At 42.3% G+C, this 72089-nt stretch overlaps 2 protein-coding genes across 8 annotated transcripts in view; both read right to left on the minus strand.

Annotated features, from left to right (window-relative positions):
- Positions 1-17899: 17899 nt before the first annotated feature.
- Positions 17900-50367, minus strand: LOC129638701 (melanoma-associated antigen B10-like). Of its 7 annotated transcripts, XM_055563302.1 has the most exons (4): positions 45502-45638; positions 38807-39009; positions 29426-29685; positions 17900-20508 (listed from the first exon to the last, which is right to left on the minus strand). In XM_055563302.1, the coding sequence occupies exons 3-4, from the start codon at positions 29446-29448 to the stop codon at positions 18435-18437; spliced, it is 2097 nt and encodes a 698-aa protein (XP_055419277.1). In that variant the 5' UTR covers positions 29449-29685; positions 38807-39009; positions 45502-45638; the 3' UTR covers positions 17900-18434. The 7 variants fall into 7 exon arrangements, 6 of the variants coding, with proteins under 6 accessions (XP_055419277.1, XP_055419278.1, XP_055419276.1 ...); XM_055563303.1 differs by lacking the exons at positions 38807-39009; positions 45502-45638 and adding an exon at positions 50161-50367; XM_055563301.1 differs by lacking the exon at positions 38807-39009 and having other exon boundaries at positions 29426-29682; positions 45502-45632.
- A 20689-nt stretch (positions 50368-71056) lies between these two features.
- LOC129638780 (melanoma-associated antigen B4-like) overlaps positions 71057-72089 on the minus strand; it is a 1812-nt gene continuing 779 nt past the window's right edge. Inside the window, exon 1 of the mRNA XM_055563440.1 lies at positions 71057-72089. This exon is cut by the window's right edge and continues 779 nt beyond it. Coding sequence (XP_055419415.1) covers positions 71518-72089 — 572 coding nt within the window. The 3' untranslated portion in view covers positions 71057-71517.

Consider the following 72089-nt stretch of genomic DNA (forward strand, 5'->3'; position numbering starts at 1 on the left):
TTTATTACTATTGGGTCATCTGTCTTGGCTCTTCCTGGCCACTCCTCAGCCCAAACTGAGCTCTGCAGTTGACTGACCAATTTCTTCCACTGTAGTGCTGAAAATAGTTTACCTTTTGGCCAGCAAACAGAGCCTGGACCAACTGTCTTTAACCAATGCTTGCTGCCTCTTCCCAGCCTTCATGGATAGAAGTTGACGTCAACCAGCACTCTTATCAGGAGCTTGAGGTCTCCCTGGAAAGCCATTGCATTCGTGGGAGCTGTAGGAAAGCCTTCAGGGCTTCTCTATCTGTGGCTCAGAGCACTTTGTTCCTCTCTAGGAAGAAAATGGGCAAACTTGAGGCATTGCCCCTTAATTTAGGACCCATTCCATCTCCTAGTTTGGTTTCTGGAAAGCGCTGGCTGTATGAGTTCCCTGGAGAAACCACTGAGAAGAATGGACAGTCTCAAGGTGACCAGCTTGGATCTGAGGGTTCACTTAAAGAACACTGAAAAGTTTTCCATTATTATATGTGGTTGTCAAACTGTAGCTTGAAAGGCACACATGCTACCCAGCTTCCAAGGAATCTGTCCCACCAGTTCCAAGACCACAGCCCATTTGGTCACAGGCTCCTAATATTTCTGCCCCGCCAAGTGCTGAGGGCATGCTTGTCTACTGAGCAGAGTCCTATAGAAGTTCAGTCTCTGTCTCAGTCTCCACGTAGAAGAACTTACCTAGTGAGTAGGAGGCTGAGAGAGCGATTGCATCGCATTGAAGAAAGTGAAAGAGGAAGCTGTCTTAGACTCAGGTAGCAATTCAGGAGCACACACATTCAAACACCGATATCCTCACTTCCTTTCTGAGCATGCTGGGGTTTAATCTGTCTGGTAGATGACCAAAATACATTACCCCTCCAGCAGAGATCACCGACAAGCAAATCTAGATGTCTGGGCAATTTCCAGGGGAAATACATTCACTCCAAGGCCTCTATGTAGCCCATGGCCTTTAAGACCATAACCAATGGCTATTTTTCCTGGTAAAATTTCATTTTTAACATCACACATGCACAAATATATAAAAGTAGTTCAGTACTAACTCCCGCTATTCCGGCTGATATACAATAGGACTGGACTTTTTAGTGAGGAAACACCAGAATGTGCCCTATTGTATGAAATTCCTTAGCCGGCAGGTTCTTTACCATCTGAACCAATGGGGGAAGCCCAAAGACATTGCATCCCTAGTACTGATTTATCTTATAACTGGAAGTGTGACGTTTTTACTTCCTTCATCTGATTTTTTCTCTTTATTTTTATTTTATTTTATTTTTTAACTTTACAATATTGTATTGGTTTTGCCGTATATCAACATGAATCTGCCACAGGTATACACGTGTTTCCCTTCCTGAACCCTCCTCCCTCCCTCCCCGTACCATCCCTCTGGGTCATCCCAGTGCACCAGCCCCAAGCATCCTATATGGTGCATCGAAACAAGGAAAAATTTTTTTCTTTTCTTTTATATCTATATAAGATGACGGATGTTCCCTAAACTTACTGTGGCAATCATTTCATTGTGTGTGTAAGTCAAATCATTGTGCTGTACACCTTAGGCTTACCCAGTGCTGTAAGTCAATTATATTGCAATAAAACTGGAAGGAGAAAAAAAAAAAAAAGAAATTCCTTAGCCAGATTAGGGTGCATTCTTCTGTGTGTGGAGGGGAGACTTTTCCTGCTTTATATTCCCTCATCTTACATTTATGCTCACACCACAAGAAGGTAATCAGGGCTGGTTTCATCAAGAATACACTCGTGTCGAGCTCCAAGTATCATAAGAGACTACTATAAACAACTATATGCAAATAAAATGGACAATCTAGAAGAAATGCACAGATTCTTAGAGAGGTACAGCCTTTCAAGACTAAACAAGAAAGAACTAGAGAACGTGAGTAGACAGATCACAAGTACTGAAACAGTGATTTAAAATTTTCCAATAAAATGTCCAGGATCAGGTGGCTTCTCGGATAATTCTATCCAACACTTAGAGATTCTATCAACCTCTTCCAAAAAGAATTACAGAGGGAGGAACACTCAAGCTCATTCTATGAGGCCACCATCACCCTGAGAGCAAAACCAGACAGAGAAGCACACACGAAAACAAACAAACAAAAAAAAAATGACAGGCCAATGTCACTGAAAAACACAGATGGAAAAATCCTCAACAAAATACTAGCGAACCAAAAAAGACAGTCTCTTCAATAAGTGGTGCCTTGAAAACTGGACAGTTACATGTAAAATAATGAATGTAGAACATTCTCTAACACCATACACAAAAATAAACTCAAAATGGATCAAAGACTGAAATGTAAACCCAGATTATATAAAACCCTCAGAGGAAAACCTAGGCAGAACACTGTTTGACATAAGTTGCAGCAGTATTTTTTTGTTTTAGTAAAATGGTTTTTGATCCACCTCCTGGAGTAATTAAAATAAAAACAAAAACAAACAGGTGACCTTTAATGAAAGTCAAAAGCTTCCACAGGCAAAAGACACCAAAAACAAAAAGACGACTCACAGAATGAGAGGAAATATTTGCAAACAAAGCAAACAACAGCGCAATAATCTCCAAAATATATAAATAGCTCATGCACCTCTGTGTCAAATAAACAATCCCATAAAAAAGAAGGCAGAGTGTATAAACAAACATTCCTTCAAAGAAGACATACAGATGACCAAAAAGCATATGCAAAGATGCTCAACATCACTAATTATCAGAAACATGAAAATGAAAAGTACAATGAGGTATCACCTCACACCAGCCAGAATGGTCATCATCCCCAGATCTGCAAACAACAATGATGGAGTGTGGAAAAAAGGGAACACTGTTGCACTCTCATTGGGAATGCAAATTGACACAGTTACTATGGGGAATATTATGGAAGTTCCTTGAAAAATGAAAAATAGAGTTAGCATATGATTTTCCAATCCCACTCCTGGTACATATCCAGAGAAAACCATGATTCATAAATATACATGCACTCCAATCTTCATTGCAGAGCTATATATATTAGCGAAGATATGGAAGTAACCTAAATGTCTATCAACAGAGGAATGAATAAAGCAAATGTTGTAAATATATACAATGGAATATTATTCAGCCATAAAAAGAATTAATCAATGACATGTGCAGCAACATGGATGGACATAGGGAACGTCATACTAAGTAAAGTAAGACAGAGAAAGACAAATATCATATGTTATCACTCGTAAGTGGAATCTAATTTTTAAAAAATGACACAAATGAACTTGCTTCCCTGGTGGCTCAGCTAGTAAAGAATCTACCTGCAATGTGGGAGACCTGGCTTTGATCCCGGTGTTGGGAAGACCCCCTGGAGAAGGGAACGGCTACCCACTCCAGTATCCTGGCCTGGAGAATTCTATATAGGCCATGGGGTTGTAAAGAGTCAGATAAGACAGCGACTTTCATTTCACTTCACAAATAATCTCATTTACAAAATAGAAACCAACTTATGGATATCGAAAACAAGCTTATGATTACCACTGGAGACATGCTGGGGGAGGGACACTTTAGGCGCCTGAGATAAACATACATGACTGCTGTGTCTGACTCTTCATGACTCCATGGACTGTAGTCCACCAGGACCCTCCATCCATGGAATTTTCCAGGTCAGAATACTGGAGTGAGTTGTGATTTCCTGCTCTAGGGGATCTTCCTGACCCAGGGACCCAGGGACTGAACCCACTTCTCTTGTGTCTCCTGCATTGGCAGGTGATTTTTTACCACTGTGCCACTTGGAAAGCCCACATCTACAACTAATATATATATATATAATAGCAATAACCCCAAAGCACCTACTGTATAACACAGGGAACTCTACTCAATAATCTGTAGTAATCTGTATGACAAAAGACTCTGAAAATGAGTGAATATGTGAATGTATAACTGAATCACCTGAAACTAACACAACATTTTAAATTAATTATACTCAGTAAAATGCAATAGAAAAATCATACTACCATAATATCCAGCAATCTGACTCCTGAGCATATATCCTGAGAAAATCATAATTCGAAAATGGAACAATCACCCCAATGTAAATTGCAGCAATATTTACAATACCCAAGACAAGGGAGCAACCTAAATGTCCATCAACAGAGGAGTAGATAAACATGTGTTCCAGAAATACAAAGGAATATTACTCAGCCATAGGAAAGAATGCCATTTGCAGCAACATGGATGGACCTAGGGATTGTCATACTAAGTGAAGTAAGTCAAAGACAAATATATCCTTCATATGTGGAGTCTAATTTAAAAAAGTGATAAAATGAACTTAATACAAAACAGAAAACTTACCGATCCTGAAAACGAACTTATGGGTACTAAAGGGGAAATGTAGTGAGGAAGGGAAAAATCAGGAGCTTGGGATCAATGTACACACACCCCTATATATAAAATATATAACCAATAAGGACCTCCTGCATAGCACAGGGAACTCTAATCAATATTCTGGGATAACCTATATGAGAAAAGAAACTGAAAATGAATTTATTTATATATATATATATATATATATGTGTGTGTGTGTATGTGTGTGTGTGTAACAGCATTACTTTACTATATGTCTAAAACTAACACAACATTGTAAAACAACTATACTCCAATAAATTTTAAAAAATAGACTACCTGAGAATATATCTGAAGAAAACCATAATTTGAATAGGAACAAGCACCCCCATGTTCCTTGCAGCACTGTTTACAAGAGCCAAGACATGGAAACAACCTAAAGGTCCATCAACAGATGAAAAAGATGTGATATATAAATACAATGGAAGAATACTCAGCCATAAAAAAGAATGAAAGAATGCCATTTTCAGCAACACGGATGGACGTAGAGATTGTCTGAGTAAGTCAAAGACAAATACCATAGTGTGTTGCTCATGGGTACAATCTAATTTTTTAAAATGACACAAATGGACTTATTTACAAAACAGAAAAAGACTCGCACAATTTGAAACAGATTTATGGTTACCAAAGGAGAACTTTGTGGGCAGGGATACATTAGAAGCTTGAGATGAACATACCCATACAACCAATATAGAAAATAGATAACTGAATAGGACCTCCTATACTCAATATTCTGTAATAGCCTATATGGGAAAAGAATCTGGAAAAGATTGAATATATGTGTAACTGAATCACTTTGCTGTACACCTGAAAATAACACAAGATTGTAAATCAAGAAACCTCCAATAAAATTTTTTTAAAAGAATATTCATCTGTAACAATACCTCTGTGCTGTCACCTTAGGCAAAGGGGAAAACCCCCATCACCTCCATACAGCAAGGTTTCCAGTCCAGGAGCAAGGTGTTTTATCTCCCGATTCAGAGGACCCTCATTAATTACAGGTTGAATAAAGTCTCACCACATTCATCCCATAGCCAACTCCTACTAGCCAATCCCAACACATAAAACAGTCAGACACAGACAAACATAGGCAATTAAATCCAAAGGCCTGGAACCTTAAGCCAGTGTTCAGAGCTCTAACCCAATCATTTGAGCACCTCAGTAGCTCTAACCTCTGACATTGTCCTCTTAGGGTGGGTCTTTAACCCAAGACTGTAGCCTTAGGATTCGAATCAGACAGAAGAAACTCTCCTAGGTGGGACTCTAACCCAGGGTGGTGTTGTCGTTCTTCAATCAATTCGTCACGTCTGACTCTGTGCAACCCAATGCACTGCAGCATACCAGGCTTTCCTGTCCTTCACTTTCTCCTCGGGTTTGCTCAAACTCATGCTCATTGAGTCAGTGATGCCATCCCAACCCTCTCATCCTCTCTAACAAGCAGTCCTGATGAGATTATTAGACTACAGGCACATTCTACCTTCATATAGCACATTTAATTACAGGCATATATTAAGGAGTTTACTCACCCCAAAGATGTCTGATCCAGGAGCTGTTTTCTTCCTTAAAAGTGAAAGGAGCCCCAGAAGCCAGAGGAGCCCAGAGTGCCATGGCTAGCAAACAGGAACCCAAGAGCCAACTCTCTAGACAAACTCAGTATAGGTGGCCACTCAGGGTTGGTGTTGAGGGCCCACCAGGGGCTACAGTGCATCAAGCGGATGATCACAAGTCCTAAATCTCAACAAGGCTGCCCAAACTCACGGAACATGGGCTCACTGCCGGATGCTAAGAGAAGTCAACACTTACGGCAAGAGCTTTAGAGAAAAGAGCTTCACTGCAAGGCCAACCAATGCAGGAGGAAAGGTATCAAATCTCTCTTCAATCCAGGAGCCTGGGTGCAATCTAAGGGGTCAGGGGTATTTCTAAATTGGAAGCTAATTGGCTAGTCTTCAATTAGTCCATTTCAGCTACTCAGGTTACAGGAAGCCAGGTTTTCCTCACTGAAGGAGGTCTCACTTTGTAAACAGCCTGGGACAATATTTCTCTTCTCTGAGTTGTGCAGACTGAAGAGCTTGGCTCCGGGGTCATCCTGAGGTCATGTGTTCCTTCTTGGACACATGCAGTTCTTTCTTTGTAAAATGACTCAAGGTATGACTAATCAACAATCTATTTGAGAAGGTCAAACCAATTTAAACTGGTCAATTGTTTCACACGCTGTTTCACTAGCCCCCTGAACTCTAGCACATTACCCAAACTCCAAGACAAAGAAAATCACAGTGAACTAAATGTTGCCTAGCAAAGACAATCATGTAACATTCCCACCACAGGATGTAACATAGAATGTGCTTGAGGTAGAATCTTTCCCAGTTGGAAACAACTCAGAGTTCTTAGAATTTTTGTCATTGACCAGTATCTTCCCTCTCAGATATCCTTTCTTCTAATTAACGAATATTTCCACGCATTTAAGTACCAACAAAAAATCTAGAAGTTGCCTAGAATTTGCCCAATTACACACAAGATAAAATAATCGAGTAGGTCCTTAAGGAGAGGTCTCTGGCTCCCTCAACCCAGGGTAAATAAAGGTCACCAGTCCAGGAGACTGTGGATTCTCTCAGGCCCTCCATCTGAGGATCTGGCCGTGCTCACCGCTCCCACTGTCTAGGAGTAGCCCACCAGGCAACGTCCCTTGAAATGTCCTCTTGCTGAAGGCTCTGCATTTTCCTAAGGCTCCAAAGCGAGACAGTGTGTTAAAAATGGGGACATCAGTTTGCCGACAAAGGTCCCTGTAGTCAAAGCTATGGTTTTCCCAGTAGTCATGTATGGATGTGAGAGTTGGGCCATAAAGAAGACTGAGTGCTGAAGAACTGATGCTTTCAAACTGTGGTCTTAGAGAAGACTCTTGAGAGTCTCTTGGACAGCAAGGAGATCAAGCCAGTCCATCCTAAAGGAAATCAACCCTGAATATTTATTGGAAGGACTGATGCTGAATCTGACTCCAGTGCCCTGGCCACCTGATGCGAGGAGCTGGCTCATTGGAAAAGACCCTGACGCTAGGAATGAAAGATTGAGGGCAGAAGGAGAAGGGGGCAACAGAGGGTGAGATGGTAGGATGGCATCACTGATTCAGTGGACATGAGTTTGAGAAAACTCGTGGAGACAGTGAAGGGCAGGGAGGCCTGGTAAGCTGCAGTCCATGGGGTCTCAAAGCATCAGACACAACTGAGTGACTGAGGATGCACACACACACACACACACACACACACACACACACACACACAAAACACTCCATGATATGTATATATCATATATCTATCCATTGATACATCAATGGACATTTAGGCTGCTTCCCTGTATCGGTTATTGTGAATAATGCTACAACAAATACAGGAATGAAAATATCTCTTGGAGAGTCTAATTTTAGTTTTTTTGGATTAAAACCCAGAAGTGGGCTTGCTGAATCATATGGTAATTTAATTTTTAATTTTTTGAGGAACCTCAATACTGTTTTCCACAATGGTTGCACCCATTGACATTCTCATTAACATTATAAAAGAGTTCTCTAAATGCTTGCACTTGATCATCTTACTCTGTCCTGGAGAGGGAGCAAGACAATCAACTTTTCAAATGATTGTTGTGGTAAAACCACTTAACATCAGATCTACTCACTTAAATATTTAGGCACACAATACAGTAATGTTAAATATAGGCACAATGTTACCCAGCAGATCTCTGGAATTGCTTCATCTTGCATAACTGAAACGTTATACCAAGTGAAAAGCAACTGCTCATGCACATGCACATGCAGTCACCATGTGCAGTGATCTTGGAGCCCCCCAAAATGAAGTCTCTCACCGTTTCCATTGTTTTTCCATCTATTTGCCATGAAGTGATGGGACCGGATGCCATGATCTTTGGTTTTTGAATGTTGAGTTTTAAGCCAGCTTTTTCTCTTCTCTTTCACTTTCATCGAGGCTCTTTAGTTCTTCTTTGCTTTCTGCCATAAGGATGGTATCATCTGCAAATCTGAGGTTATTGATATTTCTCCCTGCAATCTTGATTCCAGCTTGTGCTTCATCCAGCCAAGCATTTTGCAAGACGTACTCTGCATATAAATTAAATAAGCAGGGTGACAATATGCAACCTTGATGTATTCCTTTCTTTCTAGTTGACGTAGCTATAAGTATTAGCTATTGTATTCTTACAATAATGTAAGCTAGAGAAAACAAAATGTTATTAAGAAAATCTTAAGAGAAAATATATTCACAGGACTGTATTTATCAATATTGTAATTTTACAGCATGCATTTGCAAGAATTGTCTGTCAGTACATACATCTATATTGCCTTATATGACAAAAAGACTATAGATGCAAAACACTAAATATCAACAATGAAAAAATAATGTGAAAAGCAATTCGTAGTTAGTTACAGGTATAATGATTCAAGCATCGATAATGAAGAAGCAGCAATATGATTGCTTTATAGTAGACTAGTGTAGCTGATAGGATTGCTTCATGGTAGCCAAGCATCTATAGTAATGAATGGATCACTAAAATTTTTATATCCTATGCTATTTCAGTCATATTTATAATAAAGTACTGAAAACATTGTTACTTTAAGAGAAAAGACTTACCTGTGATGACAGGCTGATGTGCCATTTATCCATTCACAAGACAGAGATGGGACAGTGTATAGTAATAGAATTCTTTGAAAGCAAAATTATAAAACAGAGAATATAAACATTATTAATTTTATATTAAATGTAACTCACCTTCTGCCTATGCAATGGTAGGCTATCCACTTCAATACACGTCTTGCACGCTATGTTCTACATGATGTATACTTACTTAGCTGGTGGTGATGATGAAGATGATGACACAGAAACATCTCATACAGTCCTTGCCTACAGTTATGAGCTCTTAGCACAAAGACACTCACATACATACTCAACAGATAAGATTATTACCGGCATGGCACAAAGATTATTTAATGCTCATTGAGGGGAAGTGGATCATCATGTAGGTCTTCTTCCCGACACCTTCTTGCTGAGTAGGCTGAAGAGGAGGAGGAAGAGGAGGGGTTGACCTTGATGAGTGGCAGAGGTGGAAGAGCAGAGGAGGTGGAAGGGGAGGCAGGGGGAAGCAGGCACACTCAGTGTATGGAAATGCATTGTAATTTCTGTCTGAAGATTTTGCTTTTTCATTTCTCTAAAAATGTTTCTGTGTGTTATCAGTCCTCCTTCCACCATTTGCTTTCTTTTCAGTGCCCATATCATAGAAGGATCAATGCCATACAAGAGTCAAAAGCAGTCTTGAGTCCTCAGAATGCTTCTGCCAGATTGTCTAATCTCAATTTGTTTTCTGGCACTACTTCTTCTATGTCTTCTTCCTCATCATCCAGCTCTGGTTCAGCACCACTCATCTCCATCAAGTCATATTCTGTTAATTCCTCTGCTGTAGGGTATGCTAGCTCTTGGATATTTCCAAGATCCATATTTTGGGACTCTTCACCCCCTCCCACCTTTTCATGCTATATCCACAGTCTCTGTCATGATTTTCTTAACTGACACTGTCACAAATCTTGTGAAGGCATGCACAACACCTGAACAGTTGTTTTTTGTTTTTTGTTATTTGTTTTTTTTTTTTTTAGCAGGAATTTATTGTTTGGGACTTTCATGGGTTTTGTTTTGTTTTTTTTTTTTTTGTAACAATAATCAGATCCTCAGTCGTGTAATCCTTCCAAACTTCATGATGTTCTATCAGAGTTCTCTTCCATAGCATTGACAATCATTTCCATAGAGTACACTGTGTAATGAGTTTTAAAGGTCCCTTTGACCCTCTGATCTATAGGCTGACTTAAAGATGTTGTGTTCAGGGGAAAGGAGACACTTTGACGCCTTCAGTGTTGAACTCATAGGGTTCTGGGTGGCCAAAGCATTGTCCAGTGTCAAAAGAATTTTAAAAGGCAGTCCCTTACTGGCAAGGTACTTTCTGCATCCAGGGACGAAGCACTGATGAAACCAATCCCCCAAAGGGTTCCTGCTGTCCAGCCTTCTTGCTGTACAACTGAAACACTGGCAGAGCAGCTCTATAGGTTAGGGGAGTCCTGATCATTTGCACAAAAACCTGACGGCATTTACACAAAATCATAGAATTAGCCTATCTCATTCGGTCTCAAATCCTGGAGCTCATTTCCCTTCCTTACCAATGAATGTACTTTGTGGTATTTCGTCCAGAATAGGGCACTTTCGTTTACCTTAAAACCTGTCCAGACAGATCTCCTTTCTCCTCAGGGATTTTCTTTTTTAAATTTTATTGGAGTATATTTGATTTACAATGTTGTGTTAGTTTCAGGTGTACTGCAAAGTGATTCAGTTATTCATATACATATATGCATCCTTTTAGAGAATCTTCCCTCATATAAGTTATCACAGACCATTGACTTTCCTGTTCTATACAATAGATCCTTGTTGGCTGTCTATCTTAAATACAGTACTGTTTATATGTTCATCCCAAGCTTCTGATTTAACCCTCCCTGCCACGTTTCCTCCTTGGTAACCATAGGTTCATTTTTGACTTCTGTTCACTCTTTTTCTATTTTGTAAATAAGTTTATTTCTATCATTTTTTCAAATTATATTTCCACATTTGAGTGATGTGATATTTGTCTTTGTCTGACTTCACTTAAGGAGAAGGCGATGGCACCCCACTCCAGTACTCTTGCCTGGAAAATCCCATGGGTGGAGGAGCCTGGTAGGCTGCAGTCCATGGGGTCGGGAAGAGTCGGACAGGACTAAGCGACTTCCCTTTCAGTTTTCACTTTCATGCATTGGAGAAGGAAATGGCAACCCACTCCAGTGTTCTTGCCTGGAGAATCCCAGGGACCGGGGAGCCTGGTGGGCTGCCGTCTATGGGGTCACAGAGAGTCGGACATGACTGAAGTGACTTAGCAGCAGCAGCAGACTTCACTTAATATGAAAATTTCAAAGATGTCCAGTTTCTCCACTTTTACTCAACATGATTTCAGAGTCCTAGCCGTGGCAATCAGAGAACAGAAGAAATAAAAGGAATCCAAGTTGGAAAAGAAGTGAAACTGGCACTGTTTGCAGATAACATGATACTAGACATAGAAAAGCCTCAAGTTGCTGTGAGAAAACTACTAGAGCCCATCAATGAATTGGTAAAGTTGCAGGATACAAAATTAATACCCAGTGAGTTTCTTGATGACATATGGGAAAGCACCTGTTGCCTCTTGTTTGCAAAAGCTGCTTCCCCTATTATTTAGATATTTTGAAGTCAAACCTCTTTCTGAAATTATCAGATCATCCTTTGCTGGCATTAAATTTTCCAGCTTTAGATCCTTCACCCACTTTTGCTTTAGGATGTCATAACGACTTTGCTTTTTCTTCAGTCATGTTTGAGTCTATAGATATGCCTTGCTTATAGCAATCCTGCACCCACATACAAGCTATGGTACGGGGAGGGAGGAGGGAGGAAGGTTCAGGATGGGGAACACGTGAATACCTGTGGTGGATTCATGTTGATATATGGCAAAACCAATAGAATATTGTAAAGTTAAAAAATAAAAAATAAAGTTAAAAAACAAAAACAAACAAAAAGAATATTTAAATAAGCTCAAAAAAAAAAGATAAAAACATACTTCACAAAAAGCACAAGTTTTTCACACCTGCTGGTGTAGCTGCAGTGATGGCTTCATAAAGTCCCTTTTCTTTTTCTTACAGTAGTCCTTATGCTGGATTCATTCATCTTGAAATGTTGGCAACCATGACTGTAGAATCAAACCAGTATACAAGGAGCAACTCAACTTTTTTGTATAATGTCATGACTTCTCTCTCCTTCATGAGAGCACTTCCAGCATCATTAGGGGCACTTAACATGAGTCCTATTGTGTTTCTCCAAGTTGAGAGTATCGTACTAAACCGAGTAAGAAATAGCTGTGAACCATCGGTGATCACATTTTTGGAGATAACAGTTTAGTCCACAAACTGTTCATCATAGATGAATAGTGCTATTCATGATCCATAAGAGTGTGTGTGTGTGTGTGTGTGTGTGTGTGTGTTGTTCTTACCCATTTCAAGTGCAGCTGATCTAAGTTGTATGCTTACCTGTGGTACTGCAATTTCTGAATTGGACTCTGGACCTTCTAGAAAGGTTATTTTGCTACTTATATACTTTTAAGATCTGGGTTGCTGAGGGGAAACAGGGGCTGAGAATTCCTGTTCCACTGTATTGCAGATGCCACACGGACAAGACCATTTTTTTTATTTCCTGATATGAACAATTTCACTCACTGTCCATTATCATTGGCAAGAAATTCCCAATTCTCTTGTCCTGTCATCTTGTTCTGAACCACAAAAGGAGATTCAAGGATTTCTGACTCATTATACAAAATATAAAAACCTTTGAACTTATACTGAAATACAGCAATAAATGGGATATACTTTGTTCATAAACACAAATACGGAAGTCAAATTAACTTTCAATTACAAGAAGGGTATTTCAATAGTGCCACAAAGAAAGTCCTAAACAGAAAAAGTTACATCGTCCAGTTACTGAGGTCAAGCAAGAACAAAACAAGACATAAAATGTGTTCCCTTCAGATCCACCTTGGCACTCAATTACTTGGAATACTTACTTCTCTTTTCAACCACAAGATGAAGGATCTTCCCTGGATGTCACTATGTGGGAGGAGCTGGCAGACTTGGTTCTGGAACGTGCCCTGCCCATGGCAGCAGTGCTCTGTCTTTCTCAGCTCTCAAGGCCTCTCTCTACCTCATACCATGATGGAATTCAGGACCTCCGAGGGCTGACAGCAGCAAGTGGACACTACAGAACCCCAGTGGTTCTGGGTGGCTATTTCTTTCCCTTCTTTTTAAGGGGCTTCACATATATATTTGACAATTCCTACTCTGACCTGAGATTGCCCTCCTTAGACCAAAGGTCTCACGTCCCTGACAACTGTACTGAGACAACAGAGAAAAGAGATGTTCAGCTTGAGAGCTCTGCCTGAAGCCTTCTTACACCTAATATTCTGGGGCGTTGCATTCCTCAGTCCAGTTGCATGGGTGTCTTCCTAAAGGCCCTTGCCCCTCTGATTAAAGACTTCTTGGGAAATGCCACATTCCTGAAAGGCCCTGAGTACTTTCTCTACTGCGGACCTTGCAGAGAAGGAATCCCTGTCCTAGGAGTGATAAGAGATAGGAAATCCATGGCATAAGTAAGGGGGCCCAGGCAGAGACCTGGGAGGGAAACAAAACGTGGTAACCTGTCCCTTCTCTCCTTCAGCCAGACTTCTCAGGCAACCTCTGTTCTAATAAATAAACTTTATATTTTAGATCTAATAGATATTTTTTATACAAAGGAATGGCTGTGAGATGATGTTTTTGAGTCCCTTACTGATCTTATAAGCTTATCTGCAAGTTAAAACGTTCAGATCTTTTAAGATGTCTGAATCCTCATATGTATGGACAGATGACCCTATTGTCAGCAAATACTATCTCTTTTTTCCTCTCTTCATATGTCACATTTATTTTGGCATAATTATTATTATTATTGCTCTGGCTATGTATTACAATCTAATAGTTGGACCCGAGAGTCCCTCTTCTTAATGCCTCATACATTTCACAGTAATGAGAATAAAAAGGGAATTAAGGGCACAAGGTCAGACCAGGCTTGCAGGAGTGAGAGGGTGAGCTTTAGACTAACTCAGATCAAGGGCCTATGGCCATCCCTGTCACTTAAACAGCCATGGAGAAGTTTGTCACATCATTCAACTCTCTGAGAGTGCCTCGGGCTCTTTAACTGTGACGGGAGTTTGACAAGCCCTGTCTGGAAGGACTGCTGGCATGTGGTGGTAACTGTAAAGCATCTGCCACAGTGCCTGGCAGGCACCTACCATACCCCTCCCTTCTCAGGACTGGTGGCTATACTTTGCAACGAAGATCTCACCTCCCTTAGGCCTGATATAGGGCTTCCCTGATGGCTCAGCAGGAAAGGATCCGCCTGTGATACAGGAGCTGCAGGAGACGCAGACTCAGTCTCTGGGTCAGGAAGATGCCCTGGAGGAGGAAATGGCAACCCAGCGTAGAATTCTTCCTTGGAATATCCCATGGACAAAGGAGCCTGGTGGGCTGCAGTCCATGGAGTCACAAAAGAGTCAGACATGACTTAGCAATTCAAGAAGAAGAAGAAGAAGATGATGAAGAAGAAGGCCTGGTATAAAGAAGTGAGGGAGACCCTAGCCTGACAGTCTTCCCCTGAGCTTTCTAGAACTGACATCAAAGGGGAGGGCATGACTCTCCTTTGCTCCCTCTATTCAGGGATGAGTATACCCCTCAGTCTCCACTTGGGCTTCACAATTTGACTTCTTTTGGAGCCTGGGGAATCCCCTCCTTCTTGACCTGAGGCCTATCTCCTCATAATAAGACAGATACCTCACTGTGAGCCTGCAGGAGGAAATAAGGGTGGCCTTATCTAGCCAAGCCTACCCATAGTCTCACAAGAATGAAAGCTGTGGCAAGCTCCTTGGGAATGACAGATGGTTCCTCTCAGGGGCCCAAATCGGGGTCCCAAATGTGACTCTCATCCAAGCCCAAGAGTCCCCCTTCTGTTGACACCACCATCAGATCAAACCCCAACTTTCCTGATACTCCTCGGTCAGAGCTGAAGGGCCCCTTGACCTGGTAAATCTGCCTGAGGCCTTCTAGGCTGAGAGTAGGGAACATACTGTGTGGCCATCCCGGTATTTGTGTTCCCACGTTCTTTGCTGTCCTCACCGTCCTGGAAAGAACCTGGAAATATTCCCCAACTGGAAACATTCCTTGACTTGCCTTAAAGCTTCTCCACCCAGGCCAATAGTTCCCTGATCCCTGAGGAAGAAGAGGAGTTTGCCTCATAGGGCCACCACAGGCCATGGTCTTCTGAGGCTAACAGGAGTGGAAGGAATATGTTCTGTCTTCACTGTTTTGAGGCGAGTGGTCTTTTCAAGAATTCAGGGTCCTTACCTTGATTTCTGGCACAACGTGGAAATCATCCTTCTGCTGAGCTTCTGCTGCTCCCTTTGATCAGGATGAGGTTCCTTACCTCCATGTGATCCTCTGGGAGGAAGTGAGTAGGACTCACCATGTCACCAGGCTTAAGTGGCACACTCTCAGGCCTGACAACAGGGACAGTGCCTTCTGTATAGCCGCCTTCTTTCTGGGAGGGATCCTTCGCTGTCGGTCAGTATCATCAGTTGATTCCTGATAGGAACGGGGTACCCTTCCTCAAGCTGATAGAGGCTCCCTCCATTAGCCCAAGGACTTTAAGGTCCTGAAGCCATTCGCCTTCAGAAAATAAGGGATAAACCTAGTCTGAAAGCCCTGCTTGTTCCCTCCCAGGGCCCATTACAGTTGCAGGACTTTCTAAGAATTTATCTGTAATGGGGTAGTTGGCTGACACACTCCTCATACAGGACTGTACAAATGTCATGCCTGGGATTTCCACTCTCTGATGAAGAGCCAGCCTGTAAACCAAGGTCATCTCCTTGAAACCCTCCAGGCAGAAGTCACGGGGCTCTTGAGCTTGCCAGCACTTACCTATGCCTCCCAGGGCTAACTGGAGAGGAGGGACTTAGTGTCTTAGTGGAGAGGCTACATTTGTGTAGCCCTGTCGGCTGTGGATTGAGGGGCTTCATGTCTACACTCTGGGTCCTCACTTTGACTCTGCACCCTTCCTGGGGCTCTATTCTCTGCAGATTCCCAATGTCCCCACCTCCCACGGACCTGAGTTCAAAGTGTTAACCACAGCAGCCCAGAGAGTTCTGGACTTCATGGGCTTGCCAATGAGGACGGGTCTTTACAGGAGCCTTCTGTTCTGGATGGGTCTTTCCATCACCCTCACTCAGGTTAATCACCATCACTTCTGCGAGACTGATTCTCTCTACCAACCTCAGAACTCTGCGCCAAGACCAAGTTTCTTAGGTCTCTGAGAAGCCTGAAGAATAAGTGAGGCTATGCTAAGGCTAATAGGCTAAGCCCACCAGTTCTGAATTTCTCTGCGTCTGAGATCAGAAGGGAGTGCTGTCCTAGTGACCACCATCCGCCATATTCTTGGGTCTTGTTCTCCTCAATCCTCCTACCTGGGGCCCTCATCTTGCTTTCTGTGTCCTGGATTAAAGGCCTTTGGGGAAATTCCACGTCTCTACAAACTCCTGAGCTATGTTTGCTCTGCAGTGCTACAGAGAATGGGTCCCTGTCCCAGGAGTGACCGGAGGTGGAGAAGCTATAGTCCAAGGTGGGAGTCCCAGGACAGGTGGCAGTCCTTTAGAGAGAAAAAAAGTAGATCAATCTATCTCATCAGCCAGGTGAAGATTCTCATGTCATTTCTGTTCTGATAGGTTTACTCTCCACAGGGAAGAGACTGTAAGGATGATATGGAGACTCCTTGGTCTTCATAGGTTATCTAACATGGCCAATGTACATGCTTGTACTGTCCCTGAATATTGTTTCTTTCACTTATCTATGAGTAATGAATAAGGGATACATATCGTTGGTTAAGTACATCTGGTATTCTTACTGCTCTGGCTACACATTTCAATCCAGTAGCTTGAGCATGAGGGCATTTTTCCCTATCACCTAGGACAAATTTTGAAGTGCTGAGAAAAACACTGAAATAAAAGATACAGGGTGGGGACTTTCCTGGTGGTCCAATTGCTAGGACTCCAGGCTCCCGGTGCAGGGGGCCCAGGTTCGATCCCTGGTCAGGGAACTAGACCACACGTGCAGCAACTAAGATCCAGCACAGCCAAATAAAAAAATAAATAATAAATAAACAAGGAATTGCCAAATGTTAAAAGGACTTGTTAAAGAACAAAGACAAGAGTATGTCTCAGGTTGGGGGGAGAACAACAGTATGAGTGATAAGTAGTGTAGAGCAGGAGTCTATTGCCAGCTGTCATTTACCAGCCTCATGTATTTCAGCACAAAACCAAACCCTAACTCTATGAGCCTTGGGCTCTCCCCTGTGAAGTAAGTTTGATAAGCCCTTTCTTGGCAGATTCGTGGAATGTAAGTATTTATGGAAAGCTTCTGTCACGGCGCCTGTCTCTACTGAGACATTAGGAGCAACGGCAGTTATTACTATGATTATCTTGACCTCAGATGTTACATCAGCTGGATTTTTTTTTCAATCTATCAGATGTCAGAAACTATGCAGTGTTCCAAGTGGGGAAAAAAAAGACCCAACCTCCCAAATCAGCCAAAATTCCGCTTAGGAATGAAACCAAAGTAATAGGTTCTCTCCAACCCCTCTTTACCCTGCTTCTTTCTTGTTCTTCCTGAAGTACAGAGTATCTCAGCCTCTTCCATAGAATGACATCATCTCTGAGAAACTGTAATGAGTGGACAGGAGCTAAACTTTTTCTGACTAAACATCACCAGTACAAGCATGAAGACTTCTTAAGAGCAGATTCTCAATGTTTGTGTAAAAGAAGAGCCACGAATAAATCATTTGCTATAATTTATATTCTCATTCTTTTTATTTTTTATTTATTTTTATTTTTATTATTTAAGTTCAACTCAAACATTCTTGAAAACCATAAACCATAAGCAGAGGCAAGTATGTGTCTTTTACATTTACAAAAAAGGAGACTAAGCAGAGAGTAAAGCCAGCCAAAATCTGAAGAAATTTCAGCTCTCTCCCTAACAATGTATCAATGTTCTGAGCCTCTATTAGTGTGGTGTCTTTCACATTTCTAAGGACACTCTCATCCTAAAGTGATGTTATTCTCATCCTGGATCACAAAAGTGATGTGAGGATTTCCAATATTTATTGGAGAAAACAAAATTCTTACTCCTAAATTTCACAAACAGCAAAGTGTATGTGACCCATGTTATTCATATACTTATATCATGACTCTAAATGACCTTTCTGTTGAAAAATTTTAACAATTGAAAATTGGGGGAAATAAAGTCAACAAGTTATTGATGCATATCAGGAACACAGGTTGACCGGCTTCTCTAGCCACAAAGTGAACAACGGGCTTCAGATCACACTAGGGGCGAGATGAGCGGCTGGACTCGGCCCTGGGGTGTGCAGTGGCTGAAGCAGAAGGGCCAGCGCTGGCTGAGGCAGCAGTGCCAGGCCTGGTTGAGGCAGAAGTGCCAGCGCTGGCTGAGGCAGTAGTGCCAGGCCTGGCTGAAGCAGAAGGTCCAGGGCTGGCTGAGGCAGAAGTGCCAGCAGTGGCTGAGGCAGCAGTGTCAGCCTGGTTGAGGCAGAACTGCCAGCAGCGGCTGAGGCGGAAGTGCCAGGCCTGGACGAAGAAGAAAGGCCAGAGCTGGCTGAGGCAGCAGTGCCAGGCCTGGCCGAAGCAGAACGGCCAGCAGCGGCTGAGGCAGCAATGCCAGGCCTGGTTGAGGCAGAACTGCCAGCAGCGGCTGAGGCAGAAGTGCCAGGCCTGGCCGAAGAAGAAAGGCCAGAGCTGGCTGAGGCAGCAGTGCCAGGCCTGGCCAAAGCAGAAGGGCCAGCAGCAGCTGAGGCAGCAGTGCCAGGCCTGGTTGAGGCAGAAGTGCCAGCAGCGGCTGAGACAGAAGTGCCAGGCCTGGCCGAAGAAGAAAGGCCAGAGCTGGCTGAGGCAGCAGTGCCAGGCCTGGCCGAAGCAGAACGGCCAGCAGCGGCTGAGGCAGCAGTGCCAGGCCTGGTTGAGGCAGAACTGCCAGCAGCGGCTGAGACAGAAGTGCCAGGCCTGGCCGAAGAAGAAAGGCCAGAGCTGGCTGAGGCAGCAGTGCCAGGCCTGGCCGAAGCAGAACGGCCAGCAGTGGCTGAGGCAGCAGTGCCAGGCCTGGTTGAGGCAGAACTGCCAGCAGCGGCTGAGGCAGCAGTGCCAGGCCTGGTTGAGGCAGAAGCGCCAGCCCTGGCTGCACCTCTGGCTCCGGTGCTCTCTACTTCCTCTCTCCAAGCCTCTTCATATTGCGGCTGCAAGGCAGGATGGACCAAATCCTTGACCTTGGCCAAAAACTGAAGGACTTTCGTCTTGCTGGTTTCTGTGAGCGCTTTAGGACCGCACAGGAACTCATAGCGAGGGGGATCGCTGCCGGGCACCTGGCGGTACTCCAGGTACCCTTCCCGCACCAGATCTTCTGTGATGAGCTTCCTGGGCTCTCCAAAGATGAAGTGACTTCTTCCATCATAGATGCCCAGCATATTCAGGAACTTCCAGATCTTCTCCTCAGGGGCGTGGTTGCCATTTAGGTAGATGACACCCAGCAGAGGCATCAGAAGACCATTCTTTGGCAGCCCCAAGTCACCTCTCATAGACTCACTGTCGCTGAGATCTAGGTTGCTCACCAGGGTATAGCAATGACTGTTGGGCCTGACTTCCTTCAGCACCAGGCCAAACAACATTTCTATGCACTCGGAAGCCCTGCTAAGGATCTCAGGGAATTGTTCCTTGTACCTTCTCTTGATTTCCTGCAGCATTTCGGACCTCTTAATGAGCTCTCTCATCTTATACTTATACAGCATGTACTGCACCAATAGCTCTGCCTTCCAGGTCAGAAGATCTGTGTGAGAGCTCGCAGCAGCAGCTGAAGCCTGGGAGGAATTTTCACCTTCCTGAACTTGGCCCTCAGCACCTACACCAGATCTTGAGCGAGCTGCGCTACCTACACCATATCTTGAGCGTGCTGCGCCACCGACACCAGATCTTGAGCGTGCTGCGCCACCGACACCAGATCTTGAGCGTGCTGCGCCACCGACACCAGATCTTGAGCGTGCTGCGCCACCTACACCAGATCTCGAGTGTGCTGCGCCACCACCACCAGATCTTTTGCGTATAGCACCTGCAGCAGCACTGGTGCTGCCTTGGGCTCCCTGAGGCCCCTTGGAGGTGCCAGCAGCAGACGAGCTTGACGGAGCGCTCTCTGAATCAGGAGGGGAGGAGGAGGTGGTCTCTTCTCCCCCAGATGTGGTAGCCTGATCATGAAGACCCTGGGTCTCAGTTTGGGCCTGGCAACGTTTCTCACAAGCACGGTGCTTACTCTTCTGCCCACGAGGCATGATGGCTGTGGTCTGAGACCGCAGGCAGGAGTCTGGGCCAATACACAGGAGATTGGGGCACCTAGAGGATGGAGAATGAGATGACATGAGCACCTTAAAACAGGGACACTCCACCTTGGCTTAATCAAAGGCTGCCTCTGCAGGTGTCCTTGAGGACACTGCTCTAGGAACCCATAAGGCTCCTGTTTTCCTGCTCAGACCAAACATGGTCTCCTCAGAACAAAATCTGGTGCAGGCAGGTTGATGTCCCTGTGGACCCTCACAAGATCCCAATTCAAGGTCTAAAATATTTTTTTGCTTCTGGTTTCTCCTATATGTCTTTTTGAAATAAAATTATTTTTTGCAATATTACAATATTAATTTATAATAGTGTACCAGTTTCTGCCACACATCAGTATGTATCAGCCATAGGTATATCTTATGTCTCCTCCATCTTGAAACTCCCTCCCACGTTCCCACAGAATCCCACAGAGGAAGAACAGAGGCCTTACTTTTCCTCTGCATCCTCTCAGCCCTGCTTTGGATCTACTCAGGTGACAGCAGGTGCCAGCAGTGGGGTTTTCTAAGTTCTACTTCAGTATTATCATGTCAAGTGCTGGCAGAGCCTTGGCACCCTTCCCTCTGCTACTCTGATGTAGACAATTTAGACCTCCCCATGATCCAGAGGCAAGTGAGGGGATGCCTCAGTCCACCTCCCTGCCAGGAGATAGATAAACAGTGCTGAGAGGTAATTAGGTCTTTTCTATCTTGAGTTCACTGGGATCATCATTCAAGGTCCTTACCTTGGCTCCTTAAAACGTTGGGCACCATTATCCATTTGCGGACTGGTGTCTTCACCTTCAGACAAGACATTTCCCCTCCCGTAGACTTCGTATAAAACAGAAAAGAAGGTGCTCAGCCTCACAGCCCTTCCCTGAGATTTCCTGGGCTGAAATCTGAGGGTTGGGATGGATGCAATGAGTCCTCACTCAGGTTCCTCAATTGGGCTCCCTGTAGAGAAGCTCAACTTTTTCCTGAAGTGATGGCTGCTTGATAGTAAAAGCCAATCACTCCGTGTCCCAAAAGCAGGAAGTGAAGATGACCTTATTTTACCAAACACGGTCTCCTGAGAACAAAATCTGGTGCAGGCAGGTTGATGTCCCTGTGGATCCACACAAGATCCCAATTCAAGGTCTAAAATATTTTTTTGCTTCTGGTTTCTCCTATATGCCTTTTTGAAAATAAAATTATTTTTTTTACAATATTAATTTATAATAGTGTACCAGTTTCTGCCACACATCAATATGAATCGGCCATAGGTATATCTTAGGTCTCCTCCATCTTGAAACTCCCTCCCACGTCACACCCCTCTTAAGTTATCACAGAGTACTGGCTTTGAACTCCCTGGTCATAAAACTACTTCCTACTGGTTATCTATTTTCCATATGATAATGTGTACTTTTTCAATGTTACTCTCTCAATCTGCCCCTCCCTCTCCTTCCCCCACTGGGTCCACAAGTGTGTTCTCTATGTCAGCATCTCCCGGCTGCCCTGCAAATAGGTTCATCAGTACCATCTTCCTGGATTCCATATATATGCATTAATATATGATATTGGCTTTCCTCTTTCTGACTTAATTCACTCTGCTTACAAAAACTAGGAATAAAACTACCACATGAGCCAACAATCCCACTAGTGGTCCTATATCCTGAGGAAATGGTAACGGAAAAAGACACTTGTACTCATGTTCACTGCAGCACTATTTACAATAGCCATGACACAGAAGCAACCAAGCTCTACATTTGACTCATGACAGGGTCTAAGGTTTCTTCCTCTGCTGACCACTCCATTCAGACCAAGACCCTTATGTCCCCATTAGCCCACAGTGGGGACCGACATGTATCCTTGAGGTCTCCCAGGGATGACGACAGGGAGATGTGGTCTGAATGACGTGGTGTCGAACATCCACAGCCCCCAAGGTTCTCACCATCCACCAGGACACCTGAAACCCTCCCTTGTCAACCTGAGGCTGCCCCCACTGACCTGGTCTCTCACTTCCCTGAGATGTCCCAGGAAGTGTTATGTCAAAACGCCCGATTCTCCCAGTCCTCAAAATAGGACTGGCGCCTTATGTGTCTCCATTTCTTATGGGAGGAGCCCCATCCTCACTCAGCGTCAGAGCCATTAATATTGTTGCGGACTAGGTCCCTTTGTGGAACTGAGTTTATTCCATTACAGCAAGGCTCTCACTTCCCCCAAACCACCTCCAGTGGACACCGGTGGGCACCACAGTTGGCCAGCTCTACCCGGGGCCTCCTAAAGCCCAGTACAGGGGGGGCCGCTCAGTGTGGTCCCCTGGGCGGTGTCGAAGTCTGCTCATCAGCCCTCAGGTCCCTCATCTAGGACCTAGACCTCCTCCCGGGGTAGAATCCGGGCCTACCCCCACAGACCAACGCCTTAGCCTGAGACACTCTAGACCACCTTCAGCCGATAGCTCTGAGGGACTCATAAGAGCCATATCACAGGGGTGGGATGTGGATGGGTCACTTTTATTACTGGGAGGGTTGGGAAAGACCCATGAGCTCCATTCACGGCCTCACCTTGGTTCCGGACGAGTCCTGAACACTAAGTCTCCACCATATGGTCGCCGCAGCTACCGGTCGATCCGCTGGCTTTCAAAGTGGAAGTGGTGGGGAGCTGCATAACGTCCTACGTGGGGTCTCCCAGGGATGACGGCAGGGGCAGCATGCTATGGGAACCCCGGTAGCTCAATATTCATTCCTCCTTGGGTCCTACTTGTCTGGTATCGGAGCCCAGGATGCCCCATCCTATGAACCCGAGTCTTGCAGCTCCCAAACAGAGCCCTCGCCTTCCCAACTCCCTAGTGGTGTGAGGCGAGCTCTGCTCTGAGCATCTCTGCTTGTCAGGTGGGTTGCCACTCTGTGAGCCTCCTTCGTTGGGGGAGAGATCCTCTCACTAGCACTGATGGTCCTCACCTTAAGTCCGGTTATGGTCAAGACACCCCCATCTGCAGATCTGGCTTCTGATCTGGCTAAAGGAGACTCTGCCCTCCCTAAGATCACACAGGTTGAATGAGTGGACCACTCAGAAGTAGCTCCTGTGGGCTTCTCAGGGCTAAGAATTTACAGAATTCTGTTCGGCTCCCTCTGCAGGGGTCCCCGCTAACACTCAGCATCTCATGTGAAGTCCTCCTTGGATTCAGGTCCCTCCCTCTGCGAAACTGCAGCTGATTGTATTAGACAGAGGTCTCACCTCGCTAAGACTTTCTAGGCTGAAATCAACCTGACATCTGTGCCCAGAGCTTCCTGGGGACCACAGTATCAGTGATTTTCCAGGGCCTCCTTTTACAGTATGTGCTACTGTGAGTCCACTTTCAGGTCCTCACATTGACACGTGATGAATCCTGTAACTCCACTCTCTGTTTTATGAAGCTTCTTGTCTTACATCAAGGTCCTAGTCTCCTGAGAATTCCAAGTTGGAAGTCAGGATGATCCTCATGTGATCCTAGTCCATCAGGGCCTCTGAGAATAGACTGTGGGAATGCAACTTGAGTCCTTCCGATTCCTTTTGCTTAGCATCCTCTCTACATGTACCACAGCCTGGGACTGCTCCTTCTACTGAGCTAAGATTCCTCTTCTTAGTCTTTGGGTGACCACTATATTCAGGGGTGATTGTCCCTCAGTCCTCCTTCATGGAGGTTCCCATATCAGCTTCTGTCCCTCGATTAAAGGCTTCCTGGGGAATGCATATTCCTACAAATAGTGAGCAGTTACCCTCTAGCAAATCTTGGAGTAAACGGGTCTCAGTCCCAAAAGTGATGTAAGATGAGGAAAATGCAGCAGAAATTAAGGAACTCAGGACAGATGTCACGATGTCAAAGAGATAGCGGTGATATATTCCTGCTCTTCAGCCAGCTTTAATCGCTCAGTCATGTCCCACTCTTTGTGACCCCATGTACTGTAGCTTGCCAGGCGCCTCTGTCCACGCAGATTCTCCAGGCAAGAATACTGAAGTGTGTTACATGCCCTCCACCAGGGATTGTGCCCAACCCAGAGATCAAACTCGGGTCTCCTGCATTGCAGGCGCATTCTGTACCATCTGAGTCACCAGATTTAGGGTAGTTCTAAAATATTTACTCTTGGCACCTCCCTGTTGGTCCAGTGGTTATGCACTCCCAATGCAGGGGTCCTAGGTTTGATCCCTAGTCAGGTAACTTGATCCCACTTGCCACAACTAAAAATCTCACATCCAACAACTAAGAGTTCTCGTGCCACAACTAAAATCTCACATTCTGCAACTAAAGAGCCTGCATGTGGCAACAAAGATTCCAAATGTCACATCTAAGACCAAGAGCAGTCAAAAAATAAATAGAAATAACTATTTTTAATTAAAACATATAAAATTACTTTCTACATAGAAGGATAGCACCAGATAATCTTGTAAGCCCTCGATCACTTGAGCGTGTATGAATTTGCACATGCAGGTGATCATATGCTAACTGAGCATTACCCCCTTCTCTCCTTTATTCACACCTCTTAATTATTATGGTGTTTGTATTGTCTTGGCTATGCATTCCATCCCAGTGTTTTCATCACAGAGTCCTTCTTTCTGTCACTCAAGATACATGTTGGACTGCTAGAAGACAGTGAATTTACTGACTCATGAGCACCTCAGGCCGGGACAAGTGGAAGGGTACATGCTGTGGTTAAATTCAGACCAGCGCTCTAGTCCCAGCTCTGTCTCATATCAGTTGTGTGGACTTGGGTCCATCGCAAACTGGGGGAGCCTCAGGTGAAGTGGCTGTTGTAGGGCTAGTGGCATGTAGCTAAAGCACCTGGCACAGTGCCTGGACCACACTGAGACTTTACACAATATCTGTTTTTACTAAGATTATGAATATTTTTATCCTGGAGGATACCACCGACCCTGAGGAATCTTTTAAATCCAGGAGATGTCAGAGAATCTGTGGCATTCTCGCACATGGAACACCAAATCAGTCCAAAATGCTGTTTAGAAAGAATCTTTCATTTCCACTACAAGATTGTATTTTGAGTATGGGGGTACGTTTTTAACTGAATGGAATTTGAAGAATCTAAATTTGATTCTGAGACTAATTCTGTCTTCCTTCCCGGCTGCTCTTTCATCTGAACAACTCCTAGAGATTTCCTTAGTGGTCCAGGGGTTAGAACTCTGCACTCCCAATGCAGGAGGCCTGGGTTCCACTGCTGATAAGGGAACTAGGTCCCACATGCCACAGCTTCGCCACAACTAACAGTTCACATGCCACAACTAAACATCCTCTATGCCACAACTGAAACATTCCTCATGCTGCAACTAAAGAACTCTCAGGCTGCAAGGAAGATGAAGGATCCTGTGTGCCAAAGATAAGACCAAGCATAGCCAAATAAATAAGTAACCAAATAAAATAAGCCCCCATCTTCATCAATTTCACCATCAACTAAAATAGACTCACCTCACAGACTTTGGTGGAATTATCAACATAGCCAAAAACGCTGAATGGAATGCCCTTTCAATAAAATGAGCTCTGTTTACACGACTCACAGCAAACAGTGTCAGCCCACTAGCTTCTGAGTTTTCGGTTTCATTCTACTACTACTTTTATTTCACAGAACCTCCTTGGAGATCATGTGCGTGAAACATCTAGGTTGTGCACTGTGTTCACGGGCACTGGGGCAGGAGCACAGGGCACATTCCATCCCCACCCCAGGGGGGATTTCTCTTTGGTCTACTCCTGTTCCTGTTTAGTCACTCGGTCGTGTCTGACACTTTTCTACCCCATGGACTGAACAGATTGCTCTGTCCATGGGATTCTCCAGGAAAAAATACTGCATTGGGTAGCCATTTCCTCCTCCAGGGGCAGCTTCCTGACCCAGGGATTGAACCCATGTCTCCTGCATTGGTGGGCAGGTTCTTTACCACTGAGCCACCTGGGAAGCCCCATAATTCCAAAGCAATTGTTCAGGGTAGTTTTCCATTCCAGGCTTAAGTCTCTGAACTTTGACCCGCCATCTGAGGGTCTGACCCCTATTCAGTGTTTCCACAGCCTCCCTGGTGGGCTCGCCCTGTAGCCTAACTTAAAACTACCTTCCGCTGCCAGACTTTTATTGTCCTAAAGTCTCCAAGTGCCTTGCCTCAGTGTATTTACACTAGACTCCTCATGAGGAAGCCCTCAATCCCCTCACCTCCTTACACCTCATTTTTATTAGGCCCCTAGATCTCAGTTCACCAGCTACTTTATATGAATGCTGCTCTTAGACTCTAGAATTCTATAAGAAGGGGTTGAGTTTATTTTTCTTAGCATCCCCAAAACCACCCAGAAGCCTTCCAAAGAGCAGATGCTAAATTGATATTTGAACAATTACAGTGCAAGTGTGCAAGAAAGCAATTTACTGGGATTTCACTTCTCCCCCATTCTTAAATAAGCGAAGCCAATCCAGGTAAATAAACTTCAATTTTACAAAGAAAGACTAAAGCAAATAAAACAAACGAAGAAGTGAATACTTCTTAAAATTTTTTTCTGTATCTGATAATCACACAGACTTCACTGTGGAAAAATTTCCATATTCACAAAAAATCCATATTGCAATATCATGTTATCTTGTTCCGAATGACAAGAAATGATTCAAGGATTTCAGTCTGTGCTATGTAATACAAAAATCCTTAGTTTTCAACTGGATAATCTGCAGTACATGTCAAAGCCGTGCCATTAGTATACTTGGACTCTGAAGCTAAACACATGTTTAATTAAAAGGAACAATACTTAAAAACAGAAACAAGAAAAACCTCCAATTTGTGCATATTGTATAGGAACACAAATAAATATGTTATATGCTGAATTTCCATGAGCCCCACCATGGCCCTCCTCTTGTGGGAAGATTGCCTGCTTTCTTGAAAAGCAATGTGAAGTATCTGCTCAGACTTCACTAGGGGTGGGAGGAAATTTGGACATGCTCCAGAAAGTGCACTGGCCCTGGCACCATAGGAGCCCTGGCTGCAGCTCTGGCTCTGGCTCTCTCTTCTTCAGCTCTCAAAGCCTCCTCATACTAGAATGGGAAGGCACTGGACTTGGTATCATCGACATTAGCCCCAAACTCCCACATTCGTTTATATATCTCTATCTATCATGGAAGCACTCCATATTAGTTTACAAAATTGTACTCATTCCTTTTTATAGCTTCGTAGTACTCCACTCTGTGGATATATCATGTTCCCTCAATTAACATGTGCCTGGACATTTATGTATTTTCATATGGTTGTGGATGTCTCTTCAGAATTAATTTCTGAAAACACTGAATTACTGGCTCAAATGTAAAAGCACATTTAATTTTCTGACATTACCGAATTGTATTTACGCTCTAATCTCATTCTTCGATATGTAGCTCTCAAAGAATGAGATCAGTATATTCTCTAACACTATATACAGAAGTAAACTGAAAAGGGATTAAAGACCTAGCTATAAGAGTGGAAACCATAAAACTCTTAGAAGATAATATGAGCAGAACACTCTTTGACACAAATCATAACAATATTTTTTTGGATCTGTCTCTGAAAGCTAGGGAAATAAAAGCAAAAGTAAATAAATGTGTTGTAATTACAGTTAAAAGCTTTTGCACAGCAAAGGAAACCATCAACAAAATGAAAAGCCAACCTATTATATAGGATAAAATATTTGCCAATGATGTAAGCAATAAGGGGTTAATATCCAAAATATATAAACAGTTGATATAACAGTTTAAAAAAATCAAGAAAAAGATGGGAGGAAGACTTAAATACACATTTTTCCAAAGAAGACATACAAATAGCTGAGAGGCAAATGAAATGATGTTCAACACCATTAATCATCATATGAATGCAAATTTAAACCACAATGAGGTATTATCTTATACCTATCACAAGGGCTATGATCCAAAAGGAACAGAAGTAACAAATGCTGGTGAGCATGTAGACATGATCTATGCACTGTTGGTGGGAATATCAATTGGTGCAGCCACCATGGATAACAGTAAGGAGAGTCCTCAAAATCTAAAAGCAGAACTAACACATGACCCAGCATTCCCACTCCTGGTTGTGTATCTGAAAAAAAAAAAAGAACCCACTAATTTGGATGGTCTCCATCACGTACTCGATGCTTGTCTGAGTCTAAGGGTTTCCACTGCTCGTCCCCCCTTCCCCTCCAGTCTCATCTACTCTCTGCCAGTGACTCCACCCCAGGCCAACCTCCCTGTTTATTAAGAAGGCACCTGTGACTGGCACAGCCAGTGTGAGAAGAAGAGATAGTCCTTCCCAGCCACCAGATAATCAGGAGTTTTGGCCAGACCTTTGAGCACACACTGAGACAGTGAGGAGTCAGACAAAAAGCACAGACTGTGGCACTGAAATGGATTAATAAGGAACTTAGTGATGTGGCCAGTGACCCTCCAGCACAAGATTCTGCAGGTCCAGTTGGGGATGATACACTTCATTGGCAAATCACAATTACGAAAAAGAACGGCAACCCATATCAAGGCAGTTTATTCTCTGTGACAATTCATTTTCCTAAAGACTACCCGTTCATACTACCTAAGGTTGCATTTGCAACAGAATTTATCATCCAGACATGAACACTAATGGCAACACTCGGTTCGCTACTCTAAGATCACTGTGGTCTCTTGCTTTCATGATTTCTAAAGTTCTGGTATCCATTTGTTCACTGCTATGTGATCTGAACCCAGATGATAGCCTACCCAGTGCCAGAGGTTGCATAGATCTATAAAACAGAAATAATTACAAAAGAATTTTTCAGGAATGTACTCAGAAGTATGCCATGTGATGCTACCTTAAGTCAGAATAACCTGCATTGAAGCTTGAATTAACTTTCAGTTCAGTTCAGTTGTTCAGTCCACTCTTGCGACCCCATGAATTGCAGCATGCCAGGCCTCCCTGTCCATCACTAACTCCCGAAGTTCACTCAGACTCACATCCATCGAGTTAGTGATGCCATCCAGCCATCTCATCCTCTGTCACAGTCTTTTCCAATGAGACAACTCTTCACATGAGGTGGCCAAGGTACTGGAGTTTCAGCTTTAGCATCATTCCTTCCAAAGAACACCCAGGACTGATCTCCTTTAGAATGGACTGGTTGGATCTCCTTGTAGTCCAAGGGACTCTCAAGAGTCTTCTCCAACAGCACAGTTCAAAAGCATCAATTCTTCGGCGCTCAACTTACTTTAAATTACTGCTAAAAATGAAAAAAAAAAAACCCACTAATTTGAAAAGATCCACACACACACAATGGCATATTACTCAGTCAGAAAAAAGAATGAACTTTTGCCATTTTCAAGAACATGGATTGATTGGAAGGCATTATGTTAACTGAAATATGTGAGATAGAGGAAGACAAATGCTGTATAATTCCATTTATATGGAGAATTAAAAAATAAAACAGACTAGGGAGATGAAGCAGACTCACAGCGAACAAGCTAGTAGTAGTTACCAGGGGAGAGTAGCAAGGGGAGGGTAAGGGCACGGATAGAAGATTAAGAGGTGCAAACTCATATGTATAAAATAGATAAGCTACAAGGATATATTGCAAAACAAGGGGGATATAGCCAATATTCTATAACAACTATAAGTGGAACATAACATTTACAAATTGTGAATCACTTTGTTGTGTCCTTGAAACATAAAATATTGTACATCAACTATGAAAATGAAGTGAAAGTGTTAGTTGCTCAGTCTTGTTCAACTCTTTTTGACCCTAAGGACGGTAGCCTGCCAGGCTCCTCTATCGATGGAATTCTCCAAGTAAGAATTACCCACTGGAGTGGGTAACCATTCCCTTCTCCAGGGGATCTTCCTGACTAAGTGATCAAACCCAGGTCTCCTACATTGCAGGCAGATTCTTTGCCATCTGAGCTACCAGGGAAGCCCACAACAACTATACCTCACTTTAAATATATATATATATATATTCTCCCAAATCATCCCACCCTCTCCCTCTCCCACAGAGTCCAAAAGACTGTTCTATACATCAGTGTCTCTTTTGCTGTCTCGTATACAGGGTTATTGGGACGACCCAGAGGGATGGTATGGGGAGGGAGGAGGGAGGAGGGTTCAGGATGGGGAACACATGTATACCTGTGGCGGATTCATTTTGATATATGGCAAAACCAATACAATATTGTAAAGTTAAAAAATAAAATACAATTTCAGTAAATATTCTCTCAGGAACTTTCACATATACAATACAGTATTATGAACTATGCGCTTCCCTGGTGGCTCAGTGGTAAAGAATCTGCCTGTTGAGCAGGAGATGCGGGTTCAATTCCTGGGTGGGGAAGATGCCCTGGAGGACGACACGGCAACCCAATCCAGTATTCTTGCATGGAAAATTCCAAAGACAGAGGAGGCTGGCAAGCTACAATCCATGGGGTTGCAGAGAGTAGGAAACCACTTGGCCACTAGCAACAGCAACGATTAACTACAGTCACAATGCTGTACATTATATCCCTGCTGCTGCTGCTGCTGCTACGTCGCTTCAGTCGTGTCCAACTCTGTGCGACCCCATAGACGGCAGCCCACCAGGCTCCCTCATCCCTGGGATTCTCCAGGCAAGAACACTAGGGCTTCTTTATTTTGTAAGTGAAAGTTGTGAATGTTTATGCCATTTGGACACTTACACCCATTTCATCCATCCTCCAACCCTCTCCTGTGACAACCGCCAATCTGCAACATGATGGACCTAGAGATCATTACTGATTGAAGTGACTCAGACAGAGAAGGAGAAATATTATATGACATATCTTAGATGTATAATTTAAGAAGAGATGATACAAATGAATTGAACTACAAAATAGAAAGACTTACAGTCTCAGAGAACAAATTTATGGTTGCCGCTGGGGAAGGATGTGGGACAGGGATAGTTAGGGGATTTCTGATGGACATGTACACACTGCTATATTTAAAATGGATAAGCAACAAGAATGTACCTTGTAACACAGGGAACTCTGCTTAGTATTATGTGGCAGTATTGATGGAGGTTTGGGGGAGAGTGGATACGTGTATATGTATGGCTGAGTCCCTTCACTGTTCACCTGAAAACTTTCACAATATTGTTAATTTGCTATACCTCAACACAAAATAAAAAAGCTAAAATTTTACAAACACTGTGCCTGCAGTGCAAGGGCTGTGAGTTCAAACCCTGGTTGGCGATTTAAGATCCCATGTGCCACATAGCAAACCAATCAACAAAATATCATCACAGAAAAAGTGATGGGGATCCATGAAAGAAATAATTGATAACCTAGATTTTATTCCCTTCAAACTTCTGCTCTATAAAAATACATCAAGAGAACAAGAAGATGAGCCATAGTCTAGGAGAAAATATTTGCAAAAGACATATCTGATGAAGGCTCTAATCTAAAATATACAAAGAACTCTTAATATTAATAAGAAGAAAACATCTAATTAAAAAATGGACAAAAGATAGGAATAGATACCTTGCCCAGGAAGATACAGAGATGGAAAACAAGCATATGGAAAGATGCTCCACATCATATACCATTAGGGAACTGCAAATTAAAAAAACAAGCAAATACCACGACATCCCTTTCAGAATGGCCAGCATTCAAAGGACTGACAACACCAAATGCTGGTAAGGATGTGAATCAACAAGAACTCTCATTCCTTGGTGGTGGTGATGCAAAATGGTAGAGCCACTTTGGAAGACAGTTTGCAAGTTTCTTAGTAAACTATACATATTCAACACTGCTGGTAGGAATATAAATTGGTACAGCCAATTTACAGGGAAACCAGTGTAGCAGTTCCTCAAAAAATCAAAAATAACACATAATACTTTCCACATTCCACTACTATCCAAAGGAAATGAAATCAGGACCTCGAAGAGAGCTCTGCACTCCCATGTTCATTGCAGCACTACTCACAATGGCCAAGAAAGGGAAGCAGCCTAGGTGTCCAGTGACAGATGAATGGATAAAGAAGATGCAAAATATACATATAATGGAACACCATTCAGCCTTAAAAAGAAGCTAACCTCTCCAGTTATGACAGCGTGCATAAACCTAGAGGACCTTCTGCTACAGTGAAATAAGCCAGACACAGAAGGACAAATACTGCATGCCATTTAGATGAAGAATCTAAAATGGTCAAAGTCAAAAAAACAGAGAGCAGAGTGGTGGTTACCATGGTCTATGGGAGGGTGAATGAGAAGGAACTGTAGACTTAAAAAACATTCACAGTCTATACATGAGACAGGGTGTTCAGGGCTGGTGCACTGGGATGACCCTGAGAGATGGGATGGGGAGGGAGGTGGGAGGGGGGTCAGGAAAGGGAACAATGTACACCCATGGCTGATTCATGTCAATGTATGGCAAAAGCCACTACAATATTGTAAATAGCCTCCAATTAATATAAATAAATTAAAAGAAAAAAAAAAAACATTCACAACCTAAAAGCTGACAGGTATGTTCTCTTTGGTACAAACATTAAGGACTTCATCCCAGGAGGCAGCGTCTCGAGTAACCCTGAGAGAACTGCTCCAAAGAAGGGAGGGGAGGAGCCAGGTTACATAGAAGTTTTGCAACAAAGGGCAGGTAGTCTGAATATCAAAAGATTATGATAAATGAAGGAAAACCAGATAACCCTGGTTAAGGAATTTAGCCCTTTTCCATATATGGAAAGATGCAAGAATCGGGGCTCACTGAAATCATTCCTTTGATATGAACTTCACATATCTGGGGCCCGTTTCCTGTATTTTTACATCCTGTGTTCCCTCAGGGTTCACCATCCGTGGTGGCTGCAACTGTTGATAATTGACAGTGTTTATTCACTGATACAGCAGGCAGTATTCCAATTTTCAGTATTAATCAAAAGTTACAAAGTTTAATTATACTATATAATATAGAGTTTATAGCTAAAAATACCATATTGTACACTCTCTCTGAGGTCAAATCTTATGGCAAGTGTTCTTATCCCAGACATAAAACATAAAGGGTGAGAAAGCATCTGTCAAAATGGCCATCATCAAAAAGTCTATAAACAATAAATGCTGGAGAGGGTGTGGAGAAAAGGGAACTCTCTTGCATTGTTGGTGGGAATGTAAATTGATACAGCCTCTATGGAGAACAGTATAAAGTTTCCTTAAAAATTCGGACTAAAAATACCACATGACCCAACCATCCCACTACTGGGCATAAACCCTTTGGAAACCATAACTGAATAAGGCACATGTACTCCAATGTTCATTGCAGCACTATTTATAACAGATAGGCCACAGACAACCTAGATGTCCATCGCTGAATGGATAAAGAATTCTGGTTTCTGTATAAAATGAAGTACTACTCAGCCATAAAAAGACCATATTTGAGTGAGTTCCAATGTAGTGGGTGAACCTAGGGCCTATTATACAGAGTGAAGAAAGTCAGAAAGAGAAATATAAACATCGTATCCTGACACATATACATGGAATCTAGGAGACAGCATTGATGAATGTATTTGCAGGGCAGGATGGAGATGCAGACGTAGAGGACAGACTTGGTGACACAGGGGCGGACGAGAGGGAGGGACAAACCGAGAGTAATACTGAAACATACACATTACCATATGGAACATCAACAGCCAATGGGGATTTGCTGTGTGATGCAGGGAGCTCAAAATGGTGCTCTGTGATAATCTAGATGGGTGGGGAGGAGTGGGAGGTGGGGGGATGTTCAAGGGGGAGGGGACATATGTATACCTATGGCCAATTCATGTTGATATATGGCAGAAACAACACAATATTGTAAAGCAACTAAACTCCAATAAAAAATAAACTTAAAAAAGGATGAGAGGGAAATTTTGGAGGTAATGGATATGTTTATGGCATAAACTGTGGTGGTCATTTCACAGGAGTAGACTTTTCTCCAAACTCATCAATAAATAAATCAGAAAAATACTGGTTAGCAAGGAAACCTAGCATATCCCAGTTAAGAGTATGCCACTGAAGGTCACCATGAGGTAGACATCCTCAGCCGATGTAACAGAAAGCTCCAAAATGTTTCAAAGGCCCCAATCTTACCTATCTCTCACTTGACCTTTTTCATAAACCACTCCCACTTTCATTCATTTAACCACCCAAAAGTGTCTATTCCTTCCCAATTGCTTGCCAAATTACAGTCAAGATAACTTGATTTCAATTATTATTATTTTTTTTAGTGGCGTGTGCTCTGGCACCCGCACCCTGAGGGCAGAGTACACCAGTCCAGCGACTTCAAATTATCATCCCACCTCAGGGGAGTGCCACCCTGATTTCTGGGAAACTCCACAGACAGAAGACAACATGAATAAACCATCTAATCTGCACAGGGTTTCCCTGTACTTGAATGAGTGCACAGGACACATTCCATGCCAGCTTCACATGATTTCTCTCTGATTTACTCATAATCCCAGGCAGACTCAGAAAATGCTGCAGGTTTGGGTCTCCACCCCCAAAGGAAAGTCCATATCACAATTGAGTCATACAAATTTTTTGGTTTCCAGTGCTTTCATAAAATTTATGTTTATACTATACTATAGGTTATTAAGTGGGCAATAGCATTGTGCCTCAGAACAATATAGATGTCTTAAATAGAAACACCTCTTTGCTAAAAGAAAAAAGATGTTAACCATTATCTGAGCCTTCACTGAGTCCATCATTTTTGCTGCTGAGGGTGTGAACATTGCAAGAGGTATCAAAACGTGACATACAGACATGAAGTGAGCAAACGGTGTTGGAAACATGGAGCCGAAAGACTTGCTGGAAGCAAGGTTGACTGACACAAACTTTTAATTTGGTAAAGAAAAAGAACAGAAAAGAAAAGCAGTACCTGTGAAATACAATAAAGCAACGTGCAACAGAGTGAGGTGTGCCTGTAACTGTAAGGGCAGTTTCCCATCCCAGGCTTTGTCTTTAAACTATGCGGCCCACCATGGAGAACCTGGTCCCTGGTCACGATTGCCACAGTCTCATCCAGCCTGCCATGCACTCAACTTATAATTACTTCCCACGGATAGACTTATACTTTCCCAAGGCCCATCACTACTTTGCATCAGGGAATTCACATTTGGCTGCTGTCATGTCACCATTTCCTTTACATGACAGCTGCTTTTCGACTCTATAATTTTATGGTGAGTGGCTAGATCTTTTTCTCAGCTCTCCAAGTACTAGCATGGAGTCTTCTATGAGCAGAGGCTCAATTACTGTTTAGGGAATAAATGAGCCTGTGAGCATGAGGATGAATTTCTTAGAATTTAATTTTACATTTTTGAATTAACGAAGCATACATGGTCACTTATAATTTTGTAAAACACAATTAGGAAAAATGAGGAAACAAAATACCATCCATCTTACATTCCCTCTATTTCTTGATCCCACATATTGCACTGTTTAGTGTTTTCATGTTGTAAAGGAAATAACATATTGTAATGCCATGTTATCTTGAACCAGCTTACTGAATAAGATGTGGAGTTAGGGCCTAGGTTTCCTTCATTTACAGAATCAAGTAATCTCTTATCTTACAGAATGTCTTAGATCACGATGTACCGAAGAAATCGGCCTAAGAGAGTTGTAGGAACCTTCCCCTGCCAATCACAGAGATGAGACTTTGGGAGTTATCTTTGTTACAGGACAGGGGAATGGTCCCTGGAGTCCACATTCAGGTCCTCACTTTGCCTTCAGATCAGTCCTGGGAATCCACTCTTAGCCACACGAACGCGCTGAACATCAGTCCGAGCTCTTCGCCACCAGCACAGAAGTTTTGCAGAGACACTTTCGGCTATGGCTGCCCTGTGCACGATCTCTAAGGGATGATGGAAGGGGCGGGGCTCTGTGGGGACCCCGTCGTTCAGTGTTCAGCGGTCCCTGGGTCATCCCTTAGGGTCCTCACCATGCTGTCTGTCAGAGCCCAGGACCCTTCACACTACGGACTGCAGTCCTCCTGCCCCCAAACGAAGCCCTCACCTCTCTGAGTCCCTAGTGGGGAATCAGGGCACTTCTCTGTGCATCTCTCCTTGACAGGGGCAGCGCCACTCTGTGAGCCTTCCTCCTTGGTGGGAGAGATCCTCTCATCAGCACTGATGGTCCTCATCTTCCCAGTGGTGATGGCCAAGATGCCATCCTCCTAAGAACTGGGGTTCCATCCATTCCCTCGCTGAGACCAGATAGAAATGAAGAGGCTTCTCATCCGTATAACTCTGCCTGGAGCCTCTGGGGTTAGGAATAGGGGCAGGGGTCTGTAAAGCCTCCTCATTTGTGGGTCTAGTGATACTTCTTTCTTCACTCAGGGATCTCACCATGGTCCTGGCCAGTCCTGGGACCTGACCCTCCAACCTGAGATTCTCCCTCTACTGAACTGAGGCCATTTTTCTTAGACTGAGACTTTGACCTCACAGAGAACTACAAGGCTTATAAGATGGAATGTCCTGTCTGGGCATTCTAGGCCTGAGAGCAAGTTTGGGCAGGTCTCTGAATGACCTGTATTTTGCGGTGCTCGTCTCTCCAGTCCTCACCTATGGAAGCCCAAATTTTGTCTATCTCTTCGATTAAAGGATTCCTGGCGAGCACCACATTCCGGCAAACTCTTCAGCAGTGTCCCTAATGCAAACCTTAAAGTTTCATGTCCCAGACTTGATCTGAGATGGGTAAAATAACACAGAAGGCAAGGGGCAAAATGGGGTGTGTTCCCTGAGAAAAATGCTGCTCCATTCTTTTCAAAAGCCAGAGTCAGTCTCTTTTCATGACTGGTTTTAATTGATTAACAGGCATACTTTTCAAACATTCTACTGCATGTAATCATGCACCACAAATACTGTGTTTTGTTACAAACTGCAAGTTTATGGTCCATGCATTGAACACGTCTATGGCATCATTTCCCAACATCATGTATTCACTTGGGGTCCCTGTTCCACATATTGTTAATTCTTCAAATATTTTAATCTCTTTCCTTATTTTATTTCTTATGGTGACCTGATCAGTTGTCTTTATTACTATTGTAACTGTCTTACCTTTGTAAATTAAGCTATGTGCATTTTTTAGACATCTTCTAGTAAGTGTACAATAGGATTAACAACTTTTATAAGCACTGGGAATCCCCCAAATTCCTACTGATTTACTCTATGGCAATTTTCACTTTATTGCAGTGATCTAGAACCCAAGTCACTGTATTTGAGATATGAGTACAATTCTAAAGGAAAAAAGCCATCCAAGATGGTTTTGTGCTATTCTGAATAGGTTATCGGACACTGCACTGAGAGACGATCTTACTGTCCCTATCATCTGTTTCTCTTCTTTATTCATGTCATTTATTGATGTAGCCTTCGAGGCTTTGTGCCTGAAGAAGTGTATTGGAATATATCCAGAGTCCTTACTTTTATCCCAGGATACATTTGAGTGTTAAGGAACACAAGCTCTGCTTTAGAGCAAGAGGAGTATAACAGTGTCAGATCTAGAGGAATTCAGAGAGGAATCTAATTCCAGGCCTATCAGTCACTAGTGTTCCCCAGCAAGGGCTTACTGCCTGATGCACCTAGAAGCCAATACTATGGAACGGGCTTTTGAGAGAAAAACTTGAATCCAAGGTGGACTAGCAAGAAGACAGAAGTGGGGCTCTGAAATCTGTCTCCTCAATCCAGAGTTTGAAGTAAAATGAAAGGGTTTAGGGGAACTGCAAACTTGGAAGCTAATTGGCTAGTCTTGAATTAGTTCATGTAAGCTATTCATGCTGCTAGAAGCCCGATTTTCTGCATTGAAGGACTTCATACAGTTCTCCCCTGGCAACATTCCTACTCGGAGAGTTCCACAGACTGAACCCTCTTCGTTCTGCAGTCATCCTAGAAACATAGGCTCCTTTTTGGCATATGCATAGTGCTGCCTCTAAAAATAACTCAAGGTTTGATTAATCAACAGCCTGTTTAAGGAGGCAAAACCACTTTAAACTGGTCAATGCTTTATGCTTCAATCCCCCCATTTCTCCTTGTACATTCTTCAAGCTTGTGGGAAATCATCCTCAATTTGGTTAATGAGTCTCAAATTCTGTAGAAAATGATAATCCCAGGTCACAGAGTTTTGTACCACCAGGACTGGAGCGTTACATAAGCACTGACAAGGTTAGGATTAATTGCTATTTAAGAAAGATATTATCAGAGGCTTTGTTTCCTTCACATGTTTCTTTTCAGGCTATTGCTTGAAGTTTGGCGTTTTGGTGCCTGGATGGAATTTATTACTATTGGGTCATCTGTCTTGGCTCTTCCTGGCCACTCCTCAGCCCAAACTGAGCTCTGCAGTTGACTGACCAATTTCTCCCACTGTAGTGCTCAAAATAGTTTACCTTTTGTCCAGAAAACAGAGCCTGGACCAACTGTCTTTAACCAATGCTTGCTGCCTCTTCCCAGACTTCATGGATTGAAGTCGATATCAACCAGTACTCTTATCAGGAACTTGAGGTCTCCCTGGAAAGCCCTTGCATTCGTGGGAGGTGTAGGAAAGCCTTCAGGGCTTCTCTATCTGTGGCTTAGAGCGCTTTGTTCCTCTCTAGGAAGAAAATGGGCAAACTTGAGGCATCACCCCTTAATTTAGGACCCAATTCCATCTCCTAGTTTGGTTTCTGGAAAGCGTTGGCTGTATGAGCTCCCTGGAGAAACCACTGAGAAGAATGGACAGTCTCAAGGTGACCAGCTTGGATCTGAGTGTTCACATAAAGAACCTTGAATAGTTTTCCATTATTATATGTGGTTGTCAAACTATAGCTTGAAAGGCACACATGCTACCCAGCTTCCAAGGAATCTGTCCCACCAGATCCAAGACCGCAGCCCATTTGGTCACAGGCTCCTAATATTTCTGCCCTCCCATGTGCTGAGGGCATACTTGTCTACTGAGGAGGGTCCTATAGAAGTTCAGGCTCTGTCTCAGTCTCCATGTAGAAAAACTTACCTAGTGTGTAGGAGGCTGAGACAGTGATTGCATCACATTGAAGAAAGTGAAAGAGGAAGCTGTCTTAGACTCAGGCAGAGCTGACTTTCAGAGAGCAATTCAGGAGCACACACATTCAAACACCGATTTCCTCACTTCCTTTCTGAGCATGCTGGGGTTTAATCTTTCTGGTACATGACCAAAATACTTTACCCCTCCAGCAGAGATCACTGATAAGCAAATCTAGATGTCTGGGCAATTTTCAGGGGAAATACATTGACTCCAAGGCCTCTATGTAGCCCATGGCCATTAAGACCACAACCAATGGCTATTTTTCCTGGTAAAATTTCATTTTTAACATCACGCATGCACAAATATCGGAGAAGGCAATGGCACCCCACTCCAGTACTCTTGCCTGGAAAATCCCATGGACGGAGGAGCCTCGTAGCCAGCAGTCCATGGGGCCGCACAGAGTCGGACACGACTGAGCGACTTCACTTTCACTTTTCACTTTCATGCATTGGAGAAGGAAATGGCAACCCACTCCAGTGTTCTTGCCTGGAGAATCCCAGAGACGGGGAAGCCTGGTGGGCTGCTGTCTATGGGGTCGCAGAGAGTAGGACATGCGACTGAAGTGACTTAGCAGCAGCAGCATGCACAAATATATAAAAGTAGTTCAGAACTACCTCCCTGCTATTCTGGCTGATATACAATAGGACTGGACTTTTTAGTGAGGAAACACCAGAATGTCCCCTATTGTATGAAATTCCTTAGCCGGCAGGTTCTTTACCATCTGAACCAATGGGGGAAGCCCAAAGACATTGCATCCCTAGTACTGATTTATCTTATAACTGGAAGTGTGACATTTTTACTTCCTTCATCTGATTTTTTTTCTTTATTTTTATTTTATTTTTTAACTTTACAATATTGTATTGGTTTTGCCATATATCAACATGAATCTACCACAGGTATACATGTGTTTCCCTTCCTGATCCCTCCTCCCTCCTTCCTCCCCGTACCATCCCTCTGGGTCATCCCAGTCCACCATCCCCAAGCATCCAGTATCGTGCATCAAAACAAGGAAAAATTTTTTTCTTTTCTTTTATATCTATATGAGATGACGGATGTTCCCTAAACTTACTGTGGCAATCATTTCATTGTGTGTGTAAGTCAAATCATTGTGCTGTACACCTTAAACTTACCCAGTGCTCTAAGTCAATTATATTGCAATAAAACTGGAAGGAGAAAAAAAAAAAAAAGAAATTCCTTAGCCGGATTAGGGTGCATTCTTCTGTGTGTCGGGGGGAGACTTTTCCTGCTTTATACTCCCTCACCTTACATTTATGCTCACACCACGACAAGGTAATCAGGGCTGGTTTCATCAAGAATACACTCGTGTCGAACTCCAAGTATCATAAGAGACTACTATAAACAACTCTATGCAAATAAAATGGACAATCTAGAAGAAATGACAGATTCTTAGAGAGGTACAGCCTTTCAAGACTAAACAAGGAAGAACTAGAGAACGTGAGTAGACAGATCACAAGTACTGAAACAGTGATTTAAAATTTTCCAATAAAATGTCCAGGATCAGGTGGCTTCTCGGATAGTTCTATCCAACACTTAGAGATTCTATCAACCTCTTCCAAAAAGAATTACAGAGGGAGGAACACTCCCAAGCTCATTCTATGAGGCCACCATCACCTTGAGAGCAAAACCAGACAGAGAAGCACACACACAAAAACAAAAAAAAGAAAATGACAGGCCAATATCACTGAAGAACACAGATGGAAAAATCCTGAACAAAATACTAGCGAACCAAAAAAGACAGTCTCTTCAATAAGTGGTGCCTTGAAAACTGGACAGTTACATGTAAAATAATGAATGTAGAACATTCTCTAACACCATACACAAAAATAAACTCAAAATGGATCAAAGACCGAAATGTAAACCCAGATTCTATAAAACCCTCAGAGGAAAACCTAGGCAGAACATTCACTGTTTGACATAAGTTGCAGCAGTATTTTTTTATTTTAGTAAAATGGTTTTTGATCCACCTCCTGGAGTAATTAAAATAAAAATAAAAACAAACAGGTGACCCTTAATGAAAGTCAAAAGCTTCCACACAGCAAAAGAAACCAAAAACAAAAAGACAACTCACAGAATGAGAGGAAATATTTTCAAACAATGCAAACAACAGCAGAATAATCTCCAAAATATATAAATAGCTCATGCACCTCTGTGTCAAATAAACAATCCCATAAAAAGTAGGCAGAGTGTATAAACAAACATTCCTTCAAAGAAGACACACAGATGACCAAAAAGCATATGCAAAGATGCTCAACATCACTAATTATCAGAAACATGCAAATGAAAAGTACAATGAGGTATCACCTCACACCAGCCAGAATGGTCTTCATCCCCAGATCTGCAAACAACAAATGATGGAGTATGGAAAAAAGGGAACACTGTTGCACTCTCGGTGGGAATGCAAATTGACACAGTCTCTACGGAGAACATTATGGAAGTTCCTTGAAAAACGAAAAATAGAGTTACCATATGATTTACCAATCCCACTCCTGGTACATATCCAGAGAAAACCATGATTCATAAATATACATGCACGCCAATCTTCATTGCAGCACTATTTACATTTACGAAGATATGGAAGTAACCTAAATGTCCATCAACAGAGGAATGAATAAAGCATTTGTCGTAAATATATTCAATGGAATATTATTCAGCCATAAAAAGAATTAATTAATGACATGTGCAGCAACATGGATGGACCTAGGGAATGTCATAATAAGTAAAGTAAGACAGAGAATACTGGATGCTTGGGGCTGGTGCACTGGGATGACCCAGAGGGATGGAATGGGGAGGGAGGAGGGAGGGGGGTTCGGGATGGGGAACACATGTATACCTGTGGCGGATTCATTTTGATATTTGGCAAAACTAATACAGTTATGTAAAGTTTAAAAATAAAATTAAAAAAAAAATAAATTGTCTACCAGAAAAAAAAAAAAAAAGACAGAGAAAGACAAATATCATATGTTATCACTCGTAAGTGGAATCTAATTTTTAAAAAATGACACAAATGAACTTGCTTCCCTGGTGGCTCAGCTAGTAAAGAATCTACCTGCAATGTGGGAGACCTGGCTTTGATCCCGGGGTTGGGAAGACCCCCTGGAGAAGGGAAAGGCTACCCACTCCAGTATTCTGGCCTGGAGAATTCCATGGACTGTATAGGCCATGGGGTCACAAAGAGTTGGATAAGACAACGACTTTCATTTCACTTCACAAATAAACTCATTTACAAAATATAAACCGACTTATGGGTATCGAAAACAAGCTTATGATTACCACTGGAGAAATGTTGGGGGAGGGATACTTTAGGAGCCTGAGATAAACATACACGACTGATGTGTCTGACTCTTCGTGACTCCATGGACTGTAGTCCACCAGGACCCTCCATCCATGGAATTTTCCAGGTCAGAATACTGGAGTGAGTTGTGATTTCCTGCTCTAGGGGATCTTCCTGACCCAGGGACTGAACCCACTTATTTTGTGTCTCCTGCATTGGCAGGTGATTCTTTACCACTGTGCCACTTGGGAAGCCCACATCTACAACTAATATATATAATAGCAGTAACCCCAAAGCACCTACTGTATAACACAGGGAACTGTACTCAATAATCTGTAGTAATCTGTATGACAAAAGAGTCTGAAAATGAGTGAATATGTGTATGTATAACTGAATCACTCTGTTATATACCTGAAACTAACACAACATTTTAAATTAATTATACTCAATAAAATGAAATAGAAAAATAATACCATCATAATATCCAGCAATCTGTCTCCTGAGCATATATCCTGAGAAAAACATAATTCAAAAATGGAATAATCACCCCAATGTAAATTACAGCAATATTTACAATACCTAAGACATGGGAACAACCTAAATGTCCATCAACAGAGAAGTAGATAAACATGTGGTCCAGAAATACAAAGGAATATTACTCAGCCATAGGAAAGAATGCCATTTGCAGCAACATGGATGCACCTAGGGATTGTCATACGAAGTGAAGTAAGTCAAAGACAAATATATCCTTCATATGTGGAATCTAATTTTAAAAAGTGATAAAATGAACTTAATACAAAACAGAAAACTTACGGATCCTGAAAACGAACTTATGGATACTAAAGGGAAATGTAGGAGGGAGGGATAAATCAGGAGCTTGGGATCAACGTACACACACCCCTATTTATGAAATAGATAACCAATAAGGACCTCCTGCATAGCACAGGGAACTCTAATCAATATTCTGGGATAACCTACATGAGAAAAGAAACTGAAAATGAATTAATATATATATATAACAGCATTACTTTGCTATATGCCTAAAACTAACACAACATTGTAAAACAACTATACTCCAATAAATTTTATTCATTTTGATATTTGGCAAAACTAATACAGTTATGTAAAGTTTAAAAATAAAATAAAATTAAAAAAAAAAGTTAAATGGCCAAAAAAATAAAAAAAATAAAAAAAAATAAAAAATAGACTACCTGGGCATATATCCGAAGAAAACCATAACTTGAATAGGAACAAGCACCCCCATGTTCCTTGGGGCACTGTTTACAAGAGCCAAGACATGGAAACAACCTACAGGTCCATCAACAGATGAAAAAGATGTGATACATAAATACAATGGAAGAATACTCAGCCATAAAAAAGAATGAAAGAATGCCATTTTCAGCAACATGGATGGATCTAGAGATTGTCATAATGAGAGAAGTCAGACCAAGACAAATACCACAGTATATTGCTCATAGGTACAGTCTAATTTTTTAAAATGACACAAATGGACTTATTCAAAAAACAGAACCAGACTCCCACAATTTGAAAAGAGATTTATGGTTACCAAAGGAGAACTTTGTTGGGGGGGATACTTTAGAAGCTTAAGATGAACATACACACACAACCAATATAGAAAATAGATAACTGAACAGGACCTCCTATATAACAAAGGGAACTCTACTCAATATTCTGTAATAGCCTATATGGAAAAAGAATCTGGAAAAGATTGAGTATATGTGTAACTGAATCACTTTGCTGGACACCTGAAACTAACATAAGATTGTAAATCAACAAATCTGCAACAAATTTTTTTTTTTTAAAAAGAATATCCATCTGTAACAATACCTCTGTGCTGTCACCTTAGGCAAAGGGGAAAACCCCCATCACCTCCATAGAGCAAGATTTCCAGGCGAGGAGCAAGGTGTTTTATCTCCGGATTCAGAGGACCCTCATTAATTACAGGTTGAATAAAGTCTCGCCACATTCATCCCATGCTGCTGCTACTAAGTCGCTTCAGTCGCGTCCGACTCCGTGCGATCCCATAGGCGGCAGCCCACCAGGCTCCCCCATCCCCGGGATTCTCCAGGCAAGAACACTGGAGTGGGTTGCCATTTCCTTCTCCAATGCATGAAAGTGAAAAGTGAAAGTGAAGTCGCTCAGTCGTGCCCAACTCCTAGCGACCCCATGGACTGCAGCCCACCAGGCTCCTCCCATCCATGGGATTTTCCAGGCAAGAGTATTGGAGTGGGGTGCCATTATAGCCAACTCCTATTAGCCAATCCCAACACATAAAAGAGTCAGACACAGACAAACATAGGCAATTAAATCCAAAGGCCTGGAACCTTAAGCCAGTGTTCAGAACTCTAACCCAATCATTTGAGCACCTCAGTAGCGCTAACCTCTGACATTGTCCTCTTTTGGGTGGGTCTTTAACCCACGACTGTAGCCTTAGGATTCTAATCAGACAGAAGAAACTCCTAGGTGGGACTCTAACCCACAGTAGTGGTGTCGTTCTTCAATTTGTCACGTCTGACTCTGTGCAACCCAATGGACTGCAGCATACCAGGCTTCCCTGTCCTTCACTTTCTCCTCAGGTTTGCTCAAACTCATGCCCATTGAGTCAGTGATGCCATCCAACCGTCTCATCCTCTCTAACACACAGTCCTGATGAGATTATTAGACTACAGGCACATTCTAACTTCATATAGCACATTTAGTTACAGGCATATTTTAAGGAGTTTACTCACCCCAAAGATGTCTGATCCAGGAGCTGTTTCCTTCCTTAAAAGTGAAAGGAGCCCCAGAAGCCAGAGGAGCCCAGAGTGCCATGGCTAGCAAACAGGAACCCGAGAGCCAACTCTCTAGACAAACTCAGTATAGGTGGCCACTCAGGGTTGGTGTTGAGGGCCCATCAGGGGCTACAGTGCATCAAGCAGATGGTCACAAGTCCTAAACCTCAATAAGGCTGCCCAAACTCACAGAACATGGGCTCAAGCCCGATGCTCAGAGAAGTCAATACTTATGGCAAGAGCTTTAGAGAAAAGAGCTTTACTGCAAGGCCAACCAATGCAGGATGCAAGGTATCAGATCTCTCTCCAATCCAGGAGCCTGGGTGCAATTTAAGGGGTCTCGGGAATTTCTATTGGAAGCTAATTGGCTAGTCTTCAATTTCATTTCAGCTACTCAGGTTACAGGAAGCCAGGTTTTCCTCATTGAAGGACTTCTCACTTTGTAAATGGCCCAGGACGATATTTCTCTTCTCTTGAGTTTTGCAGACTGAAGAGCTTGGCTCTGGGGTCATCCTGAGGTCATGTGTTCCCTCTTAGACACTTGCAGTTCTTTCTTTGTAAAATGACTCAAGGTGTGACTAATCAACAATCTATTTGAGAGGGTCAAACCAGTTTAAGCTGGTCAATTGTTTCACATGCTTTTTCACTAGCCCCCTGAACTCCAGCACATTATCCCAACTCCAAGACAAAGATAATCACAGTGCACTAAATGTTGCCTAGCAAGGACAATCATGTAACATTCCCACCACAGGATGTAACATAGAATGTGCCTGAGGTAGAATCTTTCCCAGCTGGAAACAACTCAGAGCTCTTAGAATTTTTGTCATTGACCAGTATCTTCCCTCCCAGATACCCTTTCATCTAATTAATGAATATTTCCACGCATTTAAGTACCAACAAGAAATCTAGAATTTGCCCAATTACACACAAGATAAAATAATCGAGTAGGTCCTTAAGGAGAGGTCTCTGGCTCCCTCAACTCAGTGTAAAGGTCACCAGTCCAGGAGACTGTGGATTCTCTGAGGCCCTCCATCTGAGGATCTGACCGGGCTCACCACTCCCACTGTCTAGGAGTAGCCCACCAGGCAACTTCCCTTGAAATGACCTCTCGCTGAAGGCTTTGCATTTTCCTAAGGCTCCAAAGCGAGACTGTGTATTAAAAAACGGAGACATCCGTTTGCCGACAAAGGTCCCTGTACTCAAAGCTATGGTTTTTCCAGTAGTCATGTATGGATGTGAGAGTTGGACCATAAAGATGGCAGAGCGCTGAAGAATTGATGCTTTCAAACTGTGGTGCTGGAGAAGATTCTTGCGAGTCCCGTGGACAGCAAGGAGATCAAGCCAGTCCATCCAAAAAGAAATCAACCCTGAGTATTCATTGGAAGGACTGATGCTGAAGCTGAAGCTCCAATACTTTGGCCACCTGATGTGAAGAGCCGACTCATTGGAAAAGACCCCGATGCTAGGAAACAGAGATTGAGGGCAGGAGAGGAGGGGGCAGCAGAGGAGAAGATGGTTGGAAGGCATCACTGACTCAATGGACATGAGTTTGAGAAAACTCGAGGAGACAGTGAAGCGCAGAGAGGCCTGGTGAGCTGCAGTCTATGGAGTCACAAAGAGTGGGACATGACTTAATGACTGAACAACAAACAACAAGGCTCCAAACTGCCTCACTGCAGGCCATTTACACTTGCTTTCAACTCCAACTGCCTGCCCCCGCTTACCCCTGCTTTTGACTTGTTCTTTCTGCAGTCCCCAACCTTTTTGGCACCATGGACTGGTTTTGTAGAAGACAATTTTTCCACAGACTTGGAGTGGGGGATGGTTTTGGGGTAATTCAAGCACAGTGCATTTATTGTGAACTTTATTTCAAATGTAAATGCCACTGCTGATCTCACAGGAGGTACTGGTCCAAGGCCTGCAGGTTGGGGACTGCTGCTTTTGGTCAGAGAGTATCTCACCATATTTTTATGTAATGGTACCTCCTAGATTCTAAAATTCAACGGGCAGGGGCTAGACGTTGTTTTGGTGGTTGCTGTTGTTCCTTTTTTTTTTTTTTTTTAAACACAAACCATCCACGGTACTAGTAAGCATCCAAAAAGCTCATTCTCAGAACTTCCCTGGTGATCCAGTGGATAAGACTCCCTGAACAATTAATGTAACATCTACCCTTTTAGAAAATCTTTAAGTGTACAATATGGAATTGTTAACTATAGGCTCTATGCTACACGGTATATTTCTAGAAATTATTCACTGTATATAACTGAAAATCAGTGCCCTTTGACAATCACTTCCTCATTACACCTCCTCCCAGCCCCTGGCAATCACCATCCTACTCTGCTTCTATCAGGTTGCCTATTTTAGATTCCTCATTTAAGTGATATCATCTATTTCTCCTTCTGTGTCTGGATTATTTCACTTAGCACAATGTCTTCTAGGTCATCTCTGTTATTGCAAATGACAAAGTTTCCTTTTTTTTTTAAGGCTGAATAATACTCCATTATAGGCTTCACATGTAACTCAGTGGTACAGAATCCACCTGCCAATTTAGGACACACAGGAGACTTGTGTTCAATCCCTTGATTGGGAAGATCCCCTGGAGGAGGAAATGGCAACTCATTCCACTATTCTTCCCTGGGAAATCCCATGGTCAGAGGAGCTTCGTGGGCTACAGTCCATGGGATAGAAAGTGTCAGACACAACTGAGTGACTGAGAACACACACACACAACACTCCATGATATGTATATACCATATATTTATCCATTCATCCATCAAAGGACATTTAGGCTGCTTCCCTGTTTTGGTTATTGTGAATAATGCTGCAACAAATACGGGAATACTGATATCTCCTGGAGAGTGTAATTTTAACTCCTTTGGATAGATACCCAGAAGTGGTTTGCTGAATCATATGGTAATTCAATTTTTAATTTTTTGAGGAACCTCAATACTGTTTTCCACAGTGGCTTTACCCATTGACATTCTCACCAACAGTATAAAAGAGTTCTTTTCTAAATGCTTGCACTTAATCAGCTTACTCTCTACTGGAGAGCAGGGCAATCAAAATTTCAAATTATTGTTGTGGTAAAAACATTTAACATTAAATCTACTCTTAAAATTTTAGGCACACAGCACAGTACGGTTAAAAACAGGTACACTGTTGCACAGCAAATCTCTGGAATTTATTCATCTTGAATAACTGAAACATTATACCAAGTGCAAAGCAACTGCCCATTTCTCCCTCCTGTGGCCCCTCTGTGTTTCTATGTGTTTAAAGACTTTAAATACCTCATATAAGTGGAACCATGCAGCATTTGTCCTTCTGTGACTGACTTATTTCATTTAGAATAATGTCCCTGTGGTTTCTCCATGTTGTCCCATATAACAACATTTCTTTCCTTTTTAAGGTGAAATTATATCTCCTTGTCTGTGTCTACCACATTTTCTTTATCCATATATCTGTTGGTAGATATTTGGGTTGTTACCATATACTGGCTATTGTAAATAATGGTGCAATGAACACAGGAGTGAAGATGTCTCTTCGAGATACTGATTTCACTTCCTTTGGATAAACAATTAACCCTTGCATCATGTGGAGTTTAGAGGCACCAAACCCCCATGCAGTCAAAACCCCCTGTATTCTTTTGACTCTGTCCACACGTAACTAATAATAACCTACTGTTGACTGGAAGCCTGACTGACAAAGGCTCAATGCTTATTTTGTATACTATAAGTATTTTCTACTGTATACTTATGCTAAAGTAAGCTAGAGACAGCAAAATGTTATTCAGAAAATCATAAGAGAAAATATATTAACAGTACTGTGTTTATCAATACTACAGGATTACAGCATCCATTTACAAGAATTGTCTGTCAGTACCTACATCTATATTGTCTTACTGACACAAAAGACTATAGATACAAGACACTATATATCAAAACTGAAAACATAATGTGAAAAGAAATTCATATTTAGTTACAGGTATAATGATTCAAGCATTGATCATGAAGAAGAAGAAATATAATTGCTTTATAGTAGCCTAGTGTCGGAGAAGGCAATGGCACCCCACTCCAGTACTCTTGCCTGGAAAATCCCATGGATGGGAGGAGCCTGGTAGGCTGCAGTCTGTGGGGTCTCTAAAAGTCGGACATGACTGAGCGACTTCACTTTCACTTTTCACTCTCATGCATTGGAGAAGGAAATGGCAACCCACTCCAGTGTTCTTGCCTGGAGAATCCCAGGGACAGGGGAGCCTGGTGGGCTGCCATCTATGGGGTCGCACAGAGTCGGACACGACTGAAGTGACTTAGAAGTAACAGTAGCAGCAGCCTAGAGTACTTGATAGGATTGCTTCGTGGTAGCTGAGAATATACAGTAGTGAATGAATCACTAAAATTTTTTTATATCATACACTATTATGGTCATATTTATAATAGAGTACTGAAAACATTGTTACTTTAAGAGAAAACACCTGTGATGACAGCCTGATATGCATTTATGTTTATCCATTCACAAGAGAGAGGTAGGACAATGTACAGTAATATAATTCCTTGAAAGTAAAGTCATAAAACAGTAAAAAAATGAAACATTATTAATTTTATATTAAATATCACTCACCTTCTGCCTATGCAATGGTAGGCTATCCATTTCAATACAAGTCTTGCACGCAATGTTCTACCTGATGAATACTTAGCTGGTGGTGATGATGAAGATGATGCCACAGAAACATCTCATACAGTCCTTGCCTACAGTTATTAGCTCTTAGAACAAAGACACTCACACACATACTCAACAGATGAGTTGATTACCCATATGGCACAATGATTATTTACTACTCATTGAGTGGAAGTGGATCATCATGTAGGTCTTCATTCCTCACACCTTCTTGCTGAGTAGGCTGAAGAGGAGGAGGAAGAGGAGGGGTTGACCTTGATGAGTGGCAGAGATGGAAGAGCAGAGGAGGTGGAAGGGGAGGCAGAGGAAGCAGGCACACTCAGTGTATCTTTATGGAAATACATTGTAATTTCTGTCTGAAGATTTTGCTTTTTCATTTCTCTAAAAACGTTTCTGTGTGTTATCAGTCCTCCTTCCACCATTTGCTTTCATTTCAGTGCCTTTATCATAGAAGGTTCCATGCCATACAAGAGTCAAAAGCAGTCTTGAGTCCTCAGAATGCTTCTGCCAGATTGTCTAATGTCAATTGTTTTCTGGCACTGCTTCTTCTACATCTTGTTCCTCATCATCCAGCTCTGGTTCGGAACCATTCATCTCCATCAAGTGGTATTTTGTTAATTCCTCTGCTGTAGTGTCTGTTAGCTCTTGGGTTTTTCCAAGATCTGTATTTTGGGACTCTGCACCCCCTCCCACCCTTTCATGTCATATCCACAGTCTCTTTCATGATTTCCTTGACTCTGTCACAAATCCTGTGAAGGCATACACGACAACTGGACTGTTTTCTTTAGCAGGAATTTATTGTTTTGGGCTTTCATGTGTTTTTTTTTTTTTTTTTTTTCTGGTAACAACAATCGCATCTTCACTTGTGTAATCCTTCCAGAGTTCATGATGTTCTATCAGGGTTCTCTTCCATAGCATTAACAATCATTTCCATACAGTACCCTGTGTAATGAGCCTGAAAGGTCCTTTTGACCCTCTGATCTATAGGCTGACTTAAAGATGTTGTGTTTAGAGGAAAGGAGACCACTTTCATGCCTTTGGTGTTGAACTCACAGGGTTCTTGGTGACCAAGGGCATTGTCCAATATCAAAAGAATTTTAAAAGGCAGTCCCTTACTGGCAAGGTACTTCCTGAATTCAGGGACAAAGCACTGATGAAACCAATCCCCCCCAAGGTTTCATGCTATCCAGCCGTCTTGTTGTACAACTGAAACACTGGCCCATGATGTTTATTGTTTCCCTTTAAAGCTCAGGGTTAGCAGCTCTATAGGTTAGGGGAGTCCTGATCATTTGCACAAAAACCTGATGACATTTGCACAAAATCATAGAATTAGCCTATCTCTGTCTCAAATCCTGGAGCTCATTTCCCTTCCTAACCAATGAATGTACTTTATGGCATTTCGTCCAGAATAGGGTACTTTCATCTGCCTTAAAACCTGTCCAGACAGATCTTTCTCCTCAGTGATTTTCTTTTTTAAATCTTATTGGAGTATATTTAATTTACAATGTTGTGTTAGTTTCAGGTATACCGCAAAGTGATTCAGTTATTCATATACATATATGCATCCTTTTAGAGAATCTTACCTCATATAAGTTATCACAGAATATCGAGTTTCCTGCTCTATACAGTAGGTCCTTGTTGGTTATCTACCTTATATACAGTAGTATGTATATGTTCATCCCAAGCTCCTGATTTATCCCTCCCTGACACGTTTTCTCCTATTTCCTCTTTGGTAACCATAACTTTGCCTTTGATATCTGTTCAGTCTGTTTATATTTTCTAAAGAAGTTCATTCGTATAATTTTTTTAAAGAACTACATTTTCAGATGAGAACAAGATGGCAGAGGAATAGGTGGATGTGGAGTACATCTCTCTCCATGGATACATCAGAAATACACCCTCAGACACAGAAGTGCATGCAGAACACCAGCTGAGAGTGGACAGGAGTCCCTGACCAGCAGTAAAGAATATACAGAACCAGGCAAAACTTGATAGGAGGAAGGAACTAGGGGAAAAAACAGGAGTGTTAGTAGGACTGGACCTGCCCTCGGCGGGTGGGGGCACCGAAGCAGGGGTTTGATCCCCACATCAGGGCAACTGTCTGAGTCAGAGGAGAAACATTTAAGGCTGAGAGTGAAACAGCTGATCTGTGGCAGCCTCAATGGAATGAGAATCAGACAGTCCTTGCCGCACCCATACATACCCCAGACAGGGATGCAGGTCCCCTAGAAGGCACAGCAGCTGGGAACTGGAGTTTAGGGATTGTGGAGGAATCCTATGGTGAGGGCTGCTGTTGACCATGGAGAGAACAACTGGAGGGATGTGAGAGGAGATTGTGGTGGGAAATGCCTGTGGAGGAAATACAGGCAGCCATGGAAGCAAGGCAATACTACTGAGCCACATATAGAGAGTGGAGCCATCACCATAGCCTCTCTCGCCCAACATGCCAGCATCGACAGCTGAAGAATACAAAGGCTGGCCCATCAAACGCCTGACGCACTGAACTACAGAATAGGATCGCACCCAGGGTGCCCCTTTAAGTGCCTGACATGCCAATCTACAGAGTAGAGCCCCAGCCCGGGGGGGACCCGCTATGTGCCTAATGTACACAACAGAGAAGGCCCACAGGTAAGGGAGCCCTCTAAGTGCCTGAATGGGAAGAGCTACAGAGAAAGACTGGCCAAAGAGGCCTTCTGATCACCAGCTACAAGAAGCTCGAAAAAAGACTCTGATAGGGCCACAACTCCTGCAGTGGAGGCAGTCCGTGTCCCTGCACACTTGGTGACGCCAGGGTCCCCACAACCCAAGTAGCTGTGCCACCTTCACAATCAACCCTCACTGGGGCTAAGCTGCCACAGGAAAAACAGGCTTGTGTCCATGCATGTAGGGTTGCTCCATTCATGTCCATCTCTTGCAACCCTGTGGACTGTAGCCTGCCAGTCTTCTCTGTCAGGGGGGTTAGCCAGGAAAGAATACTGGAGTGTATTGGCCAATACTGGTTGCCATACCCCTCTAGAGCACTATATTTCCTGCTGCCCTAGCTACCAACTCTCCTGAGTACCTGGTGATGCCAGAACCCCTGTGACCCAAGCAGCTGCACCACCTCCACATCTGGCCCTCATTGGGGCAGACCTCAGTCCTCCAGGGCAGCCTCAGGAGTAACCCCAGTGGATGACTCACATGCAGAGGTGGAAATAAAACCACAATTGAAACCCAGGGGCAGTGTGGCTAAGGAAGAAGACCCAAAACCTTCCCACCAGCTGTACAAGCTGCAGATGAAATCCACACAATCAACTAGGCAGACTCTGTGACTATGGAATATATAAAAGGTCATTGAGAGCTCCCACAAAAGAAAATGCACTAGTTCTGATAGCTGTGGACATTGGAGGCAAGAACACAGAGTAGTAGGACCAGATTAGAATCTGAGCTGCCCCCACATCAGGTCCAGAGACCAGCACAGTGTTGGAGGGCATCCTAGGGAGGTGAGGTGGACTGTGACTCCCAGCGAGGGAAAGGACTCTGACAGCAGTGACTCAAGAAAACATTCATTATTCTTATGTTTTGACTTGTTCTGTAGATTCTTTTGGATGTTTTTCTTTTTCTTCCCCCCACCCCTGTTGTAATTTTCAATTTTATAGGCGCTATTAAATCTAATTAAGATTTTGGTTTGTTTTTTTTTTAGTCACACTTTTTTCTGTTATTATAAACCTCTGCCTCTACATTGGGTTTTTGCAGTTCTGTGGAGTTTTCCTTTTTTTTTTTTCTTTCTTTCTTTGTTTTTTCTATTTTAATTTTTAAAGCTATTATTATTTATTCTACATATATGCCTTTGTTTGCTTTTCCTACTGTTCTTTCCCCCTTGCAGTTATTCTTTAATGTATATAAATCTTCTTTATCTACCTCTATTTAACTTTGCATATCTATTCTTTCTTTCCTTTCCTCTCAACACGTTTGTTACTTTTGTTTTCATTGCTTTATTCTCCACTTGCCATCTTGCTTTAGTTTTGTTTTCCAGTTTGTGCTTTAGTAAGCTTTGTTCTTAAATTGTAGATATAATTTTTGGTTTCTTTTGTTTGTTGGGTCAATCTATTGTACTTTATTTTCATCGGACTGTTTTGATTTTGCTTATGGGTTTATATGTATATGGGTATATTCCATTATTTTAATTATTATTTGCCTGATTTTGTAACTGCCATTTGCCTGGGGTTCATCTTTGGCTTCTTGTTTTTGAGTATTTGTTTTAATCTCATTTAATGCCATAACAAATCACTTGTGGAATCTTCATTCCTGACAGAGATCAAGCCCTGAACCTTTGGAATGGGAGTACTGACTGCAAGACCCTAGATAACTGGAGAACTAACCCTAGAGAGTATCAAATAGTGAGAACTCACACAAAAGAAACCACCTGAACACAAGACCCAGCATCACCCAACCACCTGTAGCACCCTCTGCAGGACACCTCATCTAAACAACAAACAAAACAAAAATACAAACCCAATCATCAGCAGACAGGATTACCAAACTCACTCAGCCTTGCCCATTAGAGGAAAAACAAACAAACAAACAAACAAAACATCTCAGCACAAATCTCACCATATACAAGGTTACACAAACCACTGGGCCAACCTTAGGAGGGCATGAGCCAAAAGGAAGAAAGAATTCAACCTTGAAGCCTGGGAAAAGGAGACCTCAAACAAACAAACAAAAAAGAAAGGAAAGGCAGAAAAATACTACACAAGTGAAGGAACAAAGTATAAACACAGAAGTCCAAATAAATAAAGAGGAAATAGTCAAACTACCTGAAAAAGAATTCAGAATAATGAGAGTAAAGATGATCAAAAACCTTGAAAACAAAATGGAGAAAATTCAAATATCAACTAACAAAGCTCTATAAGAATTAAAGAATAAGCATGCCGAAACAAACAACACAATTACTGAAATTAAAAATATGCTAGAAGGAATCAAGAGCAGAATATCTGAAGCAGAAGAACGAATCAGAGAGCTGGAAGATAAAATGGTGGAAATAACTTCTGAAGAGCAGAATAAGGTAAAAGGAATGAAAAGAACTGAGGATAGTCTGAGAGACCTCTGGGACAATATCAAACGTACCAACAGTCGAATTATAGGTGTCCCAGAAGAAGAAGAGAAAAAGAAAGGGTAGGAGAAAATTTTCCAAGAGATTATAGTTGAAAATTTCCCTAACATGGAAAAGGAAATAGCCAATCAAGTCCAAGAGGTGTAAGGAGTCCCATACAGGATCAATCCAAGGAGAAACATGCCAAGATACATACTAATCAAACCAACAAAGATTAAACACACACAAAAAAAGAATATTAAAAGCAGTAAGGGAAAAGCAACATGTGACATACAAGGTAAACCCCAGACATTTAACAGCTGATATTTCAGCAGAAACTCTGCAGGCCAGAAGGGAAGTTGTGAAAGGGAAAAATTTTAAAGTTAAAGTTAAAAATTTTAAATTTAAAGTTCTGAAAGGGAAAAATCTACAACCAAGATTACTGTACCCGGCAAGGATCTCATTCAAAATTGATGGAGAAATAAAAAGCTTTTCAGACAAGCAAAAGTTAAGAGAATTCAGTACCACCTAACCATACTTACATCAAATGTTAAAAGGACTTATATAGTCAGGAAATAGAACAGAAGAAAAAGATCTACAAAATCACACCCAAACAATTAAGAAAATGGCAATAGGAGCATATATATCAATAATTACTTTAAATATAAATGGATTAAAGGCTCCAACCAAAAGACACAGATTGGCTGAATGGATACAAAAACAAGACCCATATATATGCTATCTACAAGAAACCCACATCAGACCTAAAGACACATATAGACTGAAAGTGAGAGGATGGAAAAATATATTCCATGCAAACGGGAAGCAAAAGAAAGCTGGAGTATCAATCCTCATATCAGACAAAATAGACCTTAAAATAAAGAAGATTACAAGAGATAAGAAAGGACACTACATAATGATCAAGGGATCAATCCAAGAGGAAGACATAACAATTGTAAATATCTATGCACCCAACATAGAAGCACCTCAATACATAAGACAAACACTGCTGCTGCTGCTGCTGCTAAGTCACTTCAGTTGTATCCGATTCTGTGCGACCCCATAGACAGCAGCCCACCAGGCTCCCCCGTCCCTGGGATTCTCCAGGCAAGAACACTGGAGTGGGTTGCCATTTCCTTCTCCAATGCATGAACGTGAAAAGTGAAAGTGAAGTCGCTCAGTCGTGTCTGACTCTTAGCGACCCCATGGACTGCAGCCTACCAGGCTCCTCCACCCATGGGATTCTCCAGGCAAGAGTACTGGAGTGGGGTGCCATTAAGAAATTGACAGTAACACAATAATAGTAGGAGACTTTAACACCCCACTCACACCAATGGACAGATCATCAAAACAGAAAATTAATAAGGAAACACAAGTCTTAAATGATACATTAAATGAGATGGATCTCATTGATATCTTCAGCACATTCCATCCAAATGCAGAAAAATACACCTTCTTCTCAAGTGCACATGGAACATTCTCCAGGATAGACCACATCCTGGGTCACAGATCAAACCTCAGTAAATTTAAGAAAACTGAAATTATATCAAGCATCTTCTCTGACAACAATGCTATGAGACTGCTGCTGCTGCTGCTGCTGCTGCTGCTAAGTCGCTTCAGTCGTGTCCGACTCTGTGCGACCCCATGGACTGCAGCCCATCAGGCTCCCCCGTCCCTGGGATTCTCCAGGCAAGAACACTGGCGTGGGTTGCCATTGCCTTCTCCAATGCATGAAAGTGAAAAGTGAAAGTGAAGTTGCTCAGTTGCGTCTGACTTAGCGACCCCATGGACTGCAGCCTACCAGGCTCCTCCGTCCATGGGGTTTTCCAGGCAAGAGTACTGGAGTGGGGTGCCATTGCCTTCTCCAGCTATGAGACTGGATACCAATTACAAGCAAAATCTTTAAAAAACAGAAACACATGGAGAATAAATAATATGTTTCTAAATATCCAACAGGTTACTGAAGAAAGCAAAAGAGAAATAAAAAAAATTTCTAGAAACAAGTAACAATGAAAACACGACAACTGAAAACCTTTGGGATGCAGCAAAAGCAGTTCTAAGAGGGAAGTTTATAGCAATACAATCCTACCTCAAAAGACAAGAAAAACATCAAATAGACAACCTAACTCTACACTTAAAACAACTGGAAAAAGAAGAACAAAAAATATCCCAAAATTAGGAGAAGGAAAGAAATCATAAAGATCAGAGCAGAAATAATTGAAAAAGAATTGAAAGAAATAATAGTAAAGATTAATAGAACTAAAAGTTGGTTCTTTTAGAAGATAAAACTGACAAACCTTTAGCCAGACTCATCAAGAACAAAAGAGAGAAGAATCAAATCAATAAAATTAGAAATGAAAATGAGAGGTTACAATAATGTAGATAATTGTAGAAATACAAAGGAGTATAAGAGGCTATTATGAGCAACTGTATGGCAATAAAATGGATAACCTGGAATAAATGGACACATTCTTAGAAAATTCAATCTTCCAAGAATAAAACAGGAAGAAATAGAAATTATGAATGACCCAATTACAAGCACTGCAGTTGAAGCTGTGATTAAAAATCTTCCAAAAAACAAAAGCCCAGGACCAGGTGGCTTTACAGGAGAATTCCATCAAACATTTAGAGAAGAGCTAATGCCTATACTTCTAAAACTCTTTCAAAAAATTGCAGAGGAAAGAACACTTCCAAACTCATCCTACAAGGCCACTATCACTCTGATACCAAAACCAGACAAAGACAACACACAAAAAAAGAAAAGTACAGGTCAATATCACTGATGAACATAGATACAAAAATCCTCAACAAAATTTTAGCAAACAGAATTCAGCAACACATCAAAAAGCTCATACACCATGATCAAGTTGGGTTTGTTTCAGGGATGCAAGAATTCTTCATTATATGCAAATCAATCAATGTGATACATCATATTAACAAACTGAAACATAAAAAAATGATAATAGATGCAGAAAAAGCCTTTGACAAAATTCAGCACCCATTTATGATTAAAACTCTTCAAAAAATGGGCATAGAAGGAACCTACCCAAACACAGTAAAGGCCATATATGAGAAGCCTACAGCACACATTATTGTCAATCGTGAAAAATTGAAAGCATTCCCCCTAAGATTAGGAACACGGCAAGGGTGTCCCCTTTCACCACTATCATTCAACGTAGTTCTGGAAGTCCTATCTACAGCAATCAGAGAAGAAAAAGAAATAAAAGGAATCCTGATCGAAAAAGAAGTAAACCTCTCACTGTTTGCAGATGACATGATACTGTACCTAAAAAACCCTAAAGATAGTATCAGCAATTACTAGTACTAACCAGTGAATTTAGCAAAGTTGCAGGATACAAAATCAATACACAGGAATCACTTGCATTTCTATATACTAACAATGAAAAATCAGAAAGGGAAATCAAGGAGTCAATCCCACTTACCACTGCAACAAAATGAATTAAATATCTAGGAATAAACTTACCTAAGGATAAAAATGACTGTACACAGAAAATTATAAGACACTGATGAAAGAAATCAAAGATGACATAAACAGATGGAGAGATATTCCATGTTCCTGGGTAGGAAGAATCAATATTGTGAAAATGACTATGCTACCAAATGCAATCTACAGATTCAATGTGATCCCTATCAAATCACCAATGGCATTTTTCACAGAACTAGAACAAAACATTTCACAATTCATATGGAACACACAAAAGACCCCAAATAGCCAAAGCAGTCTTGAGAAAGAAGAATGGAGCTGGTGGGATCAACCTTCCTGACTTCAGATTATACTACAAAGCTACAATCATCAAGACAGTATGGTACTGGCACAAAAACAGAAATATAGACCAATGGAACAAGATAGAAAGCCCAGCAATAAACCCATGAACCTACTTATTTTTCACAAAGGATGCAAGAATATACAATGGGGGCAAAGACAGCCTCTTCAATACATGGTGCTGTGAAAACTGGACAGCTACGTGTAAAAGAATAAATTAGAACACTTTCTAATACCATACACAAAGATAAGCTCAAAATGGATTAAAAACCTAAATGTAAGACCAGAAACTATAAAACTCTTAGAGGAAAACATAGGCAGAATACTTGATGACATAAATCAAAGCAAGAGCCTCTATGTCCCACCTCCTGGAGTAAAGGAAATAAAAATAAAAGTAAACAAGTGGGACCTGGTTAAACTTAAAAGCTTTTGCACAGCAAAGGAAACTATAAGCAAGGTAAAAAGACAACCCTCAGAATGGGAGAAAATGATATCAGATGAAACAACTGACAGGATTAATTTTCAAAATATACAAGCAGCTCATACAACTCAATACCAGAAAAACAAACAACCAATCAAAAAGTGGAAAAACACCTAAACAGACATTTCTCCAAAGAAGACACATAGGTGGTTAACAAACACATGAACAGATGTGCAAAATCACTCATTATTAGAGAAATGAAAATCAAAACTACAATGAGATATCACCTCACTCCAGTCAGAATGGCCATCATTAAAAAGTCTACAAACAATAAAGGCTGGAGAAGGTGTGGAGACAAGGGATCGCTCTTGCACTGTTTGTGGGAATGTAAACTGATATAGCCACTATGAAAGATGATGCAAAGATTCCTTAAAAAACTAGGAATAAAACCACCATGTGACCCAGCAATCCCACTCCCTGGCATATGCCCTGAGGAAACCAAAATTGAAAAAGACACATATATCCATTGTTCACTGCAGCACTATCTACAATATCTAGAACATGGAAGCAACCTAGATATCCATCAACAGATGAATGGGTAAAGAAGTTGTGGTACATATACACAATGGAATATTACTCAGCCATAAAAAGGAACACGTTTGAGTCAGTTCTAATGAGGTGGATGAACCTAGAGTGAAGTAAGTCAAAAAGAGAAAGATAAATATTGTATTCCAACGCATGTATACAGAATCTAGAAAAATGGTACTGAAGAATTTATTTACAGGGCAGCAATGGAGACGAACAAAGCTAGTGGAGGTGATGGAATTCCAGTTGAGCTATTTCAAATCCTGAAAGACAATGCTGTGAAAGTGCTGCACTCAATATGCCAGCAAATTTGGAAAACTCAGCAGTGGCCACAGGACTGGGAAAGGTCAGTTTTCATTCCAATCCCAAAGAAAGGCAATGCCAAAGAATGCACAAACTACTGCACAATTGCACTCATCTCACACACTAGTAAAGTCATGCTCAAAAGTCTCCAAGCCAGGCTTCAGCAATATGTGAACCGTGAACTTCCAGATGTTCAAGGTGGTTTTACAAAAGGCAGAGGAACAAGAGATCAAATTGCCAACATCCGCTGGATCATGGAAAAAGCAAGAGAGTTCCACAAAAACATCTATTTCTGCTTTATTGACTATGCCAAAGCCTTTGACTGTGTGGATCACAACAAACTGTGGAAAATTCTTAAAGAGATGGGAATACCAGACCACCTGACCTGCCTCTTGAGAAACCTCTATGCAGGCCAGGAAGCAACAGTTAGAACATGACATGGAACAAAAGACTGGTTCCAAATAGGAGAAGTGGTACGTAAACACTGTATATTGTCACCCTGCTTATTTAACTTATATGCAGAGTACATCATGAGAAACGCTGGACTGGAAGAAGCACAAGCTGGAATCAAGATTGCCGGGAGAAATATCAATAACCTCCGATATGCAGATGACACCAGCCTTATGGCAGAAAGTGAAGAACTGAAGAGCCTCTTGATGAAAGTGAAAGAGGAGAGTGAAAAAGTTGGCTTAAAGCTCAACATTCAGAAAACTAAGATCATGGCATCTGGCCCCATCACTTCATGCCAAATAGATGGGGAAACAGTGCCTGACTTTATTTTTTGGGGCTCCAAAATCACTGCACATGGTGACTGCAGCCATGAAATTAAAAGATGCTTACTCCTTGGAAGGAAGGTTATGACCAACCGAGATAGCATATTCAAAAGCAGTGACATAACTTTGTCAACAAAGGTCTGTGTAGTCAAGGCTATGGTTTTTCCAGTGGTCCTGTATGGATGTGAGAGTTGGACTATAAAGAAACCTGAGCACCAAAGAATTGATGCCTTTGAACTGTGGTGTTGGAGAAGACTCGTGAAAGTCCCTTGGACTGCAAGGAGATCCAACCAGTCCATCCTAAAGGAGATCAGTCCTGGGTGTTCATCGGTAGGACTAATGTTGAAGCTGAAACTCCAATCCTTTGGCCATCTGATGCGAAGAGCTGACTCATTTGAAAAGACCCTGATGCTGGGAAAGATTGAGGGCAGGAGGAGAAGCGGACGACAAAGGATGAGATGGCTAAATGGCATCACCGACTCGATGGACATGAGTTTGGGTAGGCTCTGGGAGTTGGTGATGGACAGCGAGGCCTGGTGTGCTGTGGTTCATGGGGTCACAAAGAGTCGAACACGACTGAGCGACTTCACTTTCACTTTTCACTTTCATGCATTGGAGAAGGAAATGGCAACCCACTCCAGTGGTCTTGCCTGGAGAATCCCAGGGATGGGGGAGCCTGGTGGGCTGCCGTCCATGGGGTCACACAGAGTCGGACACGACTGAAGCGACTTAGCAGCAGCAGCAGCATGGCTGATTCATGTTGAGCTTTGACAGAAAACAACAAAATTCTGTAAAGAAATTATCCTTCAATTTAAAAAAAATTATATTTCCACATGAGTGGTGTGATATCTCTCTTTTTCTGACTTCACTTAATATGAAAATCTCAAGGATGTCCACGGTCTCCACTTTTACTCAACATGATTTCAGAAGTACTAGCTGCAGCAAGCAGAGATGATAAATAATGAAAGGATCCAAGTTGGAAAAGAAGTGAAACTGGCACTGTTTGCAGATGGCATGAAACTAGACATAGAAAAGCCTAAAGATGCTACCAGAAAACTACTAGAGCTCATCAATGAATTGGTAAATTTGCAGGATACAAGATTAATACCCAGTGATTTTCTTAATGGCATCTGGGAATGCATCTGTTGCCTCTTGATTTCTCAAAAGCTGCTTCTACTATTATTTTGATATTTTAAGTCAAACCTCTTTCTAAAATTATCAGACCATCCTTTACTGGGATAAAATTCTCTAGCTTTAGATCCTTTACCACCCTTTTGCTTTACAAGCTATATTTTCAATACAAGATAAAAAGGTATTTCACAAAAAGCACAAGGTTTTCACACCTGCTGGTGTAGCTGCAGTGATGGCTTCTTAAATTCCCTTTTCTTTTTCTTACAGTGGTCCTTATGCTGGATTCATTCATCTTGAAATGGTGGCAACCATGACTGCAGACCCAAACTGTGGTACACAACAAGCAATTCAACTTTTTTGCATAATGTCGTGACTTCTCTCTGCTTCTTGAGAGCACTTCCAGCACCACTAGGGGCACTTCATATGAGTCCTATCATTTTATTCAAGGTTTACAATGTATCATAGTAAACAGAATGAGAACTACCTGAAAACCATTGGTGATCAGTTTTTTGAGATCACAATTTACTACTGAAACTGCTCATCAGGGACGAATAGTGCTATTCATGGTCCATAAGTGTGTGTGTCTGTGTGTGTGCACATAACTTTTGATAAATTTCATCTTTTCATATTTGTGTATATTTTATGGTTCAGTTCAGTTCAGTCACTCAGTCGTGTCTGACTTTTGTGACCCCATGAATCGCAGCACACCAGGCCTCCCTGTCCATCACAAAACTCCCAGAGTTCACTCAGACTCACGTCCATCGAGTCAGTGATGCTATTCTAGCCATCTCATCCTCTGTCCTCCCCTTCTCCTCCTGCCCCCAATCCCTCCCAGCATCAGAGTCTTTTCCAATGAGTCAACTCTTTGCATGAGGTGGCCAAAGTACTAGAGTTTCAGCTTCAGCATCATTCCTTCCAAAGAAATCCCAGGGCTGATCTCCTTCAGAATGGACTGGTTGGATCTCCTTGCAGTCCAAGGGACTCTAAGAGTCTTCTCCAACACCACAGTTCAAAAGCATCAATTCTTAGGCGCTCAGCCTTCTTCACAGTCCAACTCTCACATCCATACATGACCACAGGAAAAACTATAGTGTTGACTAGACGGACCTTTGTTGACAAAGTAATGTCTCTGCTTTTGAATATGCTATCTAAGTTGGTCATAACTTTCCTTCCAAGGAGTAAGCGTCTTTTAATTTCATGGCTGCAGTCACCATCTGCAGTGATTTTGGAGCCCAAAAAAATAAAGTCTGACACTGTTTCCACTGTTTCCCCATCTATTTCCCATGAAGTGATAAAATAGACTGGCATCTACATAAATTTTATGCATTCATGACAGCTTTTTCTTAATCTTTTTATATTCCTAGGCTATGCCAGTCACTTGTTTTTTCAAGTCATCTCAAATCTCTGAATAGTTTTCCAATGTATTTATTGAAAAAAATTCATCTATATGTGGACCTGCACAGTTCAAATTTGTGTTGTTCAAGGGTTGACTACATACAAGGAAGTGGCAATGCTGAGTCGTACGATAGTTACAGTTGTGATTTTCTGAGGAACCTCCACACTTCTTTTCCATAGTGGCTGTGCCAATTTATATTCCCAGCAACTGTGTGCAAAGGTTCCCTTTTCTCAACACCCTTGCCAAAACGTGTTCTCACTTCGCTTTTTGATAATAGCTCTCCCAACAGGTATGAGGTGATCTCTTACTGTGGTGTGGATTATCATCTCTCTGGTGGTTAGTGATGCTGAGCTCCTTTTCATATAGCTGTTGGCCATTTGTATGTCTTCTTTGGAAAATATTTAGGTTCTTTGCTCCTTTTTTAGTTATTTTCAATTAATTAGTCTGTTATTGAGTTGTCTGAGTTCCTTTTATATTAATTTATCAGATATATGGCTTGCAAACTTTTTCTCCTATTCCACCTTTTCATGTAGTTGATTGTTTCCATTGCTATACAGAATCTTTTTAATTTGATGTAGTGCCATTTATTTTTGTTTTTCTTGCCTGTGTTTCTGTTGTCAAATTAAAAACAACAACAACAACAACAAAAAACTAAAATCCCCAGAACATTGCCAAGACAAATGACAAAGCGTTCTCCCCTATGTTTTCTTCTAACTGTTTTAAGGTTTCTGATCTCATTTTTAAGTCTTAAATCCATTTTGCATTTTTTGAGTATGATGTAAGATACAACTCCAGTTTGATACTTTTCATGCAAATATTCAGTTTTCTCAACACTATTTGTTGACGGAGGATACTGTCTTTTTCACTGTGTATTCTTAGTGCCTTTGTCAAAGATTACTTGACTATATGTGCATGGTTGTATTTCTAGGCTCTATTCTGTTCCATTGGTCTGTGTATCTATGTATATGCTGGTATCATATTGTCTTGAACAAAGGCAAGAAGAGCCAGGCTTCCACCTTTGCTCGTCTTTCTCAACATTATTTTGTCTATCCAAGGTCTTTTGTGGTTTCATAAGAATTTTAGCATTTCTATTTCTCTGGAAAATTCCAGTGGAATTATGACACACAGTACATTAAGTCTGTAGATCACTTTGGGCAGTATGGATATTTTAACAGTATGACTTCTTCCAATCCATATACTTGGGACATCTTTTTATTTGTGTCTTTTCCAATTTGTTCCATCAGTGTCTTGTTGCCTTCAGTGTATAGATATTTCACTTCCTGGATTAAATTTATTTCTAAGTATTTTATTCTTTTTGACATATTTGAAATAGAACTGTTTTCTTAATTTCTTTTTCAGATAGTTTGTTGTCAGTATTTAGAAACACAACTCACTTTTCTGTGTTATTTTGTGTCCTGCACCTTTCTTGAATACATTTCTTAGTACTAACAGTTTCCTGGACACTCAAAACATTCACCCCACTGTCACTTTCCCCTACCAGGAAAGGTCACAATCTCTTTTGGTACCAAGCTGTACCAGCCCCAGACAGGGGGTGATGCCAATAGAGTCAAGTCACTGTGCTTATGCATTGCAAGTGCAGCTGATCTAAGTTTTATGCTTACCTGTGGTACTGCAATTTCTTAATTGGGTTCTAGACCTTCTATAAAGGTTTTTTGTTACTTATACAATTTTAACATCTGGGCTGCTGAGGGGAAACAGGGGCTGGGAATTCCTGTTCCACTGTATTGCAGATGCCACACAGTCAAGACCCTTTTCTTTATTTCCTGATATCAACAATTTCACTTAGTCTTCATTCACATTGGCAAGAAACTCCCAATACGTTTGACATGTTATCTTTCTCTGAATCACAGAGATTCAAGGATTTCTGATTCATTATCTGATTCATTATAGAAAATACCAAAAGCTTTATCCTTATACTGAAAAACAGTAATAAATGGGATATACTTTGTTCATAAACACAGATACGGGAGTCAAAGAAACCTTCAATTACAAGGAAGAATATTTCAATACTATGAAAAAGAAAGCCCTAAGCAGAAAAAGATACATATCCCAGTTACTGAGGTCAAGCAAGAACAAAAAAAGACATAAAATGTATTCCCTTAAGCTCCATCTTGGCACTCAATTACTTGGAATACTTACTTCTCTTTTCAACCTCAAGATGAAGGATCTGCACTGGATGTCACTATGTGGGAGGAGCTGGAGGACTTAGATCTGGAATGTGCCCTGCCCATGGCAGTAGCGCTCCCTCTTACCTCTCAAGGCCTCTCTCTACCTCATCCTATGATGGAATTCAGGACCCCTGAGGGCTGACAGCAGCAAGTGGACACTACAGAACCCTAGTGGTTCTGGGTGGCTATTTCTTTCACTTCTTATTAAGGGGCTTCACATATATATTTGACAATTCCTACTCTGACCTGAGATTGCCCTCCTTAGACAAAAGGTTTCAAGTCCCTGACAACTATACTGTGACAACAGACAAAAGAGATGTTCAACTTGAGGTCTCTCCCTGGAACCTTCTTATACCTAATATTCCTGGGTGTGCTTTCCTCAGTCCAGATATGGGTGTCCCCCTATAAGCCCTTGCCCCTTTGATTAAAGGCTTCTTAGGAAATGCCACATCCCTGAAAAGCCCCGATCAGTTTCCCTTCTCCAAACCTTGCAGAGGAGTCCCTGTCCTAGGAGTGATAAGAGATGGGAAATCCATGGCATAAATAAGGGGGCCCAGGTAGAGACTTGTGAGAGAAACAAAACGTGGTAACCTGGCCCTCTGTCCTTCAGCCAGACTTCTCAGGCAACCTCTGTTCTAATAAATAAATTTTATATTTTAGATCTAATAGATATTTTTTATTAAAAAAATGGTTATGTGATGATTGTTGTGTGAGTCCTTGATCTTTAAGCTTATCTGAAACCTCATATGTATGCATAGATGATCTTATTGCCAGCAAATATTATCTCTTCTTTCCTCTCTTCATATGTCACATTTGTTTTGGCATTATTATTATTATTGCTCTGGCTATGTATTACAATGTAATAGTTCGACCTCAGAGTCTTTCTTCTTATTGCTTCCAATACATTTCACAGTAATGAGAATAAGAAGGGAATTAAGGGTACAAGGTCAGCTCAGGCTTGCAGGAGTGAGAGGGTGAGCTTTAGACTAACTCAGATCAAGGGCCTATGTCACTTACCAGCCATGGAAAAGTCTGTCACATCATTAAAGTGAGAGAGCCTCGGGCTCTTTAACTGTGAAGGGAGTTTGACAAGCCCTGTCTGGAAAGACTGGTGGCATGTGGTGGTAACTGTAAAGCATCTGCCACAGGGCCTGGCAGGCACCATATCCCTCCCTTCTCATGACTGGTGGCTGCACTTTCCAACAAAGATCTCACCTCCCTTAGGCCTGATATCCGGCTTCCCTGGTGGCTCAGCAGTAAAGGATCTGCCTGAGATACAGGAGCTGCAGGAGATGCAGACTCAGTCTCTGGGTCAGGAAGATCCCCTGCAGGAGGAAATGGCAACCCAGCCTAGAATTCTTCCTTGGAATATCCCATGGACAAAGGAGCCTGGCGGGGTACAGTCCATGGAGTCACAAGAGAGTCAGACATGACTTAGCAATTCAAGAAGAAGAAGAAGAAGAAGGCCTGGTATAAAGAAGTGAGGGAGAGCCTTGCCTGACAGTCTTCCCCTGAGCTTTCTAGAACTGACATCAAAGGGGAGGGCATGACTCTCCTTTGTCCCCTCTTATTCAGGGATGAGTAGACCCCTCAGTCTCTACTTGAGCTTCACAATTTGACTTCTGGTGGGGCCTGGGGAATCCCCTCCTTCTTGACCTGAGGCCTATCTCCTCATAGTAAGACCGATACCTCCCTGTGAGCCTGGAGGAGGAAATAAGAGTGGCCTTATCTAGCCACCCCTACCCATAGTCTCACAAGAATGAAAGCTGTGGCAAGGTCCTTGAGGATGACAGGTGGTTCCTCTCAGGGTCCCAAGTCAGGGTCCCAAATTTGACTCTCAGCCAAGCCCAAGACTCCCTCTCTGTTGACATGGGAACACCACCATCAGACCAAAACCCTAACTTTCCTGCTACTCCTCGGTCAGAGCTGAAGGGCCCCTTGGCCTGACAACTCTACCTGTGGCCTTCTAGCCTGACAGTAGGGAAGATTCTCTGTGGCCATCCTGGCATGTATGTTTAAACAGTTTTACCATCCTCACCCTGACTTGGAAATAACCTGGAAATATTCACAAACTGGAAATGTTCCCTGACTTGCCTTACAGCTTCTCCCCTCAGGCCCCCAATTCCGAGACCCCCAAGGAGGAAGTGGAGTTTGCCTCATCAGGCCACAACAGTCTGTGGTCTTCCGAGGCCAACAGTAGTGGAAGCAATATGTTCTGCCCTCATTGTTTTGAGATGGATGGGCTTTTCAGTCATCAGGGTCCTTACCTTCTGGTACAATCTGGAAATCATCCTTCTGCTGACCTGTGGTCTCTCTGTTTGATCAGGATGAGATTCCTTACCTCCATGTGATCGTCTGGAGGGAGAGAGTAGGACTCACCATGTCACCAGGCCTAAGTGGCAGTCTAAGACCTAACGGGGACAGTGCCCTCCGAGGCCCCCTTCTTTCTGAGAGGGATCCTTCATTGTCAGTCAGTGCCATCGATTGAATACTATTAGGAACTGGGTACCCTACATCAGCTAAATGAGGCCTCCCCATTAGCCCAAGGACTTTAAGGCCCTGAAGCCATTCACCTTCAGAAAACAAGGGATAAACTTAGTCTTAAAGCCCTGCCTGTTCCCTCCCAGGGCCCATTACATTTGCAGGACTTTCTAAGAATTTATCTGTAATGGGGTAGTTGCCTGCCGCACTCCTCAGACAAGTGTGCCACTGTCATACCTGGGATTTCCACTCTCTGATGAACAGCCAGCCTATAAACCAAGGTCCTCATCTCCTTGACACCAACCAGGCAGAAGTCACGGGGCCCTTGAGCTGGCCAGCACTTACCTATGCCTCCCAGGGCTAACCGGAGAAGATGAGCTAAGTGTAGTCCTGTTGGCTGTGAGTTGAGGGGCTTCCATATCCACACCCTGGGTCTTCACTTTGACTCTTCACCTTTCCTGGGGCTCTATTCTCTGCTGATCTGAGGCTGAGGGCTCTGCTGATTCCCCAAATCCCTACCTTCCCAGGACCTGAGTTGAAAGTGTTAACCACAGCAGCCCGGATTGTTCTGGACTTCATATACTTGCCAATAAGGACAAGTATATCTTTACAGGTTCCTACTATGGGGCTGCATCTTTCATTCACCCTCATTCAGGTTAATCACTGTCATTTCTGAGAGATTGATCCTCTCTCCTCTACCAACCTCAGAACTCTGCACCAAGACCAAGTTTCTTAGGTCTCTGAGAAGCCTGAAGAATAAGCGAGGCCATGCTTAGCCCAACAGTTCTGAGATCCCCTGTGACTGAGAGCAGTTGGGAGTGCTGTTCCAGTGACCAACCTCCATATTCTGGGGTGTTGCTCTCCTCAGTCCTCCTACATGGGGCCCTCATCTTGCTTTCTGTGTCTTGGATTAAAGGCTTCTGGGGAAATTCCACATCTCTGCAAACACTTGAACTGTGTTTGCTCTGCAATGCTACGGAAAATGAAAGGGGCCCTGTCCCAGGAGTGATAGGAGATGGAGAAGCTACAGCCCAAGGCAGGAGTTCCAGGATAGGTGGTCATCCATCAGAGAAAAAAAGTACATAAATCTATCTCATCAGCCAGGTGAAGATTCTCATGTCATTTCTGTTCTGGTAGATTTACTTTCTACAGACAAGAGACTGTAAGCATGGTATGGAGAGCCCTTGGTCTTCAGAGCTTATCTAACATGGCCAATGCACATGCTAATACTGTCACCGAATAGTGTCTCTTTCATTTATCTATGAGTAATGAATAAGGGATATGCATTTCTGGTTAAATATATTTGGTATTCTTACTGCTCTGGCTACACATTCTGATCCAGGAGCTTGAGCAAAAGGACATTCTTTTTTTATCACCTAGGACAAATTTTGAAGTACTGAGAAAAACACTGAAATAAAAGTTACAGGGTGGGGACTTTCCTGGTGGTCCAGTGGCTAACACCTCAGGCGCCCAATGCAGGGGGCCCAGGTTCGATCCCTGGTCAGGGAAGTAGACCCCATGTGCTGCAACTAACATCTAGCACAGCCAAATAAATAAATAAGAAAAAGGACAAGTGAAAAGTGAAAGTGAAGTTGCTCAGTCGTGTCCGACTCTGTGACCCCATGGGCTATAGCCTATCAGGCTCCTCTGTCCATCAGATTTTCCAGGCAAGAGTACTGGAGTGGGTTGCCGTTTCCTTCTCCAGGGGATCTTCCCAACCCAGGGATCTAAATAGGGTCTCCTGCATTGCTGGCAGAGGCTTTTACCATCTGGACTTCCCTGGGCCATCAGGGAAGTCCAAAAGAGAGAATTACCATGTGAAAGTGAAAGTCACGTCCGACTCTTTGTGACCCCATGGACTGTACAGTCCATGGAGTCCATGGAATTCTCCAGGCCAGAATACTGGAGCGGGTAGCTTTTCCCTTCTCCAGGGGACCTTCCCAACCCAGGGATCGAACCCAGGTCTCCCGCATTGCAGGAGGATTCTTTACCAGCTGAGCCACAAGGGAAATGAAATATCAAATGTTAAAAGTACTTGTTTAAAAGACAAGACAAGGGTATGTCTCAGGGTTGGGGGAGAAGAACAGTATGTACGCTAGAGTAGTTTAGGGCAGGAGTCTAGTCCTAGGTCTGTCATTTACCAGCCTTAAGTATTTTGGCACAAAACCAAACTCTAACTCTATGAGCCTTGGGTTCTCCCCTGTGAAGTGAGTTTGATAAACCCTGCCTTGTCAGACTGGTGGAATATATGTATTTATCGAAAGCATCTGTCACAGAACCTGTCTCTATTGAGAAATTAGGGGCAATCCCAGTTATTACGATGATCTTGACCTCAGATGTTACATCAGCTGGGTTTCTTTTCTTTTTTTGCATCTATCAGATGTCAGAAACTATGCAGCGTTCTAACTGAAAGAAAAAAAAAAATAACCCAACCTCCCCAATCAGCCAAAATTCTGCTTAGCAATGAAACCAAAGTAATATATTCTCTCCACCTGCTCTTTACCCTGCTTCTTTTTTGTTCTTCTTGAAGTAGAGAGTCTCTCAGCCTCTTCCATAGAATGACAGCTTCCCTGGAAACTATAAGTGAATGGGCAGAAACTGGGAGTTTCTTTGACTAAACATCGCCAATACAGGCATGAAAGACTTCTTAAAAGCAGATGCTCAATTAATGTTTGTGTAAAAGAAGAGCCACAAACAAATCATTTGCTTTAATTTATATTCTCAAACATTCTTGAAAACCATAAGCAGATCCAAGCATATATCTTTTATATTTACAAAAAGGGAGACTAAACAGAGTAAAGCAAACCAAAACTTGAAGAACTTTTGGCTATCTCTCTATGTATCTATGTTCTGAGCTTCTATTAGTGTGGTGTCTTTCACATTTCTAAGGATATTCTTATCCTAAAGTGATGTTATTCTCATCCGGGATCACAAAAGTGATATGAGGATTTCCAATATGCATTTCAAAAAACAAAATTGTTACTCATAAATCTGACAAACAGCAAACTGTGTGTGACCCATTTTACTCAAATACTTGTATCATGAACCTAAATAAACTTTCTGTTGAAAAAAGAAAGAACTGAAAACTAGGGGGGGGAATCAACAGGAACACGGGTTGACAGGCCTTTCTGACCACAAAGTGAAGAACGGCCTTCCGACCACACTAGGGGCGAGATGAGTGGCTGGATACGGCCCTAGCGTGGGCACTGGCCGAGGCAGAAGGGCCAGCGCTGGCTGCAGTAGAAATGCCAGGCCTGGCTGAGGCAAGATACTGAGCCTGGGCTGCAGCAGAACGGCTATCCCAGACCGAGGCAGACATGCCTGCAGTAACCCAGGCTGACATGCCAGCCATGCCTGAAGCAGAAAAGTCAGCCATGCCCAGGGCAGAAGTGGCAGCCATGCCCGAGGCAGAAGTGGCAGCCATGACTGAGGCAGAAGTGCCAGCCATGACCGAGGCAGAAGTGTCAACCCTGGCTGCAGATCTGGTCCCGGTGCTCTTTACTTCCTGTCTGAAAGACTCCTCATATTGCGCCAGGAAGGCATCAGGGACCGTATCATTGACCTTGGCCAAAAACTCCATGACTTTATTCTTGTTGGTTTCTGTAAGCGCTTTAGGACCCCAGAAGAACTCATAGCGAGGGGGATTGCTGCCGGGCACCTGGCGGTACTCCAGGTACTCTTCCCGCACCAGATCTTCTGTGATGAGCTTCCTGGTGTCTCCAAAGATGAAGTGCC

The sequence above is a fragment of the Bubalus kerabau genome, chromosome X, assembly GCF_029407905.1.
Source record: "Bubalus kerabau isolate K-KA32 ecotype Philippines breed swamp buffalo chromosome X, PCC_UOA_SB_1v2, whole genome shotgun sequence".
In the NCBI taxonomy this organism is placed as follows: Eukaryota; Metazoa; Chordata; class Mammalia; order Artiodactyla; family Bovidae; genus Bubalus; species Bubalus kerabau.

Excerpts from the sequence above, each read along its gene's own strand:
- LOC129638701 (XM_055563303.1), bottom strand. The coding sequence starts at position 29,448 with ATGGCATCACTAACTCGATGGAT. Across the intron at positions 20,509-29,425 it reads GCATCACTAACTCGATGGAT|GTGCCCCAATCTCCTGTGTA; the intron begins GTGAGTCTGAGT and ends TCCATCCTCTAG.